The following is a 70,768-nucleotide window of genomic DNA, read 5'->3' as shown; positions in this document are numbered from 1 at the left end:
TCTTAACAAATGAAAATGGCCCAGCTGGCGTGGCCAAGTGGCTGAGCATCGATCCGTGAACCAGGAGGTCATGGTCTGATTCCCGGTTGGGGCACATGCCCGGGTTCCAGGCTCCTTCCCCAGCAGGGGACGTGCAGGAGGCAGCCGATCAGTGACTCTCTCATCATAGATGTTTCTCTCTCTCCCTCTCCTTTCCTCTCTCTGAAATCAATAGACATATTTTAAAAATAAATAAAAGATGAAAATGTAGCTCATGAAAAATGCTTAGGACAGAAAGTACCTACGGGTTCTGGCCAAGAGCTAAGATGAGAAGCGGAAAGATTGCATGAAACTGCTTCAAGCATCATTCTGTGGCCTTGGACCCCACCCTCGAAATGGTGTCCAAATGGCACCAAAGAAAGTGCCATTTATTGACAACTGGCCGTGTGCCAGGCCCTGGCTCATTTGCTCTGCGCAGCCTGGTGAGTAGGTGTTATCCCATTTCGTGGGTGGGGAAAGTCGGGCGTAAAGGGTATAAAGTACTAGGGAATGAAAAGCCTGGAGTTGGAGCTCTCTGCCCTCTGACTCCGACGACCACGCTTTTCCTCCTCAAACAGGTGCTGGGTGCGGAGCACTGCGGTCCTCGCTGGGGTTTCCTTTTGTGCCCGGAGGCGGCCGAGGTGAGCTGACGGGTAGCGACGTGTTGTGTGCAGACGATGAAGCTCCCTCTGAGCTACCTGGACACTGGGAAGCTCCGTGAGCAATTGCTGCATTGTCTCACTTCCATCCTGCCACTGGCCACGGAGACCTGATGTTTGGATGCTGGTAAAACCAGAGTGAATGGGGCAGCTGGTGGGAGGGGGTGCCGCCTGGGCAATCTTCCAAGCCAGAGGAGGCCTCGGAGCCGAGCAATAACGATGGAAATGTGTCCTTCCCTCTCCCCCCCTTTCCTCTTCTTCCACCACCAGCCTCATTCCATGATCTCAGCCACCACCACCATCACCAGTACCACCCTCGTTAGTGTCACCACCATCTCTGCCACCACCACCATCACTTGTTTATTAGAAAAATTTAATATTATGTAGTCAGTGTTCATGAACCCTACTCACCAACACCCCCAAAGAACCCAAAGCCATGTTTCGTGCCAAATGGTTCTCCCTTCCATTCCAGCCACACTTTGGAAGCATGAAGTAGACCAGTGACGCCAACATGGAAACAAAAACAGCCAGAATTCCTCCCTCCGGTCTTTGCAAAAGGACAACCGTGTACTCAACCACCTGCCCAACCGTTAAGACTTCAGAATCCCTTTAAAACGAAACCAGATATAAAACAGATACAAGGGGAGGCCAGCTTTCTTCAGGCATCACTGGGAAAAAGAAAGGAGCATCTCGTAAGCCCCAGACGTCATGTCATGGTCTCTCTTCACATGTGGCCCTGATGGGAACTCGGAGACTGGTCTAAGGGCCTCACACATAAACTCACGATGAATCTGGTTCTGCAGTGAAGGTTTTAGCCCCACTGGGAAATCTCAGACTCGAGAACCTGCTGACGTAAACAAAGGAGCTTGGTGTGGGAGGGCTTGGTGTTGGAAGCTGAAAACTGGCTTGGGCAACAGTGGATCTCCACAGCTCCCTAATTGCGCCCTCACTGGGAGGCCTAGGAAGGCTTCCTGGGGCCCCTGGGGCTTGGAGCCAGCTCTGCTTAGGTAAGAGCTCTGTGCTAACAGGCCCCCTTGGGCCTGCAGACGTGTAAGCAGCTCTCTGCTGACTTCAGACACAAACAGCATTCAGAGGACCGGGTTTCAGGTTCAAGTGCAGAAGAGAGGCTGGGCCTACACTTGTGCCCAAGGAGTGGAGCCCAGAGAAGGGTCCAGGACATTCATTGGCCTCTCAGCGGGCTCACCGACCAGCAGTATGAAGAACCAGCTGTGACAGGACTGGGGCAGGGAGCGTCCAATCAGCGTAAGGCGGGGGCTGCTCCAGTAAAGACAAGCTTTGCTGACAAAGTGAGAGAGCGAAAGGGAAAGAGATGGGAGAGAGAGGAGAAGAGGGAAAGGCTAAGGCTCAGCAAAGAGCCGAGTGAGTCAGTCGAGTAGTTTTCAAGGAACTTATTGTAAGGGGTGGAGGTTCTTCTCGGTCGGCCTGGTCCAGAGCTTCAGCTCACAGTTAAGTGGAATTAGGGAACAAACCCCAAGTCCTGGGGATTGTTCACCCAAAGGACAGGGTGACATGGTGAAAAGAGCGTAGGATTTGGAGTTAAGCCGGTTTGGGCCTGAGCTCTGCCTCTTACAGGTGACGCCACATTAGGGAAACTAGTTTAGTTTTCTGAGCTTCAGTTTCCATACCTATGAAAAGACTATAAAAATATCTATTTTGTAGGGTATTATGAGGTTTAAATGAAATAATACGTGGCGTGTAGCAGGTGCTCATAGATGGTGCTTAGTCCTACCAAACAGCTCTTTCCTTTAGAGATAAGAACTGACTGACACTGAAGGCCTACTGTGTGCTGCTCACAGGCTACAGGCCCGCTACATCAATAACAGCTACCGTTTATAGTCATCTCTTGGTTTTGGTTCCTGGGCCCCCATGGATACAAAATCCGAGGATGCTCAAGTCCATTAGTCGGCCCTTCGTATCCACGTGGAGGGTGGACTGTACTGAGTACATGAAATGTGGCAGGCGGGTGCCTGATGACCTCGCTGACGATCCTGGTAACAGGGGCTCTGCACGGCATCATTAACCCCATTCTACAGACGAAGGGCTGGAGGCCCGGAGTTTCATACCTTCCCAGCACTTAAGCCACCTGGAATTCTCTTCTTCCGGTCCCCCAGGTGCTCTCCCAGGTCATGGGGTCACTTGCATATCTTGGATTTAAGGATGCCGCATATAGCAAATAAAAATACAGGATGCCCAGTTAGATTTGAATTTTAGGTAAACAGCAAATAAAATTTATATAATTATGCCCTAGGAAATATTTGGGACGTGCTTATACTGAAAAGATGATTTGTTCTGCATTTCCCCTGGCAGCCCTACTTGACTTCCACTGATAGCGCTCTCCCTGTTCTAGGAGTGGCCACATCTGGAAGTGCTGGGCGGTGCCCTCTCGCTTCCTGACAAAAGGTAGGACACTGTGCATTTGTTTCTGCTCCAGGATAATGCAAGGACCTGGTGCAGCCAGGGCTGCTGGCCACCTGTGTTCAGGTGGACTGATCAGAGCAAGGGGCTGACTGTTCGTAACAATTTTCTTTTTCTTTCCTCCCTCCTTCCCTCCCTCCTTCCCTCCCTCCCTCCCTCCCTCCCCCTCCCTTCCTCCCCTTTTGTAAAGTGCTTATTACAATGACTGGAATGTAGTAGTCGCTCAGTTAGTTAATATTCTTTCCCTTCTGAAGGACTCACAGTTTGGCTGTAAGACCGTGTGGTGGGGGTGGGGAGGGGAAGCGTCGGTTAATTTTGGCGGCAGTGGGCAGGGGTTTGGAAAATCTGGAGCATGGGGTACTGTGTAGGGTGGAGGCATCTTGGGCAGTCAGAGCAGCCTGTTGGTTTTGGGCACAGGCCAGCATGAAGGTAGAGCCTGAGGGCCACCAAGGGAATGTCTGTGTTGAGACTGGGTGGGAGGGAATGAGGCTGAAGACCTTTGCATTTTGCTCAGGACCAGGCTGTGCTCTGTGAGCAGTAAACAAGGATTGTTTGTTTTGACTAAAATAACCAACCCCTGGTACTCCCGGTCTCTGTTTTTGTTTGTTTTCCCATCACTTCTATTTGATTCGGCATGGGTCTGAGATAAAACACTGAATCTGAAATGCTATGTGGTTATGGCCCAGTGGCCGTGTAGCGTGGCTCTGGAGGCCCCTTTGGGTCAGGCCAACTTCAGGGCAGCCTCACAAACCAGCTCTGGGCATCTGCCAATTTCATTTCTGACCCTACGAGAGACTCACCCCTCTGGGATGGCTTCTGGTTTCCATCCCCAAGCCAGGCCTCTCCATCCCCATGTCCAGCCTGGGCCTCGAAGACACGTGGCAGGGTCCTGGACTCGGGCTCCGTGTGGGCAGGCAGATGAGGCAGCTCCATTTGGCTTCTGTTTGCGCTGCCTGACTGCCCTTCCCTTCCCTTCCCTTCCCTTCCCTTCCCTTCCCTTCCCTTCCCTTCCCTTCCCTTCCCTTCCCTTCCCTTCCCTTCCCTTCCCTTCCCTTCCCTTCCCTTCCCTTCCCTTCCCTTCCCTTCCCTTCCCTTCCCTTCCCTTCCCTTCCCCACCCCTTCTGAAGCCTGGAACACACAGGGCTCCTGCAGCGAGTGGTAAGGATGCCCTTGGGCAGTCTGGCCTCAGAGTCAGAACTGGTGCCTCAGAGCAAAGCCCCGCGTGGAATCCGGAGAATCTGCCGCTGAGTGGGCCTGTGCTGATGGGAAAGATGCTTCTCGGGCCTGAAAGCAGGTGGTGGGGCCTCGCCATCGACGCTGCTGCGGTTCATTCCCCCCCACTCCTGGGTGGGAGACCCACTTGTTCTCCTTCGGTCCCAATCCTCTCCCGCCCACAGGGGCAGGATCTGCATTCAGCTCATCTCAAAGCCATTTGAAAAGACAAGCGCAGGTCCCAAGCCCTCTGCAGGCTGCCCTTGGTGCGTTTCCAGCAATAGCTCCTTCCAAGCTCATTAGCATCGGCGCCGGGTGGGCCGCACAGGCAATGTTTATATAATTCATGGGCTGCAGTCTCGAGCAAGCGCAGCAGATGCCGGGGGGCCGTGGCGCCGCAGGGTAAAGAGTGGCTGTCCATCCCCAGCGGTCCGTTTACCAACTTGTAAAGTTGAGGGGAGTCGTTTTACAGCAGGACAACAGGACACAGGAGATGTCGGCTAGTATTGAGCCTCGGTACTAACTGCTCCATAAACGTGGCCGCGGCTAGAATCCCTCTATTGCCTGCTGCCTGTGTGGCTTGGGCTCTGGCACCAGCGAAGCTTTGATTTTCTCCACTGCCCCCTTGACGAGGGTCCTAGGAAGAGAGGGGGGAAGAGAGAGACGTCAGGGATCCTGTCCTTATGGCCCAGGACAGTCACACGGGTGCAGGATTAGCCGTCCTCCTGCCCCGGTTTGCTGAACCAACACTATCCCCGAGGAAGATTAAGTCCTGGGCCCAGATCCGGCCTCTGCCCCATGTGGCTCTGGGCAATTGCTCTGCCCTTTGCCTCCTTCCTTCTCTGTCTGTAAAACCCCCGCCTGTAGGAATGTGATGGGGACGGCAGGAGATGATCTTACGGAGGCGCGAGCACAGAGCTGGGCTGGCTCAGAGTGGGTGCTCCACAAGGAGTTATGACAATCAGAATTAGTTGTCGGTTTAGGGAGCTAGAAGTCTTTCTTTTTAAACACATCTTTATTGATTTCAGAGAGAGGAAAGGAGGGGGAGAGAGAGAGAGAGAAACATCAGTGATGAGAGAGTCATTGATCCGCTGCCCAGCCTGCAACCCGGGCACGTGCCCTGACCGGAAATCGAACCCCGATCTGGATCCCAGGTCGATGCTCAACCGCTGAGCCACGCCCGGCCGGGCGCTAGAAGTCGTAAGAAATGAGAAATAGTCAACTCTCAAGAGAAGGGTGAGACTAGGAAAGCAGGCCTCTGAATGAGCAGCAGCACCGCCCTCGCTGCGCGGTCTCCTTCTGCAGACTCATTGCGCCGACCTCTGTTTTCTGGGAAGAATTTCACAGATGTTTAAGTCTGGCCATTGGTCAGAGTAGATGCTGGTTCCTCGATATAACCATCTCCCATTTGTAAGATGGGAAAACCGAGACTCACAAGGTGAAGCGATTTATCTAAGGTGATGTAGAGCCAGGACCCCCGGCCAGGGCCTCACTGCAAACCCAGTGCCCCCTCTGTCACTGGCAGTGCCACACGCTGCTCCACTCACTGCCCCCCGGGCCACTCCGGGCTCCCTGACCCAGGGCAGTCCCCAGGCAATGAGACCACCTCTTCTAAAGGCTCCACTTTGCTGTCAGACTAATGCTTTGGGAACCTCAAAAGTGACAAGTCCCAGATGTTCCCTGGGATTTTATTGCATGAAGTCATCAAGCTGTCCCATTTGTCCAACAGGGCAGCTGTCGTCTATGGGCGACTTCTATGTCTCTTACGATATTCCTGATGCCACTGGGTGCCTCACTCCTTCATCTTTTGCCCTCTGGTCTGTCTCTTCTATTTCATAGCCAGAGGGAAAGAAACTCCCAAATGGACAAGATCTCCATCTAACATCTAATAAATGGGAAAGATTCGCGCACAGGGGGAACCAATCTTCTAACAGGCCGAGACTCCTGCCTAAGATGCACTGAGGGTTATTAGCTGAGCTCACAAGACGCTGACGTTGCAGAGTGCAGGGACATGCTGGCAATGCAGGAAAATCAATGCTCGGCCTGAGTTCAGTGGAGAGAGGCGGAGCTGAGGGTGTTGGGAGGGAACTGCCACCCGATTCTTGGGCCCGGCTTGGCCGAGAGCAGAGCCTCAGGTGAGGGTCTGGAGCGGGCCGGGGGGTGCAGGTGTGGAGAGGACGCTGCTTTGCAGAGTGTGTCTGGGACCCAGCATTTCGCCTTTAGTCAGTGTTCACCAGCTCCCTAGGCTCTATGCACCGACATACTACAGAGCGCTTCCTCTGCGCCGGGCAGCCACTCCCCACCTGCGCCCCCAAAGCACCTCCCCTACAAAGCCTGTTTCATGCTTCCTGGTAGGAGAGTCAGCTTTTTTATCATTTTCCACTGGGGTTTCAGTTTCTGGAGATCAGAAACTGTGTCTTAATCATCTCTGGCCTTTGAGCCTTGCAGGAGTAAGTGCCTGGCATGCATTTGATGAATAAATGAATTAATGAATCAGTGTACAAGCCAAGTGCTTGGTAAGTGTTTATGGACTATGTCTTACAATAGGGCTTGGGCAGGATAACCCCTTTTGCGGGCTGGAAGCTCCTTAGCAGAGTCTATCTAATAAAGGGGCTGTCTTTCTTGGTTACCTGAATGTCCCCTAAAGCAGTTGAAACTTGTAAGAATAAAGTGAAACTGAACGACGCAAAGTGACGATAACTTTGAAGGTGGGGCTAGGTTCCTGTGCTGTGCTTAAAAGAGCCTAGTTTTCTTTCAGCAAAGTGTTTTTGAAAGTCTGGGGAGTTGTTTGCACAGCCCCTGAATGACTGGCCATTGTCATTAAGAATCAAGGTGACCCCGGCTGGCCCCGTGAGAGACGGCCGATGGGCCTGTCTGTGGGACCGGCAGAAGCTTTAAGCACCTCTCCACCTGGTCTGGCCGCCTAGGTTGAATTTCTCTTTGGAAGCTCTGATCCTCCCCCACTTGGAAGGGCCCAGTTTTCCTGGAAGAGACTCACAGGCTATCGGAATGAATCTGCCTGCACACTTGTCACCTTCGGCTTGAGCCACGCCTGATGGAGGGATAAGGAACCCTAGCCCTTCATTCACCTTTTACCTGCGTGGCCGCCCTCTCTTTCCTAATGGATCTCGGGAGAATCAAAGTGAACCTTAACCAGGCTTGTGTTTCACCAATGTCTGCGTCTTTATCTAAAGGACCGTTTGCTAGGAGGTTAGCAGCGTTTAAAAATAACTAGCGCTTGTTGCGTGTTTGCCTGCCAGCCACTGGTGAGCACTTCGCGTACACCAGCTCCCTCTAATTCCCAACGCACCACGAGGGCGGCATCTTAGTTCCTGTGCTGCAGAGGACACTGAGTTAGGGGCACCTCACCTGGGGTCACATGGTGAATGAATGGCAGAGCCAGGGCTCCATCCCAAGCCTATCGAACACTGGGCCTCTCACGTAGCCACTCTGCTGCTGGGTTGCGTCCCTGGCTGTGAACACCCGAGGGTGAACATTTTCTGCGTCCCCTAGTACATAAAGGACACACAGGCCAGCTTCACGGGCATGTGTCTCAGTCGTAATTGCCATCAGATATCGTTATTCGATTGCTCTCCAAGTCTACCTGGGATTCCTTGGGTACACCCTATGTGCGTGAGGAAAGCTCAGGGCATCCCGTGCTGGGACTGTTTAAAAGTCAGGCCCTGGCTGGTGTGGCTCAGTTGGTTGAGCATCGCCCAGTGCACCGAGAGGTCGCCGGTTCGATTCCCAGTCAGGGCACATGCCCATGTTGCAGGCTCGATCCCCATTAGAAGACATGCAGGAGGCAGCCAATCCTGTTTCTCTCTCTCTCCATCTCCCTTCCTCTCTTTCTAAAATCAATAAAAACATATTTTTAAAAAAAGATTAAAAAAACACACAGAAAAATCTCAAGTAATTTTAATTAAGTAATTAATTAGTTAATTAATTAAAGGGAGGTGCCAGGGTCTGTTTGTTTTCTCTTTGATGAACTGAAGGTCCTTAGCTATGAATGACTTCTCAAAACCCACTTTTGCCATCAACCCCAATGACAGGATGTGCTGACAGAGGCACGTGTGTTTTCCTGCCCATCCAGCTTTGCCTGGGCACCTAGAGCGTACATGAGTGCAGGGAATTTTACCAGTCTCCCCAGAGGGACAGCACGCAGAGATGGGCCACCAGAGATGTCCACTGATGAGACCGGAACCTCACTTATGCTTTGGGGCATAGCCCTTCCTACATAGGGAAGAGGCCCTGTGACCTCAGAGGTGGGCATTGTGAGGCAGGCTGCCCAAGATGTGGAAATTTAGGCCCCGAAGGAAGCGGGTGACTTTCCATGTCCTACTGTTTCCTTCTGTCCTGGAGCGCTCTTGCCAGAAAGCCACCCGACCCACATCCCACCCCCAGCTTGGTCATCGATATTTAAAATTCCTTAATACATAAGGATTCAAATGCAACTGCTCCTTGAAAAGGTGGCCGACCATTCACACGACTGTGAATACCAATTATATTTGTGCGGAACTTTATACAGTGCATGAGTCATCGGTGCTACATTAGCTCATCGTGACTGCTCACGGCCATCTGTGGGGTGGGCCCTGGCCATGGCTTGGTTTACATCTAAGGAGACTGAGAACAAAAGAGTTAGAGTGACTTGTCCAAGGACAGCAAGTGATAGAAGTAGAACGGAGGCTCAGAGTTTATCGTTGCAAGTGCAGAGCTCCTTTTGCTTTACCCATAACATGCACTGAGCTATAAGTGGCCACTATTCTAAGAACTTGCCTTACTAGTAGAAAGAGAGGGTGACAACCTTAGAAAGTGGGTTTTTATTGATTTTATTGTTTTTATTGATTTTTAGAGAGAGAGGAAGGAAGACCTGCAAGTCTCCTGAGGAAATGCAGAGGGTGGGGTGAAGGCAGAGGGTGCTGGAAGGGTAGGGGGCATCCTAAAAGAAGTCTGCCAGCTTGATACCCCTGCCAAGGGGTGAGTCTGCTTTTTGGCTCATAAGTGGCCATTGGAACCCATCCTAGTCCAAAAAGACTTAAAAAAATTATTGCTGTTGTTTTATGACTTGCCTGGAGCAGCCAAATGTTTTCTCCAGCTAAGGAATAATGGAAGTCAGTGAGCAGGTGCCAACTTGGTGATCCCATGGGAACGCTCTGGGCTGTGGTGTTTACACTGGATGAGACCAGAAGGGTAGCTACAGGATCGGTGGGGACTGGACCCCCCGCGGTGGGGACACAGGCAGTCCTCCGACAGGAGACGCCTGGTAGGAGGCCGGAGAGAGAGAGATCGTTTCCATTTCTTACCCTGGTTGGTAAAAGCAGATTAATAGCAGAGCATTAAGCTATTGTGCATTCTCAGTAGGAAGAAAGGTGAAAGGAGCGCCACTGCACTGACTCTCGTCTCTTCATGTGTCCACTCATTCAGTCCATAGATATCTGTTGAGCCCCAGGTAGGACCACTGGGAAGGAGCTGGGGATTCTTGGATCTTGTCCTCAAGTTGCTCACAGTCTAGGTAGGAGATAGCTATGCTAATAAAAGGATCATAATTCAGAGTGTTAAACAACAAAAGAGCAGGTTGTGGAGGATTAGCTCTGAGGGAAGGTACCCCCCAAAGGCTTCCTGGAGGAAGCATCATGTGAGCTGAGCTGGTGCAACATACAAACAACTGCACAAGTCATTCGCATGCAGTTTGGTAAATTTTCACAAATTGGAATAAATCTGTGTAACCACCACCCAGCTCAAGAAATGACCAGCACCCCAGAAACCCCACTCCTGTCCCCTCCCAGTTGCTAGACACACCCTACCCGGGTCCCCAAGGGATAACCACTCTTCTAGTGCATAGGTTAGCTTTACCTGTTGTGACCTTTTCAAAAATGGAAGCTTTCTACATAAACTCATTAGTGGCTGGGATGACCCTCTCCTGTGTGGTGTTAGACTGGGGCAAATCTACAAATGGAGTTGAAAATCAGTACTGGTTTGTTTTGCTACGTGCAGTCGGCAAAGTCAGGGATATCTGCTTGGAGATGGGAGGAGGGGGGAATCAGAGAAAACCCCAAGACCCACCTTACACTCAGGAGCACCTGGCCTGCCCTTCCTCAGTCCGCCCTTCCACGCAGCCCTCAGAGCCCCTTGCCTCAAAGGCATCCTTGGACATCTAGGACACAAAGTGTCCTGAAGGAGCTCCCTGCAGGGATTGTTGGAACATGTATTAATGAGGAGACGAGTGACTCGATTATCTAAAACTAAGGGGTTGAGGTCAAGCAGGATGGCAGTTTTTCTTTGCCTTTTTTTTTTTTTTTTCTTCAAATAACATCATTGCTGACATCCTGCTTTCAAAAGGGCCAGGACTCTTACAGGCTGGGGCCACCTTGCAGAGGAGCAGAAAGGCGTGATGGCCCCGCATGCCCCCTCCCAGGGTGTCCTTCTTGCCTCTGCCCACTTCCGGTCAAGGTCTCCTGCTGGTCACCGTCACAGCAGGCCACTGAGGACATACTGACCCCCTTCGTGTCCCCACTCGCAACTGGCTCCTGGAAAAATGATTTCTCTCAGTGCACTCTGGACAGTTAGGATGCTTAAAGGGAACTTATCCTAAAGAAAAGCCTAACGAAATGATCGGAAGACACAAGGATGACAGGACAGGGTCTACATCGTCGGAACTGGGCAGATCTGACATGAAGCCAGGGGGTTGGGGCAGCTGTGACTTCCACCTCGAAATGGTTGTTGCTGAGCAGCGACTCAGGAGAGCAATGGAGAGTGAAGGGAGGCCCCAGCTTCACCTTCTCTCCCATCCAGCGCTTCCGTTCTGGGTCCCACGCTGGACGTCAGGAGGCCTGCGCGGGGACCACTGTCAGCAGCCCAGGGGCCGCGCCGGGTCGGCCACCAGCTCTGCGCCGAGAGAACAAAGAGAAGGCACAGCCCGGGCAGGGGGGTAGCCGAGGGAATGCCGTGTCATCTGATCCCTAGCTAATTAATCCTTTGAGAATGCGCTCTGGGGACGCGTCCGTGAAGGACGTCACTGAGGTGGGGGAAGAATGCAGCCTGTTGTCCGGGCCTCGGACACAAAGGCCCGTCTGTGCACACGTGGGCACCCCGATCCAGGCCGGATCAGCTGCTCTTGTTTCCTCCTTTGCCATCACAATACAACTACAGACGGACAGGCTGCCCTCCTACCCCCGCCCCAGGAGAGCTGAGCAATGGGATCTGTGCCCACTGGGTGCCCGCTGAGCACAGCCAGCAATGCCGGCCTCCCGGCCCACTTGGCTTCTGGAAGATCTCGGATTTCAATGGCCTGCTTCTCCCTGCCCTCATTTACTGCCCTCTCTCGTCTCCCCTTTCTCTCACCCGCCCCGGCACGCGTGTGAGTGGCAGATCCAGGGTGATCTGGACCCGGCTGGTCACCGGGGAGCCAAGCCTGGAAGCCTGAGAGATGACCAGCTGGGCGGTGTCCAGCCACGGTCCACGGTCACTCTAGAAACTCTGTCCTCGGGCGGTGGAGCAGCAGCTGCCCTGGCCCACCACCCTGGTCCCCAGGAAACCGGGCAAGGGACGCTGTCTCCCGGATGGAGTCCCTGCCAGTGCCCAGCAAGGAGCCAGCGTGGCATCGGAGCCAGGAAGCCTGGCATGTGAATATGGACCCTGGCGTTCTGGCTCTTAACCTCTGTGTCTTAGTTTTCTCGTTTATGTAAAGTGAGGGTCAGAGATGAGGTTGTCGAGAGCTTTCCATGGGCCCTGGTAGGAGGTACCTTCTAATGGGGGAGACAGACAAGAACCGCTAAAGGGGGTAAACAGGAGGGTCTGCCATGTGTTAGAAGGTGGTAAGGGCTATGGGGAATTTTCTGAGCAGGGTAAGAGGGATCAGAAGGTACAAGTAGGAAGAAGGTTTGAATTTTTAACAAGGTGATGAGGAAAGGCTCCATTGACAAGGTGACATTTAGGCAAAGACTCGAAGGAGGTAAGGAAGGGGCCAGGCCAGCTTTGGGGGGTGAACAGCCCAGGCAGAGGGAACAGACAGGCGAAGTCCAGAGGCGGAGGCTGCCTGGTACCTGCGGGGCAGGTGGTGCTGGGGAGGGATTGGGAGAGGGAGAGTGAAGGGGGCCAGGTCCTCGGGGCCTTTTGTCAGTTTGGTGGGGCTGCTGTGACAAAGGACCAAGCTGAGTGGCTTAAATAGCAGAGATATTTTGAGTTCTGGAGGCTGTGAGTCCGAGATGGGGTTGTCAGCAGGGCCATGCTCCCTCTGAAGGGATCAGGGAAGGATGCTCCAGGCCTATGTCCTGACTTCTGGGACTTGTCCCTGCTCGTGTGTCTGTGTCCATGTTTCCCCTTTTATTAGGGCCCACCATCATGGCCTCATTTTAACCTGATTACTTCTATAAAGATTGTCTCCCAATAAGGCCACATGGTGAAGGATTGGGAGTAGGACTTCAGCATTTCCTTTTTGAGGGTCACAATTTAACCCATAACAGCCTTGCAGGCCACTGTAAAGACCTCAGTTTTACCTGGCTGGTGTTGTTCAGTGGTTGAGCTTTGACCCATGAACCAGGAGGTCAGGGTTCAATTCTTGTGGGTTTCGGGCTAGATCCCCAGTAGGGGGCATGCAGGAGGCAGTCGATCAATGACTCTCTTATTATTGATGTTTCTCTTTCTCTCTCTCTCTCCCTAAAATCAATAAAAACATATTTTAAAAAATTAGAAAAGAGAAAAAGACCTCAACTTCTTCTCTGAGTGACATGGGAGCCATCTGAGGAGCTTTCGCTAAGATGTAGGATGTGCTGTGATTACATTTAAAGGGCTGGCCGGTCTCTTCAGAGGTTATTTTTCTTAGTTTGTGGGGTGGGTGCCTCATGTCCCTCTGGAGATGCTGGGACTCTGAATCTCCCAGGTTTCTCCTCCTGGTTACTCCGTGGGAAGGTGTGCTCAGGGGACCCTTCCACTGATCACTCACACCCGCTGATTGCCAGGCTCCTGGAGCTGGGCGTCCATGCCTCCCCCAACTGTCACTAGCACTAGCTACTCAGGCCTCAGGGATCCCGTCTTATCTGCATCAGTCCCGGAAGGTCAATGTTCCTGGAAGGTCAGTGTGCACCCTGCAGCTCACTCCTTCCAGCCCTGAGCACCTGGGAACATTCATGCTTTGTCGGTGCCCTTATCTCTGCCCTCTTGGACCTTAGAGGCACATTTGCTGCCTTTGGGTTCATTCCAGCTTGGTCCCTACCCTGTCCCCAGCTAAACCCAGCTCATTCATTCTCTGGATGGATATTTGTAGAAGGATCAACTCTAAAAACCAATCTAATTATTCTAAAAACCAGTAATCCCCAGTGCTAGTGATGGTACTGAGAATCTGTCTCCTTGTGTCTGGTCATGATAGGTACTGTTATATTTCTTTAGAAAGAAATATAACACATCTGGCAACATGTGTGAAGTATAAAGAGATCTAAGTGTGTTTATGCCCTTTGATTTGGGAATCTTACTTTTGGGAACATAGCTAAAGAAAATAAGCCTGGATAGGAAAACACTTCATATAAATGAAAATGTACATCACAGAAACTTTTTACATGGAAGAACTGGAGATAACAGCAATGACTAATATTCATTAAGTGCTTATTATATACTAGGCACCATTAGATTCTTTATATTTATTATTTTATCTAATCCTTCCCACATCTCTATAAGATAGAAGCAGCTAATATCTGGTAAGGACTATAATTACCTCCATATAATTTATGTAATTTCCTGCCGGCACCTAGTAAATGGGAGGAGTGCCAAACAGTAGTTTGGACTGGGCACTGCCCTACCGCTGACTGGGTAATCATTCCCTTAACTTTGAATGTGACCATCTCCTGCCCCTCCCCCTCCTCAGTAATCAGAATACAACAGGGGAAGTGCCACAGCCTTGCCACTGAACTACATGAATCACTACCAAGCAAGGTGTCCCCCTCCCACCTTATAAAGTGAGGGTTATGAACCTGACAGGACTTTAAATGAATTGGCTTGATTTTCTAATTGAATAAATTGGGGGAGGGGCACAGCATTTTAGATGGAACTCATTTAAGCCTTCAAGATCTGCATCCTGATGTGTTTCATGTAGTATAGTAATTCTCAAGAGTATTTTTACTACGTATCTCACAACACATGCTCTGTCTCCATTCCAGATGTTGGTTAGCTACGGGCAAGCAGGGCCGTGCCAAGGACTCTCTCCAGGTTAGGATAATCTTGTTAAAACTCATCCACTACAACATTAAAATTTTTAAAAATTACTTCTAAACGTCTCACATATAAGCCATAAATTGAGCTTTTATCAGCTATCTTTTAACTCCAAAGCATGATTTGAATACTGGGGTGGTTCTTCGGCAAACTGCCTCAGTTTCCACCCCTTGAATAAGAGCGATCCTTCCAACTTCACATCGTTGCTGGGAAGCTGATGGAGACGTGGGTGACAGTGCCTCCCAGAGTATTTGGCATGTAGATGGCCCTCCATACTCATTCATTCATTCATTCATTCATTCATTCATTCATTCATGCCAGCTCCATGCCATCACTCCCTCCACATGCCTCGTGAGAAATGCGGCTGCAGCCCCGAGCCCTCCCTGCCCCTGGGGAGCTCCTGGTGACTGTGGGAAACCCAGCAGGGACGCAGAGCCGGGTCGAGTTGAGCTGCGCTGAGCGCTGGCCCCCTCACACCCCACCCTGCCACAGCCGGCTGCCTTCTGCCAGAGGCGCAGGCGAGGGAGGGAGGTACCACGGGCGAGGTGAAGGCAGGTATGAAGAAAGCAGGATTGTCCTGGTGGAAGGAAGACCTTGGCCTGTATGGAGCCACAATGTGAGTTTTGTCTTTGACTTAGTCTTTTATTTTTTATTAAAAATTTTTTCCAATTACAGTTTACATTCAATATTATTTTGTATTAGTTTTAGGTGTACGGCACAGTGGTTAGACAATCATATACTTGACAAAGTGTCCCCCCCCCATTTTTCCAGTGCCCACCTGGCACCCTACATAGTTATTACAATATTATTGACTGTGTTTCCTATGCTGTACTTTACGACCCCGTGACTATTTAGTAACTGCCGATCTGTACTTCTCAATCCCTTCACCCACTGCCCTCACCCCCTCCCTGAGTTAGTCAAGTCTTTTAACCTTTTATTTTGGGGGGCGTTGGGTAGGGGTGGGAAAATGATCTTTACTGAGTACATGTACTTAGAAGGCAAGGAGGGTCTTACAATGCAAGTTACCAGTCCTTTCAGGAGTGATTACTGCCCATAGAGACTCAGAACTTGGTAAAAATCCCAATCTCTTCAGCAGTTACATTTTTTGAAAAAAGGAGTGGGTTGTTCCCTAAAGCAAGGTGCTGATCCCCTCGTGTAGGTAAATTCTTTTTCCAGCGGTGCCCCCTCCTCTCTGGGCCTCATGCCACTGACACCCCAGACTTGACACACCTGTTCCAGGCATCAGGCTGTTCTTGAGGTGCTTGTAGGGACAAAGCAGAATCCTAGGGCTGGTGCCCCCGGGGAGTGCCGGCATCACTCACACATTCAGCATAGACGTTTGGAGGCAGACACCCTTCTTTGCCTTGGGGGACCCATCAGTGAACAAGACTGAATGTATCCTGCATTCAGGGAGCTTACCTTCCAGGGGAGAGAGGCCAACGCCGAGCACATGGTAAAGGGGACAGTGCTGCCCAGCTGGAGTGGCTCAGCTGGCTGAGCAGCTTCCTGCGCACCAAAAGGTTGCCGGTTCAGTTCCCAGTTGGTGTTGTGGGTTTGATCCCATGACAAGTGTAAGGAAGGCAACCAATCAATGTTCCTCTCCCCCCCCCCCCGCCCCAGCATGTCCTAGGGTGAGAATTTAAAAAAAAGACAATGCCAGAGAGTCAGAGGTGTTGTGAAGAGGAGCACAGGAGGCTTTGATGGATTACATGGCATGGCCAAGGTCATGCATTAGGGAACAAGGCCAGGACTCGATGCCACGCTTATCTGGCACCCAAGCCCGCGCCCTTGACTGCTCCACAGACCCCCCTGCATCGCCGCCGAGCGACGCCGAGGCCTCGCCTTTGCACCGCAGTCCATGCTCTTCCCAGCTATTTCCAGCATGTCACCTCGTTTCTCCTTGGGACGTTATTATCTCTAGCTTCTCCTCCGAGGCCTGCCACAAATGCAGAGGAAGGCGGCCGGAGCAGGTCCTCTGGCAGCAGAGCCAATTAAGCTCCTCGCGAATGTAGAGCAGTGAAATCCCGTGACATGAAGGCCCGAGAAAAGCCTTGAGTTGGCCATGTGTGGAGCAAAACCTTGCGGGCTGGAACTGAGACAGGGAAAGACCTCTCCTTTCTCTCTCTGTCACCCACAGAAATTAGTTCTTGGGCAGTGTCCTCAGTGTGGGAAGAGTGTACACCTCCTGCAATGAGTCAGCGGATTGTGGGGCCTCCACTGCCCCCAGCATCGGCTGAGTCAGGACAAGCCTCTGCTTCCTGGTGGACTTGGGGAGGTGCACCCCCACCCCAGCTTCCTCAGCTTCCCAAGAAGGGTGTGGGGGGGCATGGGGGGAAGCTGACATACTCCAGGCTCACCTCAACCTAACCAAGCCAAGAAAGGAACTGTGACAAGGTTTAGCTGCCAGTGACAGTTGATAATGTTGGTGTAGGGTGTGCGTGGTAACCCCCAAAATATCTTCTAAGAAAATGAGATGCTTTTATTCATTCATTTATTCCACAGATATTCGTGGTAGTTGCTAGGAGAAACGGGGTAGAAAAAGACAAGACCCAGCAATTGCACTCCTGGGTATATCCCCAGGGTAATTGAAGACGTGTCCACACAAAAGCTCGTACATGAGTGTCCTTAGCGGCGTTATTCATCGTAGCTCAAAAGTGGTACCGACCCAGATGTTACCAACTGTCGAATGGATAAATAAAATTTGGTATATCCATAATGAAGTGATCTGGCCAGAAACAAAGGAATGAAGTGCTGATAATGCTCCAGTATCGATGAGCCTTGGAATCATGAAGGTCTCATTGCATGATGCCCAGAATAGGTCTCTACGGGTTTCCATCGACGGTAAGTAGATTAGTGGTTGCCTTGGGTTGAGGAGGTGGTAGGAAGCGCTGGAGGTTGGTGGCTAAGCAATCAGGATTTCTCTTAAGGTGATTTTTAAAAGTTCTAAACTTAGTTATAGTGCAGAGGTGAATGGGGTTCTACCTCCGAGACCCCAGCTCCAGGTTGGGAGGGTGGGGACATCACCCAGTTGGCTGGGCTCTGTCTTCACTGTTCTCTTGGTGGCCCAGGGCGTGGCCTGACTTTAAGCTTGTTGCAGTGGCCGCCAGACTACACCGGAGCCTTAGTTCCTGCCTTTGATCCCTAAAGTGCAAGGTCAGACCACGCGCAGGGCAGTGATTCCTCTAATTGCTCGAAAACCAGGCTACAGCAGGCATTGCTCCTCCCTCTGCAGGGCCACTTGGGGCTACATTCAGTGGCCACTTCTGCATCTCTGTACCTCTCTGTACCTTCCCTCAGATCAGCTAGTACGTTGCTGAATGCCAGCAGCTTCCGCAAGGCTCCCTGGGAACAGGGTTTGTGCGCCACCGAGAGCTGCAAGGACTGGAGGGGGTGTTGCTAAAGCTGAGAGATTTTCAGTTCACGATGTTCTGTTCAGTTCAGCCATCGGTGATATTTCTTCTCTAGACCTTTATGCTTTTCTGCCAAACAGAAAAATATTCTAACCATTTGCATTCATATCGGTGAACCGCAGAGAGTAACACGATGAATCTTTTAGCAAAAAAACTGTTGTTTTTCTTCTGGGTGATTTTTAAAGGTCTGTTGTCCTTTTGCACAGAATTTTATTACGTGTCGGTGCCAATTTGTTTTCCAGAGGAGAGCATCTCCAAATTCAAAATGAAAGGCAAGCAAAGGGGGGACTTGGCTGGACACCAAGGGAGAGCGAATTTCTTGCAGCAGGGAAGATGAAATAACAGGTCCCTGAGAAGCAATTTTGGCTGCCCCTTCTGTTCCAAAACAAAACTGTTTAATCATAATTATTAGTTGAGGAAAGTGCATCTGTATTTCAAGATATGAATTTGGGTTTCAACATATGAATCTGGGGAGGGGGAGGACACACAAGCCTTGAGTCTACGACAGGGACCAAGTGTAATCCCTGTGAGAAGTCGCACCAATTGCTTCCTCTTCATTTTTCCTGCTAAGACCTCCCTCCCCTCTAAGCCGCCCCATGGAATCACCAAGGAAGTGGAGCTGCCTATATGCTTCCTATATGCTGAACAAATTACTACAAATGTGATAGCTTAAAACAATGCAAATTTATTATTTTACAGTTGTGTAGGCTAGAAATCCGACAAGGGCGTCACCGGCCTAAAAATCAAGGTGTTGGCAGGGTTGCGTGCCTTTCTGGAGGCTCTAAGGGAGACTCTCCGCCTTTCCTTTTGCAGCTTCTGCAGGCCGCCTGGATTCCTTGGCTTGTGGCCCCTCCCTCCGTCTTCGAAGCCAGCAATGGTGAGCCAAGTACTTTTCCCCATTGCATCTCTCTGGTCCTCTTACACAGTCGGGTCTCGCTCTCACTTTCTTCTGTCTGCCCCCTTCTCCTCTTACTTTTAAGGGTCTTTGTGATTACACTGGGCCCAGTAAGATAATCCAGTATAATCTTCCTATTTTTACATGATCCGATTATCCACCTGAATTCCATCTGCCATCTTAATTCCCCTTTGCCATGTAATTAACATATTCACAGGTTCTGGGTATTAGGACAGGCATCTTTGGGGGACATTATTCTGTCTACCACGCCTAAAAAATAGGTGTCGTAGTGTGACAGGTATTCTGAGGATCAGAAAAGAGACACGAAACCAGAGAGCCATACATTCACCTATTTTGAGTTATGGCTTATCTCCATAGGATTGCTAGGTAATGTTTATTAAACAGGGACCTAGAGAGTATCGAGTGAGTATATCATGTGGGATTGGGGCTCACAGGTTGGATTCCCCCAGATGATGAAGAGTCCCATGCAGGGTGGTTATGAGGGAGTGCTTTTGTGATCAACACATTGGAAGGGAAGGGAAGGAAGGAAGATGGTCCGGGCAGGGAGAGAAATTGGGCTGCAGAGCAGTCTCAACAAAGGCCTCAGCTGATCCCTTAGGGAGCTCTGAAGCTGGGGTGAGGGACCCATACCTTCACACCCATGTTGACCAGTTATTGGATGTGGACTGCCCCAGAAAGGGAGCATGACCTTGAGTGAGGCCTCTTGCTCTGCAGAGGGGCTTCCTGGGAAGGACTGACCGCCGAGGGCTGACCGACAGGCAGCCCCCAGCAGCTGGGAGATAAGCCCATCAGTTCTGGCGGGGAATGTGAGTGGTGCATCACAATGCCCACCACAATTGGACAAAGGGCTCTAGTGTGGGATAGTTGTCTACGAACTGCAGGAAACTCCAAGGTTTGGGTGTAGTAGGTGACAGTCCCAGAGCAGGAAGAATATGTGTAAGAAGAGAGATAGGGATTTGCCCAGCCAGGTAAAGAGTTGATTCAGAAGGGATGTTTCTCATTGCCTCCTGGGACTCCAATCCCTGTAAGACTCTTAGGCTCCCTGCCCATTGGGGGACAGCGTCCCGACTGGTTATCTCCAATTCATCACTGGAAATGACGGATAGAACAAGTGGTGGTGTCATTGGCCTGAAGATTCTGGACAACAAGTAGGTTCACATAGAGTAAGCACAAAGCCAGCCTGGACGTTGGCTTAATCTCTCACCCCAGTAACCCACACAGAGGCGGCAGTTAATTCAGCAATATTTATGTGCCTTGATAGCTGGTGAACATGGTGGGACATTATCCCACGATCACATGTCATTAGTCTTTATTACCTTGTTATCTGTAAGAGGAAGGATGTGATTATTGATTGTATGTGGATTTGTGCATAATTTCATTTCTCCCACCTGCACTGTGACCCTTGGCTTCTCTCAGAACTCTAGGCAGGGGCCGGGAGTCTAGATTTTTCTTCAGCGGGATAGTTGGCAACCTGTTCAGCGTCACCAGAAAGCCCCTCCTAATCCAAAAGAACCTCCCTAATGTTCTTTCTGATGCCCGAAGGCCCACCATCAGGGCACAAATCTTTCCGTTTCAAACTCTGATCCTGATTTAAACGTAGACACTCTCAGAGAGGGTTACTACATCTCAGTGGAAGTACATTTTAGTTGTTTTCCTGAAAGAAAATTCTGGGATCTGAGACGTAATGTTCGGAGTATGAAAACCCTGCCCGAGGCTTCACGGGAAGCCACGCAGCAGTCATCCTGGAGGCCCTGAGAGACGCTCACATCCTTTGACCCGGTAATTCTACTCCTGTGCATGTAACGGGCGAAAATTGGTCTAATCACTGAGAGGACTTTGTACACAAGAACGTTTATCAGGGAATCATCTCTAATGGTGTAACTTTGGAAACCACTTGAATGTGAGGCATTTGGAAAATGCTCCGGTAAATACGAGCTTATCCACCTGATTAAAAAAAAAAAAAAGCCTGTCATTCAAAATTAGTTAGGAAGAGCCTGTAATAAGCTGACAAAAATATCGATGTTATAAAAGAGGGAACAACGCCGCTCCACACTGGCACGCGCCTGCATCACAGCCACGGAGAAGCACTCGCACCCCTGAGACCGCCTTTGCAGAGCCCCCCGATGAGCTCGGTGGGGGAATTAGAACAGCTTCGAAAACCCCTTTACCACCCGGCCGGGCGTGGCTGGGCGGCTGAGCTCTGACCCGCACCCAGGGGGCCGGGGTTCGATCCCGCTCAGGGCACAGGCCCGGGTCGCGGGCTCGATCCCCAGCGGGGGGCGCGCGGGAGCAGCGGATCAATGACTCTCACCATCGAGGTTTCTATCGTTTCCTCTCCCTGAAATCAATAAAGATATGCAGTATTTTTTTAAAAAAATCACTTTCTCGCTCTCACTATTTTATAAAACTGTGCGACGGGCTGCAGCGCGTCTGGAACGCGCCCCGGTGCCAAACGCGGCGCCCGCAGGTGGACAGACGCGCCCCGCCCGGTTCCCAGCGAGACTCCGGGCGCCCGCCCGCGGGAGGTGCTTGAGCAGCGCAGACCACGGTCCAGCGGCAGCTGCGGGCGCAGGCTCGGGGGCCCCCGCGAGGGACCCCAGGGCGCGGGGCGGGACGGCGCTCGCGCGGGGAAGCCCCTCTGCGGGCCCCGCCGGCCCGCGCCCGGACCCACGGCGTAGGTCGGCCACCCCGCCGCGAAGCGCCGGGCTCTGCGGCAGGACCCTCGGCGGCCGCCGTAGCGCGGAGCCGAGCGGGCGCGAGCGGAGCGCCGCGCGCCTGCGCGCCTGCGCCAGCCGAGCCTCCCGGGAGCGCCCTCCGAGCCTGGCGGGGCGCCTCGGCTTCTCACCTGCAAAATGGCCTCCTGCCGCTCGGCCGCGCGAGGACCGGAGCAGCCGTGCACGCGCACTCGTCAAGGTTTATCACGGCGCCCGGTCGCGGCGTGGGCAGCCTGCCAGCCGGAAGAGGCGTTTCCAGACGAGCCGGTTAGGGACCCACGGCCTCGGCGACGCTCCTGGCACCCGGCAGGGGACCTGCTGGGCTCGCCAAAGCCCTTTAATCTAGATTCTAGATGAAGGACGGCGCTTCTGGGTTGTGGAAGGGATTAAGCGGGACTAGATCCCAGTGGCCGAGGCGAAAATAAGTCCGTTTCTCAGCCGCCACCGCCCTCCCTTTGCACTTGGCGGCCTGCAGCGGCCCCCGGGTGGCCGCGTCCCTCTAGCTGGAGTTAGTAGGGGCGCGGTGAGAGGCAAGTGACAAAAGCACAGAGAACACGCATTTCATTGGGACTCGGTTCCTCACCGCGGGGACCTGCGGCGCCCCGCGTGCAGCTGGGCAGGGGAGCAGGTGGGCGGGGGAGCAGGTGGGCGGGGGGAGCAGGTGGGCGGGGGAGCAGGTGGGCGGGGGGAGCAGGTGGGCGGGGGGAGCAGGTGGGCGGGGGGAGCAGGTGGGCGGGGGAGCAGGTGGGCGGGGGAGCAGGTGGGCGGGGGGAGCAGGTGGGCGGGGGAGCAGGTGGGCGGGGGAGCAGGTGGGCGGGGGGAGCAGGTGGGCGGGGGGAGCAGGTGGGCGGGGGGAGCAGGTGGGCGGGGGAGCAGGTGGGCGGGGGAGCAGGTGGGCGGGGGAGCAGGTGGGCGGGGGAGCAGGTGCTGGGGAGTCCCGGGAGCCGGCGGCAGCCTCGGCCCTGCGGGCTGTTGCACGTGCTGCGCTCGTCAGGCCTCACACCTGGGCCCGGAAGCTAGGAGCCCAAGCACAGCGCGTCCCTGCCGAGCAGCCGCGACAACAGCGGTGTCCCCCAAAAGCCAGCGGGCGGAGGCCCTGGGGTCTCTGGAGTGGGGCGCGCCAAGTGAGCTTCTTGGAAATGGCCAACTCCAGGGCTGGCCTAGGTCAGCCCCTCCTCCTCGCTTTAGTCGTTAGACTTGACAGAAGAGCGGAGAAAAGGCAATGGACCTGTCTCTGTCCCATTGTCCAAACGAAAAGTGTTTCGCTCGCCTTTAAAGCGAACTGTAGTACCCGCTGCGTTTACAGAGCACTTTCTGTTTATAGTCATTGTACCAAGTGCTCTCTAATCCCTTTTAATCTTTACAAGCACCCTCACCGTGTTCTGTCCACTGTACATATTGGAAAACTAAGACCCAGAGATTAAGAGACACGCCGAAGCTCGGAGCTAGAAAGCAGCGGAGCGGGAATGTGCCTCTCTGCTGGTCTTGACTCTGCGCAGGGCGCTCTTAACAGCTACACTGCTCTCAGTAGTTACCCTTGTTTTCTGCTTTAAATAAAATGCTTTCTGTCTCTTAATTTTTGGGGCCTCCAACGAAGCATTTTGCAGAACACATTTTCTGGGTTCTCCGCCACCCCCAAAACCAGGCTTCCTTCACTAACCTTTTTACTCATGACAAGTACATAACAAGCCTGCCGAATCTTCGAGCTCAGCACCGCTTAGCAGGCTTTGGTGAGGGACTTCAGCTGCCAACTGCCTGCTGCCCAGCCAGACCCTCAGAGTGAAATTTAGTGCCTGCAGTGACACTATGATTTGGCCTCTTTGGGTCCTGCCTTGGAGTCCGTTCCATCCACCTGTTCTAGTGAATTCACGTCCCCTTACCCACAAGTTATTGGGACAAAATGTCCTGTGCTTTCACCTTCACGTGGCTCTAGATGTTGGATTTAATTTTTTTTTTTTTTCCTGCGGCAGAAATGCGGTTATGAGTCAGGGATGTGTACGCGTGTGCCTTTCTGTGTGTGAAGTCAGTCTCTCAGCACCAGCTAAAAATGTGAAGCAGCCAGTCTGCCAGGAATTGAGGACATCGTATGCTTGCAATTCTAGGTCTTCCTAAGGGTTACATAACCGCCCCCAAAGCCAGGGGGCAGGAGCAGGGCCAGCCGTGGGAGATGTTTCCAAAGAGAAATGCTGAGGAAGGACTGACCTTGAGGAGACAGGGAGTTTGCCCAGCCACGGAATGTTCTCAGCCTCGGGGCTTAAACAAAAACTGTATTCAGAGGGTGAGTACTCCGTGGAGAACAATCCCTGTCTGTCTCCCTGCTTTGTCATGGGGGCTTATCAAGGTGAGCCCTTACCCTGTGGGCCACTGGATATTGAATTTAAAGCTGGGCACAGCTGCCAGACCAGGGCCCGGGTAATCCTCCCAGCCATCTCTAATTAGCATGCTTGAGGGCCCACAGCTGTCTTGAGGGCCAGGCAGAGGTGAGATAAGAGTTCCAGCCTCATCTATTCACAGAACAAGGCTGCAGAAAGGCACTGTTGGGAAGGACAGCTGTGGGTGGGGACACAGCCAATCACCAAGGCTTATCAAGGGCTCACTCTGTGGTCATCCTTGGGGGAGGGAGATATCTGATTGGTCTCTTTCCATTGAGGGCCTGTAGAAAAACCTCTCCCTGCCCCCTATCTTACTTGACTGCAGCTTATTTTTCTTTCAGGCCTCAGTTTAGAGGTCTGAGACCTAGAGCAGCTTATTTTAAATGGTAGGTCATGACCCATTAGTAGCTTGTGTAATCAATTTAGTGGATCACACCCAGCTTTAAAAAAAAAGAAATAGGATAGACCACCCAAGTTCTTAGTGGTGATTGTACTAAAAAAAGGAAGGAAGGGAGGAAGGAAGCAAGCCAGCCTCTGGCTTAGAGGCTCTATCTGTCTCCCCACAAGCAGCAGAAACTCCCCGGCCCAATCTAGTTTAGACAAGGACATTTATTATGTCACTTAAGAGGAAGTCCAGAGGTGGGGCAGGCCCCAGGGTCGTAGAGACAGGCTCCGTCAGGCCACCAAAGATGCTGAGCCTTCAGCTGAGCACCAGTGGACCCTCCCTGACCAAGCGCTGGAGGTGGTGGTGCAGGTACGGCTGAGAAGGAAATGGAGTGACCAGGGAGATGTGAAACAAAGGACAAGCGCTTGCTGGAAAGACCTGAGGGAGGCCAGCACGTGGCTGCGATGGAATCTAAGAACTCTGAATCATAGGGCTGAGCCCCAGCCCTCCCAGGTGGTGTCTCTTCCAGGCAGTTCTTTTTTTTTTTTTAATTGTCACCTGAGGATATTTTTTTCATTGCTTTTCAGAGAGTGTGGAAGAGGGGGGAGAGAGAGAAACATCGATGTGAGAGAGACACATCGATTGGTTGCCCCCTCGCACGCGCCCCAACCAGGGCCAGGGATAAAACCTGTAACCGAGGTAGGTGCCCTTGGTCAGGATCGAACCCGGGACCCTTCAGTCTGCGTGCTGACACTCTAACCACTGAGCCAAACCAGCTAGGGCTCAACCAGTTTTATTTTTATTTATTTTTTTAAAATATATCTTTATTGATTTCAGAGAGAGGAAGGGAGAGGGAGAGAGAGAGATAGAAACATCAATGATGAGAGTCATTAATCGGCTGCAGCCTGCAACCCGGGCATGTGCCCTGGCCGGGAATGGAACCCCGATCGCCTGGATCCTAGGTCGACGCTCAGTCACTGAGCCACACCCAGCTGGGCTCAACCAGTTTTAAATGAAGCAGTTATTTACATTACAAAAAGGTGCATGTTAGTGAACAACCTCTTTAAACAGGTCTGCTTCTCTAGCACAAACCAACTGCACCAAGGCGGTCCTGCGTGCGGGGAGCGACCTGGCCTACAGAGGCAGGCTGGGCAGGACGGCGTTAGGACTCCCGAAGGGCCAGCATCAAGGCAGAGCCTGCAGGAGGCGAGGGACCTGCCACCCTTCCGCTCACAGCCTGGGAAGCGCAGCCGCCAGTAGCCTAACAGGCAGGCGGCGCAGAGCTGGCCCGGGATTAGGGCCACCTGCCGCCTACACGCTTCCCAGTTACGCAGGTTGCAGCTGGGTCACCCAGCAGCTCCTGGGGGCAAATCCATCTGAGTAACTGTTCAACAGCTTGTGCTTAATTTCCAAGAAACTTTCCATGATCTTATGTTTTAACACCAACTCTAACCTTCTGTGGTTTTTGTTTTTTATGAAAACACTGCTCTCCCCCAGTTCTTGGCCTCAGCACGGCTTTCTGCCACCACGCCATTTCCCTAGGGCTTGCTTATACGTGCCAGTGCAGAGTTTTAGGAGCCTGGATTTTGAGCTCAGCTGCCTAGGTTTGAGGCAGACTTGCCTCTTTCTGACTCTTATTGGCTGTGCGACTTCAGGCAAGTTACTCCACGTCTCTGAGCCTCAGTTTTTTCATTGGTAAACTGGTTGTAGTTTAGGACATTGCCTGGCACAAGTAGCTATTGCTGTTATGAGGGAAGGTCAAGTATGCTGTCCTAGGTTTATCTTCGGGGGACACTTGGAGCACAGGATGCTAGAGATACACCTGCGGGCAGGTATAGGAAATAAATCACCCTTTAGTGCCCCTTAGGAAGATCCAGGTGCAGAGCTGAGCCCTGTCCACACTTCATTTCACTTTCGTGCACCATGACATGGTGGATATGGACGTTACCTCCACTTTTCAGGCAGAAAGCGAGGCTTGGAGAAAGTAGGTCCCTTGTCCAAATAACTCACCTAATACGCTGAGGAGGCCGGTTTCCCAAACCACCGCTGAGACCCCTTCTCCCGAGGCACAGAGGGGAGGGGGGATGCGGAGTGAAAAACCCAGCACGTGAAGCTTGGGGCCTGAAGGCCTGTCTACAGCCCTGTTGGTTTTCAAAGCCGGATGTTCTGCGGGTTCATCTCTCAGGAGCAGGTCTTAAAAGTTGGGGTACCAGATGTGGGGTTCAACCCCTTCACTCCTTAGGGAGAAGCTCAGAGATGTGGGGCCCCACCTGACTGCGAGTCGCCACACGGGGTGGAGTCCCAGCTTTTCCTACCTGCTTTGGCGTGGGCATTTTCAGTTGCCCGATGTATAGGAGTTGCTCAGCTAGTTTCTAGGTTTTTTTTCCAGAGGAAATTGTTCCATATGTAGCTGTAGATTTGGTGTCTGTGGGAGGAGGTGAGTTCAGGGTCCTCCTACGTTACCATCTTTAACTGGAAACCACCCTTCTCTCTAAATACAGAGTAGTGGCCACAAGATAAGCTGCCAGCTTCTCTTTTTAAGGTAGTGAGCCGAGCACCAGGGGTAAAACAGAAAGGAACACACAGGCTGCCGGACCTCATGAACTTACAGGTTAGGGGGGAAAACGGGTATGAAATTAATTACATAACTGAGTAATAAATAGTTAGGATTGTGCATTCTATGAAGGTGTACTAATCAACGGTTTAATAGATCCCAAGATAGTGGGGAGGTGGGGAGGGTTTCTTGTGAGGCCATTTGAGGCCCAGCCCAGGGACTCAGAAGCTCTGGAGCCCAGGCAGGTCCAGGACAGGTCCCTCTTGGGCGTCTGTCTCTTTGTAGATCTCATCTTCTTTACAGTCTACCATCACCTGCCATCCTAATTCCATGAATGACCTTAATACACTTGAATTTCCAATTTCCAAGTCTAGGGAGAGAGGGAGAGGCCCTACCTTACAGACCGCTAGCAGCTTGGGCATAGACTTTTCTTGGGTGAAGTGTCAAATATGGCTAAGGCTTGGGCAACAGCAAAACGTCTGGTAATAAATATTTATTTATTCAGACAGCACGGATTGTGCCAGACTCGGGGGAGGGTGTGGCCTGGTCTGTGTGCTCAGGAATTCTAGGGAACACACCGATCAATAGAGGCCTAAGTGCTGCGGTAGGTGTGCAAAAGCAAGGGCCCAGGAGCCTTTCCCCAGGACAGGCCTGGGCGGTACCCAGAAGGGCGCGCCGATCGGCAGGAGAGCGCAGCGGGGGCCAAGTTGGGGGGCTGGTAGGTGATGCCACGGGGCAGCAGTGTATAGCACGTTAGGACTGCCCGGCAGTTTGAATGGCTGAGCAGACGGATTGGGCGTCGGGTGAAGGCACCCCGAGGGTGAGAGGCAGCCAAGCGGAGCTTGGAAGGTGGGGGAGAGCAACGGTGCCCAGATTTTGACACGTGTCAATCACCTGGAAGGCTTACAGAAACAGACTGCTGCGTCCCACCCACTTTCCGATCCACTAGGTCTGCATCAGAATGTGCATCTCCAACAAGTTCCCAGGCGACGCTGGTCTTGAGAAAACGCTCCAAGAGCCACAGGATTAGAGGAGGGCAGGAAGGAAGTCGCCCGGGAGGCTGCTGTCCGGGTCCAGGCGTGAGGGGCAGTGGTGGCAGAGAACAGGGTTACGGAGCACCAGCCAGCCACCTGGCTAGTCCGTTTGCCTGGAACCTCACTTAATCCATCCTGTGCCCACTGTCAGTGGCGGGCCGCTCTGTGTCCAGGCTGCTTGAGACGCAGAGCCAGCGTTCTCAGCTACTGCACGGGAATCAACAGTCGGTGGGAGGGGTGGCAGGGGCCAAAGCAAGGTAGGCCTGAGAGAAGTCTCACATGACCTCAGGCTTCTGACAGGGTGACGGATGTCATTGCCTAGAGCATGTTCCTTCGGAGGGACCTCAAACTCAGGGCTGTCATTGGGGCTAAGACTCGAGCGTGCTGGGCTCTTTCTGTACAAATACAACGTCCAGGAGATGACCAGACTGGCGAGCTGGAAACCCCGGGAAGAACATAGAGCAGGCATAGGGAAGAGGGTGGGATCTCCCTGAGACACTAACAGCTAGGGAGCAGGACAGGAAGTGAAAGCTGAGTGGGAGAGATGGTGACAGAGGAGAGGCGGTGTCTGGCTACAGGAAGCGAACGATGGAGGCCCACAGGCCAAGGAAGGGCTGGGAAGTGCCCACTGGACTTAACCATCAGGTCAGTGGTGACCTCCACCAGGACAATTTCGGTGGACTGGTGTTAATGGGAGGAAGGGGAGGGATCACTGGGAGGTGAGCAAGCAGAGGAAAGAGGTCATGGTGACGCTTCTTAGAAGCTTGTCTGTGAAAAGGAGAGCTAGACCTTGAAAATGACCGAGAGCTCAGCTACGGAGGTGGCCAAAGGGGCATGTGGCCAAGGGTCAGGAGGGCATTACAGTGGGCGGTTGGCGGGTTCAGTAACAGATCCGCAGGGGTTGACAGCAGCTGGGCCATTCTTAGCTGGGCCTGGAATAGTGCTGCAGCGATTTTTAGCTGCTACAGAGAGGGCTGAAGTGAGAGTGTGCGGGAATGTGTAGAAATGCGCGCCCAGGCGCTCCCACTCTTGCTGCTGTTAGGGAGCATGGAAGATGGGCCCATTAGGAGGCCTGGTTTTGGTATCGGCTTTACCCAACGCTTATCTGCTTCCTCTAGATTGAGCATTTGGCTACAGGACTTTTTACTCACAGGACTGTCCAACAGAAAGAGGCAGAAACGTTCTGGTGGGAGGTTCAGAGCCTTGCTCTGCCCTCCCCGTCATGTTCCCGGAAATCTAGGGAAGCCTGGCTGGGAGCTGTCTGGGGTCACCTCCGGAGTCCACGGTCCCAGGCTGCTTCCCACTCAAGTCAGGGAATACCCTTGACCTAAATCACTGGCCAGCTCGTGGGTGGGGGTGGGGGGCATACACAGCAAACCTCTGAGGCTCTGCAGTCTAAGCACATTGGGTGGCCCTATTCCCGTCATCGACTGGGTCAGTGAAGTGCAAGACGTCCTCAGGGAGGACCAATGACACCTCACCTCCTGGTCCTCTGACCCTAAGTCTTGGTTCTTCAGCTGTATCCTAGCTCCTCATGTTGGGCTCAACCAACTGGCTGTTTTTAAAGAGGACTGGCCTGCATGTGTAGAGATCATCCTGGGATCAAGGGCCCAAGAAGAGGAAGTTGTGGGTTAGACTAGGAAGTCATGGACAGGCTGGGGGAACAGAGGCCGGCCAGCATATGGGAGCCACCCATTCCCTTCCCCTCTGTGCAGCCTGGAAGTGACCAGCCCTCAAGATCTGCCAGATGAACACTCAAGGGGCGTGAGCAAGGAATTAAACTTTTCAGAGAAAAAAATACCTGAACCCATCTCAGATCATCTGGCAGAGGTAAGGACGTGTACCTGCTTGAAGAAAGGGCAGCCTGGGGGTGTGGGCGGCGCTCGGGATGGAGTGGCGAGTGGTGAGACAGGGGCCGATCACACTCACTGTTTGAAAGCAGGTGTTCTTGGACTTGACACTTAAGTACAGTGGCACCTCGGTTTTCAAATGTAGTCCGTTCCAGAAGAACGTCCAAGTTCTGAAACGCTCGAAAACCGAAAGATCAACAGCCGACAGCTAGGCCTCAGGACCTTGCCCTCAGTGGAAGCCGCATGGCATGTTCAAAAACCGAAGCGTTTCCTTCTGGGTTTACAGAGTTCCTAAACCAAAATGTTCGCCAAAGGAGACGTTCGAAAACCGAGGTGCCACTGTAAACAGATCTTTCACCTTCTTCTTAAGTGCCTTCTGGCGCACGACCGCTTTCTGGAATGGAGCTGTGTGCCGCTAAGCTAGGAACCAGCTGTGTGCTTTGTGATGTGCAGACAGCCGTGTGGACACTGGTTTCTGCTCCTCAGACTCACTCTGGTCTCAGAGACTCTTGAGGCTGTTGTGGGGGCCTGAGCAGGCAGGGCTGAGGGACTGGGAGAGAAGGGCTCCCCTGCTGCTTATTACACTGATCGCCTGAAGAGTTCCAGCCGTACCACGGAGGCGCCCATAGGAAAGTGGGTCAGGAGAGCATGAGCAGTCTCCTTAGCGACTCAGGTCACCTGGAGAGCTCATTAAAACCGACTGCTGGTCCACGGCTCTGGGTTCGCCGTGCCAACACGCTCCCGGGCGATGCTGATGAGGCTGCTGGCCCAGGGACCCACGTGCTGGGACCACAGCCCAGCCCCATCACACACAGACGCCCGGTCCACAGCAGTGATGAGGGCACAGGACAGATTCCATTATAATAGCCATCTTTATTTGTAAAAATCCAGATATAAAATGTATTCTTTCGGTCTTTCCATGATTTCCTTTTTACAAAAACAAAAAGGCACATAAAAACCTTCCCCGTTGTCATTCCCACAGACAGATGTTTGTCAGGCAGCCCTCCCCCCTCCCCCCATAGAGCTACATGCTTCATTCCGGGACGTCTGGCTTCCCCCACATGCTCCGGTGCTTTCCTACCAGGGTAGAGTTCCGAATTCCAGGACTGAAGTACACAAAGGGGGTGGGTGAGGGGTGCAGAGTGTGTGGTGTGATGCTCCACGGCGTGCAGGACGGGGCTCTAGTAGTAGGTCTCTTTCTCCACCCAGCCTGCGGGCAGCAAAGGGAGACAAGACAGGCCACGGTGAGTCTTCCTCGCTCTAGCACAGAGGGACCAAGTTCTAAGAACCGACCCGAGGGTGACGAAGCCAACAGAGGGGGTGGCGTTAACCCCAGCTCAACGTGGGACCTCAACCATGTTTATATAAACGTTCTTAGGAATATCGTGTTGATTGCAAAGAGGGTTTAGATTTCTGACGACGTTTCCATGGCATCACGTTTGGTTTGTGTTCGATCGGTTTTAAAACCTTGAGATTTTACTCTGGTGGCCAGTTTACAGTTGGTCCAAGGGCCGTAGCCCATCAGGCTGAGCCCAGAGACTTCACAGGAAACATAACAAAAGCCCACAGACCTACAGCCCCCCACCCCCCAAACGAATGATGCCCCTAATTTACCTCCAGGGCTTCTCCTGATGATGAGCTTTCTGACTTCGTCATATACGAAGATGAGGAGGGAGTAGGGGAAGGCACAGAACCACCAGGTAGGTCTGAAAAAGAGTCAGGCACTGATTTTTACAGAACATACACAAATGCCTTGAACACAAGATTGCTGCTCCGTGCCCAGGCCGAGGAAGGCAGGAGAAGCCAGACCGTAGGCTTTATAAAGGAATCCCCTCGCCAGCCTCAGCTTGGTTTTCATGAGAATCGGTTCATAAGGCAAGTCTGGATTTTTTGTTGACTGGACATTTTCTGCCCTTTGAAAAGTGTTTAGAAGCACAAGTCATTTGCGTGATGCCCTTTAAAGATAAAGAACTGCTACTGTGGGTCAAAACCAGCTCACTCACCCCCTAAATTTGGTCTGACAATGAAATCTGGCACATTCAGCTGTGCTCCGAGTGCCAGACCGGGGAATGAACAGGCTGTGCCCCAGCAGCTCAGAGGCCTTCGGGAGCCAAGGGGCCGCGGCCACAGTCCCCAGGCTGGAGACGGGCGCCCTGGAGGCCACGCTTTCTTCCGAACCAGCTTCCCGAAGTAAACATTCGAGGAAGGCTGTGCCCGGGCGGACCCCTGGCAGGCGCCTCCTCCCCGGCAGCTGAAGGTATCCTCACCTGACTCAGGCACTAGAGCAACTAAACCACCTTCCAAACTGGGTGGCGTGTCAAGAACAATTTCTCTAGTTAAAGCAAGATGTCCTGGGGCCCTGCCCTGTTTTAGTGTGATTTCATTTCAGCCTCTTAAAGAGCTCGATTCTCCCAGCTGCCTCTTGATAAACAGTGGCCCTAGAGGCTAGAATTCACTGGGACGTGGCTTGTACCTATCATATGCCACCTCTGTGCAGGGTGCAGGGACACAAAATAAAAAAAAGACAGCGTGGCCCTGGCCTTAAGGAGTATAATCTAGTGGAGAACCGAAATGACGAATAAGCAATGCCACAGACGAGGCGCAACGGCACACTGGGGATGTGCACCCCGGAAACCAGCCCTGAAGGACCATCAGGGGTGACGGGCCGGGGGGGAAGAGCCTTACCACAGGCAGAGGAGGAGTGTGTGCAGACACCACCAAACACGCTGGTGTTCAGCACAAGTGCAGTGTCACTCACTGTGTTGAAGGCTGGTCTGGCTCTGACCAAAGCCCGATGGTTGGCTTCCTTTGATTCCCTATGGTAAAGTCAGAGGACCTCTGCTCTGCTTCTCTAGCCTTTCCCCTGAGAGCAGAGGATTCAGAGGCCCACAAAGGTGGGGGGGCTCGCGGCGGGACACACAGTAACTAGGTAAGCTAATCAGATTGGAATCTGGGTCCCTAAAGTCCAGGACATCCCTAGCTGGCCTCTACCGACAACTGGACTGTGGCTGGGGAGGAGAGGGGCCTGAGTGTTTGATGCAGTCAGCTGGTGAGCAAGCCCCAGGGACCAGAGCCCGTCTCCCTGGCTTAGGTCGAATCCTGGGCACCGGAGCCCGGCCAGCCTCTGGATTTGCTGTCTGATCTACTGATGCATCAGCCTTTCCTAATTTTCCATCCAGAGGGACCCTTGTGCACACCACCCGCAGGTTCTGAGAATGAAGAGCAACTGCTGCCTGTCACGAGAGGAAGCACCACACGTAATGCTCCCCACTTCTTAGAGCTAGAAGAGAGCGACTTACTTGAGGGGATACATCCTCAGGGCGACTCCCATTCCAGGGCAGTAGGAAAGGAAAGCAGCAAGGGCCGTCTCTTCAAAGAGGCCAAATATTAAGATCTTGTTCCTAAAATCAGGAGGGGGGAGGTGTAAATGCTTAAAAATGCAAATAGAAGTTGCATTAAGTGTTAAAAATCACTGTCTTCATGTATTAGTTGTACTCAGGAACTCGAGGTCAATCTAGAAAACCACCTTTTGCGTCCTCAATTTGCTCCCTAAGCTAAGATTCCAGGAACTCTGCCATGTGTTGGGTGCCGGGCTTTTTGCAAAAGGGTGTAGAGATGACCAGGGCCCTGGGCTGCCCTCCACTCACTTCATGCCCTGCTGGAAGACGGAGTTCCTCCTGGTCTTGCAGATGACCAGGTCAGCCCACTGCACCACCACGATGCTCACGAAGAAGGCGGTGTGGCAGGTGAACTCCACGATTTTCCTCTGTTCGTAGGTCTGGAAGGCAGAGGCGGGCAGGCGGCTAAGCACGGCTGGGGGCCGTGTGGCTGCCGTCCTCAGGGACCCCAGGGGCCGGCCGGAACCTCACTCACCCACTGCTGCCCATAGCTGTCCTCCACATCGTTGATCCAGCGGTCGTCCCAGTCCACTCGGATGCCCAGCAGGTTGATTGGAAGGAAGCCATTCTCAGCCAGAATCACAAAGTAGGTGAAAAAGCCCCCCAGGGCCTGGATCATGCCTGAGGGGTTGGAAAGCAACTTTAACGCCAGAGACCGGTGCAAGGGCATCTGTCGCTGGCCGACGAACGCTCAGGGTGTTGTAGCCCACGTGCCGGCTCCAACCAGTGGGACGGAGGACCCAGGGGCGCACTCCTTGCCCCGGGGCCCTCTCGACTTTGAATTGCTCACCACGTTAGAGCTTAAAAGGGTACAAGGGCTGCTCCTCAACCCCCACCTGTTACTCGATCACCTGCTTCATTCAGGGCATGACCCTTGAGGGGAAAATATCGCTTCCCTACTTTGTAATCTCTGAAAAATGGACTTTTTTCAATCTCTCAAAATTTGCACCCTTTGCCTTTTGCCAGCCACTGTGGAAGTAACAAACGTGGCACTTCCTGACCCAACCCTCCTCCCCCACCTTCAGGACCCTTCTCCCCGGCATCCAATCCCACCTCACTCCCCTAAATTCCTCAGTACAAAACTGCACCCTACACTCCGGACCTGGTCTTCCTTCTGCTCAAAATGAGGTTTCCTGGAAGAGCCAGGATGGGCTACCAGCCAATCACTTTATTGTCAGCAACTGTTCAATTAATCTTGGCCGTATTTACATCATGTACTAATCTGTTCCACTTCCCCAAGTGCTCGCAGTGAGGCAACCCATGAACCAGAACAAGTGGCTGCACCAGGTTCTTCTGAGGGAGACGAGGCAGAAGATTTAGATCAAAGGCGACTTCGTTGCCCACCACCTGGGGCACCAGGTAGCTGGCCATGCTCCCAGGTGGAACAGAAACCAAGCACTGGGGGTAGGGGCGCGGGGCCACCATTTGGTCCTGACCTATTAAACAAACCTTTAAACCCATGCAACTTCTTCAAAGTCTCCCTCTCTATCCAAATTCGTGATGGATACTGGGCAACCCCAGGCAAAGCCGCCTCTGAGGTAATACACGCAGTTCCCTAGCACTGGGCCCAGTTCTAAAACCCAAAAGGCTCAGCGGTGCAGGGCAGCCGCAATCTCAGGCAGAGCTGAGCCCAGTCCAGGCTGCTCAGTCTGAAGAACTGGGGAGCCAGTTACGATTCCTTCTCACGTGGAAGAGAACTGTAAACGCCCCCCAGTCTTGCCCTGTGTCATGGCTGACCCTAGGTTTGAAAGCCACCCTGGATTTGAAGTCTCAGAAGTCGGAGGCGGCACCACCACAGACTGTCCCTTCACCAGCTTCCTGCTCAGTGAGACGCTCACCGATCTGCCCGTAGGCCATGCTGATCAGCCGCTCGTTCACGAGCTTGTCCGTTTTGGGGTTTCTGGGCTGTCTCTTCATGATGTCACTCTCAGCCTGCTCATAAGCCAGGGAGATGGCAGGAACCTGGGGAGGAAGGGATTAAAGTTATAAAAATCCGGGAAGCTGGCGTTGTGACCTTTTGTAATAAAATCATTACCCTCCCTTTCAAAAATCTGTTTTTTATACCAAGAGGTATTACAGCTCCTGCCCCCTCCACACACACAAAACACAGAAAAATTATACAAAAGGCAGGATTCCAACCTGATAAACAGGTGTTGACAGCTGCCCTGAAGAGTAACATTGACTTTTTGATGCTGGAAATTGCTACTGAAAATTCCTTTTCCGAACAGCCATGTGGACCTTGGGAGCCCAGTGGTGACGCTGATGTCACATCTAACACTAGGCCATGTGGACACTGTGATGTTCACTTACCATGTCCGTGCCCAAGTCAATGCAGAGGATGGTGACGGTCCCCAGTGGCAGTGGAATGTTTGCAATAATAAATATCAAGAAGGGGGTAATCTCTGGAATGTTACTGGTCAGGGTGTAGGCAATGGATTTCTTCAAGTTATCGAAGATCAGACGACCTAGGTAAGCAAGTTTTTTTTTTAATCATCTAGCTTAAAGAGTAGGCTACACATTGCACATACACCGCCCCCCACCCCCACCCCATACTGCACAGAAACGGATGTGACTGGCGTATCAGGACTCTCACCTTCCTCTACTCCAGTCACAATTGAGGCAAAGTTGTCGTCCAAGAGAATCATGTCAGCAGCTTGCTTAGACACGTCCGAGCCAGCAATCCCCATGGCAACCCCAATATCCGCCTTCTTCAAGGCCGGAGAGTCATTGACACCATCGCCCGTCACAGCTACGATAGCACCCTGCGGGGGAGGGGGGTGTGGGTTAACGATCATGTAGTCAGAGACGGGAATGAGTGAGGCGCCTGCCTCCACCCGCCTTCCCTCATCAGACACGGCACGCAGGCTGAGAGCCCACACGGCTGCTCCCCAGCCACAGAATCGCCGAGCGACAAACACATCACCCTCTTTTAACAAGGGCTACTCAAAGTCCTGACTGGCGAGTGGCACTCTGGAAAACCCCAGTCTTTTACGTATCCCCCCGCCGCCGTCCCCAGGTCCTTTCAAGGTCATTTCTCCTGGCCATTCCATTGCCAGTGTAGACAGGAGCCTGGCTGCTGCTCCAGGCCAGTGCTGAGGCTCAGACTCGGCCACAGTGAAGCGAGTCTCTCCACTAAACCATTCTCAAGTCGCCCTTTGCTCTGTGTCGGGTGCCTCTTACTGGCTCACATCTACTGAGTCTGAGAAAAGTTGGGTCCTGTTTCTACCTCTGTTGCTTTGCTTTTTTGAACTGGAACTGCAGTCACCGAGGCTGGAGCCCTGACAGCAGCCTGGCCTGGCCGCACACTGACCTGTCTCTGGCAGCCTTCTACAATGATAAGCTTCTGCTGGGGAGAGGTCCTGGCAAACACAATCTCCGTGTGGTACTTCAAAATGTCATCCAGCTGCTCCGAGGTCATGTCCTTCAGGTCACTTCCATGGACCACACAGGCCTTGGCGTCTCTGGGATTAGGACCGAAGGAGAAAGGTCACCCATCACCTCACCGGCGCGATGCTCAGCCAGGTGAGGATGTCGTTCTATGCAGCAGAACACGTCATAAACGACGCAAAGCCAGGGGGGATTTTCCCCACCATGTGACAGCTAAAGTCTGTACAGTATTTTGTAGGTTACAAAGCATTTTCATATGTTACTTCACTCAGGACTCTCAACAACCTTTGAGGCAGACCTGTCACCTTCCTTCCCCCGTTTTTATGAAAGACACCCTGAAATAATATGACCAAGTTTTAGACAGGAGCAGAGCCAAGGAAAGACCAAACCCCCAAAGTAGGGTGGAGGGGGTCTAAACCTTAAAACACGAAAAACAAAACAAAGCTTCTCCTTTTCTATTTTCCTTTTTTGCCCTGAATTACCTGGGCAATTGTGTCTTCCCTATTCTATGGTGTTAGTGTGAACCTGGGAATTGTTGAGGTGCTAGGCAGTTAGCAGCGTGAGACTGGAAGTGAGACTGCCGTGTGGATGGCATGACCAAGCCTCGGCTTCCCTGCCCAGCAAAGTGGGACTAATACCCACCTTAACATAATATGTTACAACAGTAAGCACCACCTAAGAGTTGGCTATTGTGAGTTGCTGGGGTTGCTTTCTGGCATTGGAAGGACATTCCCCGCTCAGAGCAAACCCAGAAGAAAACCACTACAGGTCGAGGCGGAGGATTTTCAACGCCCGGCATCTGCACATTCAAGGCTCTGCCTTGAGCTTCCCGTCTCACCTGGGGTTCACCTGGCTCACGGGGATGTTGAGGCGGGCAGCAATGTCTTCCACGGTCTCGTTGCCCTCTGAGATGATGCCCACACCTTTGGCAATGGCTTTGGCTGTGATTGGATGGTCTCCGGTGACCATGATGACCTGCAACAAGGAACAGGCAATTTACTGAATACAGCTGCTAAGCAAACATCTTTAAAAGGCCTTTTATAAGGGAAACGTAACTTTGGGGACGATTTGGCTTGGAAAACGACAAGGAAGAGACTGCTGATATAAACACGTGCTCACAGAAAGAAAATACGAAGCCAATACCCAGATCTTGGTACATGAGCACATAGGATACACAATATCTTTTTCTTTTTTTACAGTCATATAAAAGTACTCAAATTTACCCAAACCAGTGAAAAATGACAAAAATCTGATGTTGGTGGGACTGCAGGGTGAAGGGGCCACTTGAAAGTGGCCCAATTTGGGGGCAGAGCAACATGTAACAAGAATTCAAAGTTGTTACTCCTCCCAATGACTATCTTCAGAACAATACACTCAGGAGAATATAATCAGCAATGTGGGAATAATTTTTAGTTTTTCAGGGCAGTGTTTATAATTCATGAGAATGAAACAGAAACAAACTGAACACCCAGTATTAGGGTGCCCGAACAGTACGCCACAGCTTTAACAAAAAGAGATACAGAATATACCATCATTAAAAAACCACTTCATTAAAAACACAGAAGACATGCCATTTTCTGTATGAAACATGTTGAGAACCAAGTATTTCAAAATCATTTAAAAACCTTACCAAGTCCTCTGCTCTTTTTAATTTGCTTACATCTTTTCCCAAAAAAGATTAAAAATAAAAAATAAAAAATCCCTCATCTGTTTACACCAACACTTCAATACCATTTGGTTTTTTCTGGTGGAAACCAAGGCTTTGGAGGTGGGACAGCCAGGTGCGCAGAGCAGCCGCCACGTGGCTCCTGGGGCGGCGGGCGGGCCTACCTTAATCCCAGCGCTCCGGCACTTGCCCACGGCATCGGGGACGGCAGCCCGTGGAGGGTCGATCATGGAGATGAGCCCGACAAAGCAGAGATTCTCCACAGGGAAATTCACCTCATCGGTGTCAAACTGGAAGCCTTCGGGAAACTGTTCATCGGGCAGCAAAAGGTGGCAGAAACCTGCAAGGAGGGCAGGGGCCCGTGAGGACTCGCGACGGACGCAGCCGTGGGACAGCAACAGCTGCCACTCAAGCCGCCCGTCTACCTCTTGCTCCATGTTTAGTTTGGACTGTTTTTAAAAGCCTCGTTTTATAACAGTATGAAGGTTTCGTTGAACACAGACGAATGACGGGGCCACGGCAAGGACAAGCATGCACAGGAGGGACTGTCTGATGCGGAGGCCACAGCGGCGCCGGTCCTGAGACCAGGATGCTGGGCGTCAGGCCGGCCCGCTCTGTTGCTATGATTTGGCAAATCGCGTCATTATCTGTCTCCGCTTCCCTCTCTGGACAGATCGGGCCGCATCTCTGCTCACTGCTCATTTAAACAAGCCGTATTACTGAGCGCTGAGAATAAACGACCAGACACGCCTTCCCCGGGGGGTCCATCACCCAGCGTCATTTACAACAGCAGCCGTGATATTCAAGACATTCCTTTCCTTCCAATGCTGCCGGAAGGTTACACTGGACTTTAAAGTGTTCTAAGGTGCCGAGCGGGTCCCTAGGAGAGAGACGGCTGCTCCTTCGGGGGCGTGGGGGAAGGGACACAGAAAGCACCTGAGAGTGTAGGGAGACCTGTCAGGTGGGCAGAGGAGAGCAGGCAGAATTACATCAATAACTTCTGCCAGCCTACAAAGCCTCCTAAGTGCCCCTCTCCCAGTTACACGCCACGGTGGCTAAAAGGGCTTTTAATCTGCAGTGGGGGGCAGAGTGGCGAGACCAGGCAGCATGCCCGGCCGACGGTTTACCGGTCGTCTGATCTGAGACGGTGGGGCCCAAGCTCCCATGTAACTCAGCCGTCAGGGCCGTCGGGACGCGGCTCACCGAAATGCCCTAGGAATCAGCTCTGACTTCACTAAGTTTACAGACCGTGGACGTAGCAGCAACAAAGGCCAGGTCGATAAACTTCTCCCCCCGCCCACTTTCATTCCCCAAACAGAGCTGACCAGCACGAGACCCAGGGTCTAAGCAGGAGCCAGAGGCTCACCGGCAGCATCTTGCCGCCCAGGGCCCAGGGCCCCAAACACTTCCCAGGCATTCACTGTTCGCACAACCACCAGGGGCGAGAGAGGCCAACGGGGCGACCGGTTCTGCGGGCGGCGCCCTGCGTACCCAGCACGCGCTCCCCCAGGCCGCCCAGCTCCAGGTAGGCGTTCTGGAAGGCGTCCTTCAGCTCTTCGTCCAGGGGCTGCTCCTTGCCATGCAGCAGGATGGAGCTGCAGCGGTCCAGGATCCGTTCCGGGGCGCCCTTCATCACCAGCAGGTGTCGGGGCTCCGCCGTGTTGGGGTTCTTATGGATGGACAACTAGAAAGGACAGTTCAGAGGTAAGCGGGGCGGCGCCCCACGGAGGAAGACAAGCCTCCCTTACTTGTATTTGTCATGAAAAAAATCAAGACCCCCCCCCATTTCACGCCCCGTCGCACACTTCGGAGTCTGCAGGGAGAACAGACGCGAGGACACGCTCCCCAAGGGAGCCCGGCTCTCCCGCCGGCGCCCCGCGCCCCTCTCTGCCCCCCGCCCCCCGCAGCTTCGGACCTGGTACTTGTTGGTGGAGTTGAAGGGTATCTCCACGATCTTGACGTATCGGTCCCTCATCTCCTTCACGGACCCGCAGCACAGCTCGATGCACTTCAGGAGCGCCGACTCGGAGGCATCGCCCGCCACCGCCCGCTGTGAGCACAGACGACGCCCGTTAGTTTTCCCGAACACGCTGCACCGGGCGCCACCGCAAGTCAGGGGAAATCACCCGGATTGCGCTCCCATCTCAGAAGGGGGGCAGGAGAAGCAGCCTCGCCGGGACTGACAGGAAGCCCCGCAGGCCAGATGCCCAGCCACGGCTGCCCCCCACGCCAACGCCCGTCTCCTCCCCTCCCCAGACTGGCCTCTGAAGGTGCCACCTACCCTTGGGAGAAGCAAAACACACCCTTTCCAAACTAGTTTAGCCTATTTTTTCTCTTGCCCTGTCGAAAAGTCTCAAAGCCAACCCTATTTCCAGACATACTTTTCTGGTCACAAATCTGAAAATACCTGGCGACAAAGCAAACACAGCGCTCGTCACCGCCCCACAGTTTACAAGAAACGCCTTAGGTTCTCAGGATTGGGAACACACAGTCTGTGTCAAGGGTAAAGCAGAGGACTTTATATTCTAAACAGGACTGTGGAAAAAAGACCTGGGCCCAACGGATGAGTAGTGAAAGGTACCACCAGCTCCAACAGTAATACCATCAGCTACCGTTTCAGTTAAAATCCACACATAATACCATTAACATGGCCCCGACTCCTGAAATACTTAGAAATACATCTCGAGCTACCTTTCTGGGGCTTTTAAACCAGCACCGATTTGAGGCTTGTGAGTTCCTGCGCTCAAAGCCTAGACAATTTCTTCTTTGAGGGAGGGAAAAACATGAAGTTTTATTCTAAGATAACAACACCGTCCTCCGATCAGACAAGACAATCTCCTTTAAAGAATAAAAGAGCCTCATCTGCACAACAGAACCCATCTCAGTTCCTTCTCGGCCGCTGTCTCTTTGACAACTGGGTCTCTACCCCGAGCTACCACAGGCAGTGTGGCCGCGACAGGCCAGGGCAGGGCCATCCACGTCCCCAGGGACCTTGTGCAGCTCATGGCCTTTCTGACATTGTGTTCACCAGGCCACACAGTAAAACCTCATGAGGCTGAGCTTATTTTTGCATCATTAGTAAGCAAGCTAAGAACAAATAAGATAAGAGAAAGAGCTGAGCTATTTTAAGAAAATAAATGGCTTAAGGGATTTACTGGAATCTGCCTGTATCCTAACATGCAAATGCAATTACTGAGCGTCAAGCAGACCTCACTGTCCCCCAGGTTAGGTGGACAGAGCAGTAAAACTGGATTTTATTAATTAGGTTTTCACCAAAGGTGGTCTCCCGCTTCCCCCCACCACCCTTCTTTGGTCAGTTTTTACTGTAGATTCACTTTTTCCCCAAACTATATGGATGGACTATGGGTACTGTAAGTACTTCAGGATCTATAGGCCACAAAGGTTACATATAGCAAAGCACCCCACGGACTATCCCCGCGCCCTACAGGGAGCAGGTACTCACAGACCGCAAAGGTCACACGCTACGTAAGAAGAACACTCGCACGGCTGTCCCTGTGTGGTACCCACACCCCTAAGCCTAAGGGCTACGAGGAACTCCAGAGCGTACCTTAAGGATGGGCAGGTTTTCCTGGTTAGCCTGAAACACGGCCCTGTTACAGAGCCCGGCGATTCTGGACAGGGCAAGCCACGTGGCTGAGGTCTTGTCGAACGAGACACCTGATGGAGTCAAGGTGGGGAAAGAATGCATTAACGCTGCATTCAAGTCCCACGAAGACGGAAATGACAGTCACCTCATTTCCCAATTAATGAAACAAATCAGGTTTTAGGAGTTTTTCAACCACATTTGTAGGGCAAATTCAGTTTTTCTTTTGACATGCCAAAAAAAAAAAAAAAAAAAAAAAGGTAAAACCTACACCCTTGACTCCTGACCAATTGACTAAAAAAATAATAATAAATAAAAAGGCAGCATGAACAGCAGTGTGGGGCCCTGGTCTTACCACTCTGGTTCTCAGTCGTGTCAGCCTCATGGATCTGATTGTCAAACCACATGTGAGCCACGGTCATCCGGTTCTGAGTCAGGGTTCCAGTCTTATCAGAGCAGATGGTGGATGTGGACCCCAAGGTCTCCACAGCCTCTAGGTTTTTCACGAGGCAGTTCTTCCTCGCCATGCGTTTGGCAGTGAGGGTCAGACACACCTACAGAGTGTTAGGAACCGGATTACTTCGATCTCAACCAGGCTGGAATCCTAAAACTCTGGCTACACCCTCACATACAAGAAATCTGTCTAAAATCAACTCTCCAACCTTCCTCTGATGTCTAAAAAAATAATTATTACATGCATAGGGGGCTTTCCCTTCCCCCTAAATAAGCACTGTGAAAACAGCCAGGATTGAGCACATTCGGATCCCCCCCAGCCAACCCCAGGTTCCCCTTTCTCCGCTGCGCTCTTCTGGATCATGTGATAATACAAGAGCAAAGTTCACGGGTTTGGGTCACTATCTTCCACATAAAACCACGCCGAGGTCCTCCCACTGTCCCACCTATCACGCGGCCCCGAAGAAAATCTCTACACAGACACGTGCAGTAGAACATAAGTCGGTGACCCCCCAGGAGAGGGGAGCAGATGAGCCTTACACTTGCGCAAGCTGATCCGGGTCAACCCCGAGAACACGGCCCCCCCATCCTCTCACCGTGACAGTGGCCAGCAGACCTTCGGGCACATTGGCTACAATGATTCCGATGAGGAAGATGACAGCCTCCAACCAGGTGTACTCGAGGATCAGTGACAGGATGAAGAAGGACACCCCCAGGAACACCGCCACCCCCGTGATGAGCTGGATGAAATGCTCGATCTCCGCGGCAATGGGGGTCTGGCCGCCTTCCAGCCCCGAAGCCAGCGTGGCGATTCTTCCCATCACGGTGCGATCCCCGGTGTACACGACAATGCCGCGGGCAGTCCCTTGAGAGGGGGAGGGGGTTGCACCAGATGTTATCAAAGGAGCCACAGAATTGGCGGTTTCCAGGCATGGTGCAAGAAGACAGAAACACATTTTGAACAGCCAGCTCCTTCCTGCTATATGCTGTTCTATTTTATTTTTTTGAAAATTTTATTTGTATTTTATTTTTTTAATTTTATTTTTGTTTAAAATATTACAGACGTCTCTATGCTGTTTGTTTTAAACCAGAGACTTTGGCGAAGGGATCTCTGCCCATTGGCAGGAGGCGGCTCCCGACGCCGAGCTGGAGGGGCGCAGCCACAGAAGGGGCTGGAGGGGAGGGGCAGGGAGGCGGCCACGGGGCCCCCGGGGCCCCTGCCAGCAGGGGAGCCGCTGCTGCTGTGCTTGACCCAAGTGGCCAGAGACAGTCAATGAAACGAAAACACAAGTTGTGCCTGTGATTTTTTGGGGGGTTTTGTCGCTAATGACTAAGACGATGCCTTCAAATGGCCTACCTTCAACGCAGTTGGTTGAAAAGAAGGCAATGTTCCTCGTCTCCAGGGGGTTTTCATTCGTGAAATCCGGAGACCTGGTCTGGGGTTCCGATTCCCCGGTGAGTGAGGAGTTATCCACCTGTCGGTGAGAAAAGTGTCGTCGAGTGCACAGGACACATCTCCCGCTGCTGGGCTGCTCGACTCCCGGTGCCCAAACCCCAACCGGTGGAGGTCTGTGCCAACCTACCTTGCAGCCGTTTGCAGATATGATCCTGAGATCGGCAGGGATCCGATCCCCGCCTTTCACTTCCACCAGATCCCCAACAACAACCTCCTCTGCATTTATGCTCATTTTTTCACCATTTCGAATCACCAGGGCTTGCTTTGGAAGGGGAAAATTTACACCATTAAATCAGATGAAAAAAGATAACCGAGAGGGTAGTGTAAAAAAAATAAAAATAAGCCACAAAACGATCTGTAATTCTAATTATCTGAATGCGTAGCAAAGACATATTTGCACTAACAAAAATATTAACCTTCTTATATGTGCAAATTACAAAAGCTTGCTCAACAGCTGTCTACGAGGCCGCCCTCCCATTCCTACGGTACGTGCTCCTTCTGGGACATTCCGAGGGAAGACGGTCGCTTTGAAGGCATCCCTCCCTCTCCCTGCCAGAGTCACCGAGTTCTTGGAAAAACCTGAACTTCACACCAGTTCACATTCTTGGGCTAAGTCACCTGAGGGGACAGGACAAAGCAGGTACCTGCGGAACCATGTTTTTGAAGGATTCCATGATCTTCGAACTTTTAGCTTCTTGGTAGTAGGAGAAACAACCGGTAATGATGACGACCGCAGACAGCACCACGCCGAGGTACAGCTGCGGGGAGAGGCGAGTTAGGACCGCACACGCCGGGTAAAGAGCTGGAACAGTCAGTTAATGCTTGATGGCATAAAGAACAGATTTTTAACAGAGATCAAGGAACTCAAGTCTTCATAGTTATCTTTCCAAAGACCAGGTACGGGAGAGTCCGAAATGGAGTCACACAGACACCTGGTGACTAACTTGATCAACTTTTGGAAATGTTCTAGATACATCCGTTTCTCCTGCTTTATAAAAATGGAGTATTCTTGGAACGTGTGACTTTTGAAAGGCAGCTAGCAAACATTTCTGGACACGTGTCACGTGCCAACATTAAAAGCTGTGGTCTGTCCTCTAACGAGTGGCAGCCAGACCTAGGCCGGGACCTGCGCAGATTCGCCTGCTCAGTGAGCGGCAAGCAGGGCGGACGTCCAGCTAGAAAGAGCAGCCACGGGACCGGAGATGGAAAGGGCAACCTCAGGGGAAGGAAGGCAACCGGCCTTGAAGGTAACAGTCGCCGACGCTACTTTCCCTGGTGTTAAAAACCATCAAGAAACTAGTGGTAGTTGAAAAGAAATGGGCAGTAAAGACCAAGAGGATACTTTATGTGTACCCAATAATCCAAATTAGAAACGCAGAACTCACATTATCATTCTGAGGCTCCTCTTCCGTGGCAGCTTGGATGCCGTAAGCCAGGAAACAGAGAATCGCTCCAATCCACAGTAACATTGAGAACCCCCCAAACAGCTGCCGACAGAATTTGACCCACTCGGGGGTGGTGGGAGGGGGAGTGAGGGCGTTGGGACCGTCGCGGGCCAGGATCTCAGCAGCTCGAGCGCTGGTTAAGCCCTGAGAGGCAGAGGAATGTAAATGAGACGAACTGCTCCAGCGCTTAACAAGGTACGACACCTGCCCGACAGCTGGAAAGCGGCAATAAAGGACTCGGAAAGAAACATTTCCCAAGCCAAAGTAAGCCCTGGCAAACTCCGATGAGGACCCCCAATAATAGCCCAGGTTTCCGGAGGAACCCACAACATCCAGACTGACATTGTTTTTAAAACTGGTCCACGGATAAATTTGAAACCAGTCCGGTCTAAGTTGTAGATAAGGGATTCATGCTACCCTGCATTTTTGCCAAAGAGATATTTATTTTAACGAATTGCTTCAGTTTTGCAAATTAAGAGCTTTGAATTTTCTGTATATTGAATTTGTCAGAGAGGAAAAAAACCTTCTATGCACATTGAAGGAGAAAGAAAAAAATCTCTGCAGGAATCCAACCTATTATTAGGTCAATAGCCCAGTTTTAAGTATAGAACTTCACGCACCTTCTTAGAAGTTCTTGATAATTAGAGACAATGGCTACGTATTACCTGGAACTCAGGTTATTCCCCAGAATTCCTAGTGGCTGTCTAGAAATAACAATCTCCACCCCCCTCCAACTGTTCACCTCTATATTGTTTGTGGCAAACAATAGATAACAAGCAGATACAACACCTACTTTATTGAAGGGTTCCTCTGAATTGTGTTTAAAAGTATATATATGGCTTCAAATAAATGACCCAGGCTCTGACAGCTGGTCAAGTGCAAACGTGAACTGTTGGGAGACTCAACTCAACTCAACAAATGCAGAGGAATAAAGGGAAGATTTGTAGCCAAAAGGCCGGGAATGACCGAGGCACTTTCCAGGTTTCAGGGGAAAGAATGTTTTTTAAAAAGCATATAAAAAAACCAAGCTCTGTGTATGTCACACAGTAGACACTCAGATGGCGGCTGTCATTGTGCTCCCTCCTCAGGTCCCCAAAGTTAGGCCTGTGACACGGGCGGGAAAGTGTGACAGATCAGGATTTTGTACAAGAAGTTTCAAATGAGAACATACTCGGCTCAAGTCTGTTCCGTACTTGCGATGAAGTTCGTCAAGGCTAAGTTTATGGTCATCCTAAGGGAAAGCAGAAACAAACAAACAAAGCCCACAATTAAACACTGTATTAGAAAAAGCTCCGTGCCTGCCACAGGTTCCCAGAGACCCACCCGGCCTGCAGAGCTGGGGGAACCGCCCCTGCCTTGACAGACTGTGTGCAGAGGCCCTGCAGCCTGGAGAGGCTGGAAGTTCCCAACTGTCATCGAAGCGCGGAAAAGCAAAGGCCCGATGACAGCCACACACCATCCTTCTGGCTACGTCAGAGCAGTTGCGTAACTTTTCCAACCCTCTAACAGCTTTGAAAATGAAAGAGTCCCATAGTGACCTCTATAATTCCGTAAAATCTTAACCAGTGCAATGACCATATTACTTTTAAAATAAAGCAAGCCTCTGACGGGGGGGGCCAGCATGTGTGTGTGAGACGCACTCACAAGATTCGATACCATCCATTTTCAGGAGCGGGAGAGCGGTCTCCCCCCGGCACTTACCATAGACACTTCCTTCTTCAGCTCGTCCATATCCCTCTCTTTCTTGGCCTTTTTCTTGTTGCCATGCTCCGAAACAGCCGCAGGCTCATATTTGTCACGTCCAACCTGCAGGGGACCGGTGGAAAGACGTGGTGAGTTATGAACGGTGTCTCGAAACCGAAGATTCAGAGGCCTGGGGCTTCAGCAGTTTTCAGGAGAGCCATCGTTTCGATTAGTCACTGGGCTAATACTCATGGCAATGTATGTGCTTATGCCATACACTGGGCAAAACAATCTATTAACGCTGCCATCAGCTCGAGACGCGCCACCTGCACCCCAGGGCATGAAGGGGGGGCTGGCAGGTCTCACAAGGGCCCTGCAGCCCCTTCCATGCGGGGAGAGAGGGCTGTGCCGTGAAAACCTCTACGCAGAGGCCTTCCTTCCATCGCCCCCGAAGGCCGACAGCCCCTTTATGTCACTAACTCAGAACTATTTCTCTGCACCCCGACCCAGGCAGACCCGACTTCAAAACCTGGGCTCTACCACGTGCCACCTGCGTGTCCTTGGGCCAGGCACTAACTCTTAAGTTTCCTCTTTTTTCTTCTATAGCATGGAGATAATTGATAGTGCTTTACCTCCTCTAGTGTATTGGAGAGAACCAAACGCTACAATACATCTAAATACTAGTTACTTTTAAATTCTTAGCTTTGTAGAGAAGTCATTAAGTATCAAACTTAAGTAATTTTAGGGCTCACAGGAGAATGCTGACAGTCAGCCTAAGAGCTCTTAAAACTCTTTAAATGAAAGAGCAAAAAAAAAGGGTGTCCCCACCCCAACCTGCAGCCTGAAAAGAACCCCCCCCCCCAAGTCAAGTCACTGAAAATGTTTTGACACGCGCAGGATGCAGGAAAAGCACGTGGGTTATGGGAGATATTTCACAGGATCCACCTACGCGTCTTGAAAAGTGAAACAATTTTTAGAGAAGATGTTGATTCCCTAGTTTAAATTTAGCTTGTTCCACTCCCCCCTCCCCCGTTTTAAAGGCTTGAGCTTATCTACACAAAGCCTGGACGAGGTCCTGCAACGCTGTCCTCGGAGAACGGGCCCTGCCTCACTCCAGACCCCCCAACACACTGCCCCCCTCAATAACTGCCACCTACGAAGGACAAAGGAAGGAGGGGTTGGCCATTTTCTCAAAATGGATGATCTCTGATGCTGGTACTATTATTTTGTGAGTCTCCCTTACTCATTCTGAACTTTCAGAAATGCCAACTACTAAGTAGGAAAGTGCATCCAGATTAAGATTTTATTGTGCTGGGGGGGGGGGGCAGAGTACCCTCTTAAGACCCCACAGTGAAACCCCGCCCCAAATGACTTGGCATTGCCCACGCGTAGAAACACGCATAGCATTCACACTGTTCACCCTCCGTGGCCACTTCGGCAGTGTCCCTCCTAACAGCTCCTTCCAGCCGAGTGGAGCTCCTGAGTTCCTGCCTTATCTGCTAAGAACGAAACAGGTCTAGAGACAGCCAACATTCTCGACATTCCCTCCGCTGTGGAGCAACCACATGAGCTAGTCCTCTGTGCACAGAGCCCCTGGTGCCGGTTAAAAGCAAACAGACACACACACACAAAGGACAGGCTACCACCAGAGGAGCCACGGTCTACACTGACATCTCCTTCATGTACTTAATGGCAAATACAGCCCTGAAAAATCATTTTAAAGCCACTGACCAGGGAGCTGTAAGACCCATGTGGCCAGGTCGTATTGCTCTTTAAAATACAGCTCACAAATTCTCTTTAAGCAAGTGGGGTTATCATTAAAATATATTTAATTTAAATGAATGAAAATCTGAGTTAAAAATCCCTCCCCTCACCACCTGTATGTTTCTTTTCCACTCCAAAAGGGGGGAGAGAATGTGGGAGCAGCTAGGCCGTGGACATGGTGAAAAGTTCTACCCCGATTTGCAAAATAAATATCTTGCCTGCAGCCCCACAGTTATCCATGGTTAGGTTAGCTGAGAATTGAGGTTCCCTAAAAGCCCCCCCTCCATCAAGCCGTGCTGTACAGGCGTAGTTTTAAATGAGGACAGTTGTGAAAGAGCTACAGGAAGTATTAACATGCGAGATTTTTTTTTTTTCTTTTAAGATGTTAATTTTTTCACCAGGAAATGTTTGTCCAGAAGACCAGGGCAGCTTATACAATTTATACAATTCAGTTCCTCCCAACAGGTAAAACAATGGTTTAATAATAGCTTATCTTGATAGGAAGCAAATATTACTTAAGTCCCTATCAGTCTCAATCACTAGTTTCAAAGCAGAAAAAATTCTGTGTATGTGTGTTTGGGGGTTGGGACAGGGAAACAGGTCTAAAAAATGGGTAGGATAAAATGGCCTTCCACTCCTCTGGGCACAGAATTGCTACGTTTTCATTTAGAAAATTCAGATCCCCTGTCCCGCTCCATGTGAGGGCACTCCCCGGGGCACCCTCTGAGGTCTCTAAGGAAGGGCACCGTGGAAGCTCGGTGTCACACCCTTCTTAAAAGGGCCACTTGTGAAAATGAAGTAAGTTGGTTCTGGTTTTTTTTTTTTTTTCCACTCTAATTTAGGAAGTGGGAGGTCACAACAAGGGCAGGGGCTTGCCCAGTATGACACAGCTTAACGTGTGTCATTACTTAGTCCTGTGCTTCCCAAGCGTTCCATCCTCTCAAAGATTCGCCATCCTGAGTTTGCTGCCATCTGACCTGGGTAGAGGGAAAGGGTGCCCAAGAGATGGGAAATGAAGATTTTTGACAGGAGGAGCCAAGGTTAAGACATTTAAGAAACCTCACTCATTTAAAAACATAAATGGAACCCTTACAATGAGCGAGGCATCCCTGAGACCTGCTAGAGACGCTCCTTCCTCCTCTTCAGCAATTAACAACTTAAAGGGGGTGGAGTGGGGGCTAGATGACAGGTACAGAAGACTAGCCCAGAATTTTAAAGAGGCACACAAAAAAAATACAGTGAGTGTTAGGAGAGAAGTTTCCATCACAGAGGTAAGTCACGTCTGCATAAGCTGAAGCTGCCACTCCCAAGCTTTCATATCCAGCTCAACTACCAGCCTCCGCCAGGGCAGGCCTCTTAGGCTTTGTCAGCTGCCTGCATTATGGAAGTTCTGGCCACCGTCCCCACCTATCAGCACAATCCCGTGTCAGCAGGGAGCTCAGAGTTCTTCGGACTTCCGAAATGCCAGCAGAGAGAGTCTCAAGGGTTCTTGGAAGCTGAGCTGCCCACGCCCTTTAGACAGGACTTTCGATAGTACTTGTAATTCATCCCCAAGTCATTCTAACCCTGCTTATGCCAGCTACAGGACCTTGAACAGCCAGCCTCACTTTCTTCATCCCTCAAATGGGAGTAACACTTGGTGTATTCTGGTAGTCTGATTAATCAAGGGGCTGCCATCAAATCTGAAACAAAATACCTAGAAACTGCCCTGTTTCCAAAACTCACAAATGAAAATTCTGGATAAGCAAGAGGGGCTGCAAGGCAGGTAAGCATAACTGCCCCTGCAAATGCAGTCCACGTCAAAGCCGAGGGTCATAGAAGTGGTGCCTCTTGAATCCAATTTGGCAAATTCCGCCTTAGCAAGGAAGTTGAGGGGATGGTCTCTGATCCTGCTGGTCACCTAGAGGCAGTGGTCTGGGCTACATTTTTCCTTTATGTATGTACAAGGTGGTGGTGGTGGGTGGGTGGGCTCTGTGTGTATGTGTGTGTCCAATCTTCCTGGGATCATATATTCCAAATAAATTACTGCCATTCCTCAGTTACTATGAAAATTCCTTTTAAACGCTAAAAAAAACCTTCATTGACTATTTTTTATTTCATTTCGTCAATTAAAACTTACAGAAAAAGGGGAATAAATGGTGAAAGAAAGAAACATGACTTAGGGTGATGAACACACAATACAATATACAGATAATTGTACACCTAAAACCGATATAATTTTATTAACCAGTGTAACCCCAGTAAATTAAAAAAACAAAAAAACCCGTACAGAACATATAAGAAATGACCACACCCAGTTCATTAGACCTCCAATTGCTCCTAAATGACATAATACTTAAACATAATGACTTATACATAAGTGTGTAGTTAGTTTACGTATAAAGAATTCTCTAGCCAGGTGTCCGCGGACTACGAGACGCCCAGGTTGGGAGGAGACCCGCACCACCACCTACTGCAGTGAAGGGACAGCTGTTCTCTGCAGAGGCGATCCGCGGGACGACCATGCCCCATAGTCCTTCCCTCACCGCTAGAGCAGGTCACACAGGCCACAGCAGCGGGCCCCTCTGTGAGCTGGCTCAACAGCTCCAAACCTGGGCTGCGGCCCACCGGCCGACAGGGGGCAGAGAAAACAGCTCCAGCGCCAGCCATTGTGTTCCCTCAGCCCCACAGAGAGGCTTGGCCTTCCCCCCATCCTGCCTGCACGTAAACTTTTAACCAGCCTGCCAACTCAGCCTACCTGCAGTAGTCGGTACATATCATTCATCATCAAAAAGAATTCTAAAATTTCTAAGGTATCAATATATTTTAGATTTATTCCCTTTCTGAAAATGTGTTTTGTTCTTCCAATTAAAAAATAAATAAAAAAAGGGGAAGACCCTTTCTTTTCAGTGGGGTACTCCACCTCTACTTCAGGCACCTGGATTATTAGGAGTTAAAACCTTCTGCCTGTTCCCTCCACCTGCTGCTCTCCTCACCCCTTTCACTCTCCAGAACACCCTTTGGCTAGCGCGACTCAAGAGGACTCAAAAGGAGTTGTCGGTTTGGGAGACAACTGGCACAAGTGTTAAAAGTGGCCCAAATCAATTCCCCAAAAGTCCCTGCAGGCAGGGGAGGAAGTCAATCGGCTGCCAGGCTGAAGAGCTAAAAGGCACCAAGGCCCTAGGGAAACGTCATGTGAGTCGGAGCAATAAACCAAATACAGTGCCTGGGACACACATCAAGAGGAAGATAGAAGAAAAACACAAGCTAATCCCCCACCCTCGCCGTGATGACAGACTGGAACTACAGATCAAACACCAAGACGCACAGACCCAAACCTTACACTCTGATTACCCGGACTCCAAATCCAAGTCCCAAAGACAAAGCAGAGCCACCAGGGACCAACTTTTCCGATCACCAACAGAAAATATCCAATAGCTGCTACTAAATGGGGTTTGAATAAAATCAGATATGGAGATAATTAACGTTCAGATACAATTCATTGTCAAGTCACAAAGGAACTAAGGAAAGAGGTCTATCAGCCAAAACTCCCTTGGCTCAGGATCCAAATGAAACCAGAGAAAAGCTGTGGAGGGGTGGGGGTGGGGTGCTGTTCTCAGGGACAGAATTTGCTCTTCCAAACATCAGTCAAATAAATGTGAAGAACTTCTTGTGGATTCCTGACAACAGATTTCAGCACAACTAATGAGGTGAGTCATATGCAAAGAACAGTCTCTCTCAGACTCCAGCCAAAGAACACATTTCCTCTCATACACTCAATTCATGGCAACGTGAGAAAGTTCAAACCTGACTCGGTTACTCTCCGTTTCCAAAAATGCAGAAAGGAAGGAGAGTTAAACACACACACACCAGTTAGTGGATTTTAAAATTCTCTCTGCTTCACGTTATCACTTACTGGACATGCACTTTCAGCGTGATCCAGACCTGGACAGCTCTGGCAGGGACCAGGGCACCGTCTGCCCAGTGTTTTGCTGCTCCGGTGCAGCCACTCTGATTACCGCGAGCCCATCTGATCTGACACTCGTGTTTCTTCTCGGGCCTGCTGGCTGGCTCAGAGCCCTGGGCAGCTAGAAGGCGGCACCACAGCACGGTTCTCTCTCCCTCCCATCATGGGGGGGGGGGGCTGAGAAGGCCATTTTATTTTGCAAGACTTTTATAAAGAATTTAAAAATGTAAAGGCCTTTACCTTAAAGTGAAAGTAGACGAAAACTCTTAAGATGCTATTAAATAGCAAAGCGGTCAGTGATGCCAAATGATACTTCCACTTGGCTTTCCTTTGGAGAGTTAAAGTACTTCCCATTATTTTTAATCCTTACTACGTTTTTCAGGGGATAGAAAAACTACCCTCTAGTTTTGAAAGAGCTTAAGACTAACATGAAAACCCACAGTTTAGAATGATCTGATCTCTCAGTGCCCATTATAAGCCCCAACAACCACAACTCCCACTTGCTCTGCACTCACGCTAAACAGAGATGGCTTCACTCGGTCCTCAAGGTGAGTATTCTACCTAAGGGCTTCTTCTTCTTCTTTTTTTTTTAACTGTTTTGTTTTTAAAGGAATGAAACTAATTTTACGTACTTTTCCATACAAAAACCCTTTTAAAAGGGTTCTGGGAAGGAGCATGGATGGGTGCCAAGTCTACTGAGCTTTACAATGTTGAATTCCCTTTTTATTTATTTATTATTTTTTTAAAATATTATCTTTATTGATTCCAGAGAGAGGAAGGGAGAGAGAGCTGAAACACCAGTGATGAGACAGCCATCACTGATCGGCTGCCTCCTGCATGCCCCTTTTTATTTTTAAATGCAATTTAGGAATAACACTTCCAGAGGTCCATATATTTTAAGCTTTAGCCCTCATCTGGATAAACATTTTACTGGATTTTTTTTTAACACCCCCCCCTTTTGGTTGTCAGGTTTAGCCTACTCTCAATCAGGTGCTCAGATTTATGATGCAGACCTCCCCCTTCCCTACCCTCCCACCCTAAGGTGAGTCACTGGTGTGTTACAAACTTACTGGCAGAGAACACTACAAATTAAACAGTAAGTTACCAAAAGGGGATACACCCTCAGAACAGGGTACAGAGAGCACAGAGCAGAGCTGTCACACTCGGAACACTTCACAGGCAAAGGGTGCGACGCATCCCCCACCCCCTTCTCTGTCCCCGGTGCTAGTCCCCGGGTGCCTCCTGTCCAGCGCTGCCCTCACTGGCGGCCAGGCCTGGGCACCCGTCCACACCGAGGGCTCTGCCTTCACAGTGTTTTCAGTCTAAAGTACTAGATTTATAGCAGCCAGAGAAGATTTAGTCACACTTTCAAGTTTGAGCTCCAAAAGGGCAGCTGATAATGTTACCATACAGCCAGGATTTCTGCTGACATGCGGATCCCCTGTGCAACCTTCACCTGAACCTTTTCCCCTTTAAATCACTACTCACGGGCTAGGATTTCTTTTCTCGGTAACTAAGTTAATATTCAAACAATGGAGAGCTGCAGCGAAGGGCCTGGTGACTCGACCGCCACCCCCCAGCCTTTGTAAACTTGAGAAGAGAGAGTTTCTGTGTACCTTTGGCTACATAGTTGTGGGTGGCAGGCCTCGCTGCACATTTAAGCCAAGTCACTGGCAAAAACGCCCAATACGAAAAAAGAGGCAAAATCCTATTTCACCCAGGAATGATTCAGCTGTTCTTTCGTTTTCTTACCAAAAGCTCAAGAATTTGATTTTTACGGAGAAAATCACCTGAAATACCACCAAAACCTAGGCTCCTGACGACAGTGGGAAGAGAAGGGGGAGAAATTAACAATGACCTTAAAAAATTAGCTGCTGGTACAGGCTTCCTGGTTAACCAATTATCAGCAGGGCTTTAGTCACCACTCCACCCACATTTTAATCCTCATGTGGAAAAATCCCAACATTTCAGCATAAAATACCCTCCTGAACATTTGGACGATCACAGTAAGTCACTGGGGACACAAAGGGTCACTTTAACCAAGGAGAATCATCATCAACACACACCCTTAATGTTCAAATTATCAGAGTACCCAAAATGAGAAAATACAGCCCAGAAAATAAGCAGCACTATCAGCATGTGTTAATTTTTCATTTGCTAGCCACTAGACATTTTATTAGGATCCATAAAGCATCCTGATTAAACCTCTACAACCCAGGCGTATTGCTGTCTTTACCACTACTGTGCGTGTGTGGTTATGAAAGAGACACAGATACATGGACATAAGTTATTCAAACATCTCTCCGGTCCACTCAGTATCACACATACCCCCAGCTTCATTTGAAGAAGGACTTTAGAGTTCTGCATATAAGGCAACGTTAAGAAGTGAGCGTCAGTTCAGGCTGGGGAGGCCGCAGGTTGTTCAGGAATTAGGGACATCTGGTGTGTCACTAATGAACCATTTGACCTTGAGCAAGTCACTTCACCTTCCTAGGCCTCAGGTACATATCTATGATCTCTACACCCTCACAAATCAGCAATACCTGGCCCAGGATATTACTCGGTTTTTATTTGAGGGAGTTAGAGATAGAGGAATGAGCTTTAAAGAGCTTTTTTATAGGAATGACCTAGGGTTTGATGGTGTGGTACAAACACAGGCCACTAACCCAGTTTCCACCATGGGGACTACCAGGCTGGCACTCAGCTCTTGGCCTTCCACTATCTGACCTGGGCCAGCCCTCCACATTTTGTGCTTTTAAAAGATACAAATTGTGCATTCCCACCTCTCCCTACCAGGCCATCCAAGCTGTCCCATTACATCCTTCAAAACCCATTTAGAGTCAGGTTGCACCCTCCCTTGTTCCCCATCACTTACTGCACACAGGAGCCCTAAGAACCTGCAAAGACCTACTAAGTGCAGGTACAGGGCAAGCCCTGGAGGTAAGGGAGCAAATGCTCTCCTACCAGTATTCTCACGGCCTAGTCATTTAATCCCATGAATTGATACTTCGGTGGTTATTTTGTATAAACTTCTCTCAACTCGACTTTGTTCCCGTTGGGGTCGGTCCCTCGTCTTCTGCAGGGGCTAAGAGCACAGCCGGAATTAGAGAAAGGCAGCAAGGAGACGTGCACTCTCCCGCCCCGGAGCCCCCTCCTTCCTCGGGCAACCGCGCTTCCGCGGCGGCTCCGCACCCCTACGAGGCCTGCAGCCCGTCGCCTCCAGGTTTATTGTACCCAGAGGCCCTGTGGGCCAGCCAGTCCTACCGGGTTCAATACAAAGAGAAAAAAAATAATAAAAAAACACCTTCACACCCCTCCCCAGGGTAGTCGCTCCGGGCGCATCCTGTGTTTATGGAAAGTCTCCCAGTCAAGCTCTCAAAAGTGTACCTTAAAGGCCATCTTAGGGCGGTGAAGACACACCCTGGCTGGCACCAGCCCGCACGACCGGCTCCGCAGTAAGGGGGAGCCAGTTTTTCCCTTTGGGGGAGGACGACCGCCTCTGCGGGGAGCTGGCTAAGCCCCAGCGCCACCAGGAGCGGGAGCTCGGACCCCGAGGCCGCCCCCGCGTCGGAAGCCCCCGGCGGCGGGCACGCGGCCAGGGAGGGGCCGGCGGAGCGCCCCGGGGGAAGGGGAGGAGCGCGCCCGGCCTCGGGGCTCGCAGGGCGGGGGAAAGAGGAAGGCGAGAGATGGAGGCGAGGGCGGGCGGGGAGGGAAGCGGGCGCGGGGATGCCGCCGGCGGCCGGCTCCTTCCCGGGCGGCCCGGCGCCCGCGCGCCCTCCGGAGCCCGGGGCGCGGCGCGCTCGGCCTGGGGGGGCCGCAGCCCCTCTCCCGGGCCCGCGCGCCGCCCCCCCGGCGCTCCCCGCCCCGCCCGCCGTCCCCCATCGCCGCGCTCCCTCCATTTCTCAAGTGCGTTGTCTTTTCAGCCCGGCCGCCCGGCCCGCCCGCGCCTCGCCGCGCCCCCCGCCGGCTGCCCGCGGCCGCCCTGCCGACTCCCCCTCCCCGGCCGCCCCGCGCCCCCGGACCGCCCGACACTCACCCCTTTCCCCATGGTGGCGGTGGTCGGTGCCCGGCACCGGGTCCTGCCGCTGCGGAATCAGAGAAAGGAAGAGAGCAGCGCCCGGCCGGGGAAGCGCGCCCCGCGCAGAGGCGAGGAGGGAGCGAGCGCTGCCGCGCGGCGGGAGGGAAGGAGGGCGCGCGGCCGGCGGTCGGGCCGGTGCGGGTGCCGCCGCCGCCGGGGCTGCTGCCGCTGCTGCTGCCACGTGTCGGCCTCCTCCCGCCGCTGCTCTGTGCCCCAGACCCCGCCGCAGCTCCAGCCCGCGCCGCCTCCTCACTTCCTAAAATATGCAACCTGCGTGCTGGCCCCGCCCACGCCGCGACACGTCACCGTTACCGGAGCAACCCGACACCCGCCGCCCGCCGGACCCCGCCCCGCCCAGACCCCTCCCCCCGGCCCGGGCCGCGCTGGCTGCAGCCAGTCTGGGCTCCCGGCAGGAGGGCGCCGGGCCCGGGGCGCGCGTGCCCGCATCCCGGGAGGCCCGGCCCCGCCGCTGCGGGGCGCGCCGACGGGCTGGCCGGCGGGGACTCGGCGGCCAGGGAGCTCCCGCGCCCCTCCTGCCGCCCTGCGTGACGGGCCTGCTTTGTAGGGCACGCAAGGTCCGCAGTGGGTGCGGGTACATTTTCGGAACCGTGCTCCCCGAGTCTCCGGGGACCCGGGACAGAAACCTCGCGCGGAGGGGGTCTTTCCAGTGCATCAGAACACTCCGCTGGAACGAAGGGACCCGCCGAGGTGGGGTCGGGGTCGGGGGTGACTGAGCCAGGGCCCGCCCGATGCACTCCGCCTCCCCGCGGAGTCCCGGCCCCGCGCCCGCCTGCGCGCGGCCCCCCAGCCTCCCCTGGTCTGGGATCTCCGTTACCCGCTCCCCGCTGGGCCCCGGAGGAACGGCCTTGCCAGAGGTCCCAAGCGCCCTCCCCAAATGACAAGCCCAAGGGCATCCAGTGAATTCATTCAGTCCACCGTGTGCATGGAACCTGCTGGTCTTGTTTGGGGGTTCACCTTATAGAGGAGGAACACCCGAAACCTTAAGGAATGCGTATGTATCCTTAGCAGAAGGGGTTGCCTCTAGGTCTGAAGACCAGTCTGGCGCCTCTCCATGCCTCCCGCCTGGCACAGCAGCGCCCCTTCCAGGGCAGCCTTGGGTGCTCTGAGGGGCCCTGGGCCTGGGGTGTGATGTTGAGCCCCAGGACACCGCCCCCAGCCCTCCCGCCCCTTAGAGCCCCCCAGTTCGCCTGCGCGGTGGGACTTTCTCCCATTATAGCTCCTGCTTCTCAGCAGAGGCTGCAGTGGCTGAAGGTCTCCAACATTTAGGAAGCAAAGTATTATGATTATTATGAACAATGCTTTCAGGAAGCCAGCTACACTCTGGGAAAGCACAAGATTCCCAGGAGAAAGTTACTCCACCTACCTCTCTGGGAAATACTACAAGATACAAGGAAAATATTAACTCGTTAAGCAAGTAAAAGCTGGCCTTATCAACTCGGAGTATTCATTTAACATGAACAAATAAAGATGTGAAGCTTGAAAGAAAGGAGGGGGGAGGAAGGAAGGAAAGGGAGAACAAACTAGCAACTGTGTTATCAGTTAGAACATTAGGGTAACCCTTATCCCTTCTTAGAAGAAACTGTTTCTTCCTCTTGCCCAAGAATGCATCTGTTCAGGGCTGGTGCCTCCACCGATCCTCAGACTTGGTTAAGCGAAGAGCAGAGGAATTGTAACCTGAACTCAGATTCATGACAGCTGGGCAAAGGGCCCCCAAACCAGGACAGAGCTCCCCACACTAACTCCACAGAGGGCATTTACAGAGTGTTGACAGGGCTCCGTCTCCAAGGGTCTAGGAAACGCCTTCTTTACCGTTCCTTACAGCCCCCTTGCCCTAACCTATAGGGGGCTTTGCCTGCTAAAGCTCTCTTGGCCTGTGTAAGGTGAATCGTCCCTCCGGCCCTGGTCTGAATGGACAAAGTACAGCAAGAACCACCAGCAGATGTCAAGCAAAACTGAGCAATGCACACATCTCCCGCCAGCTGACCTCTCTGTTTTCTCCATAAGTAAAACGATCATTTTTCACTCAGCAGTACAACCCTGATAGATCAAGGCATTGATTGCCCTCTGTCTCTAGAGCTATCGATTTGGCAGCTGAAGATCGTCGTTGAAGATCCTCCCAGGAGGACCTTAAAGTTCCAGCTGAATTCCAGAGTGGGGAAAAGTGAAGAAATGTTAACTGAAATCTGAATTTTTGCTTTCGCTTCCACGTAGCTCTTTTCCATATAAAAATCCCCTTGGATTCTCGTAAGTCTGGAAGGTAAAGGGCTTTAGGTACGTGTTTCAGATCTGGGCCTTTCTTCTCACAAGACCACTCAGCTTAGTGACTGGGGAAGCCTGGCCTCAAAACTGCAAAATGGAAGTCATCTTCCTACTTCTAAAGTTTGGCCTCTGAGCATAGCACCAAGTCAGCATTTTTCCATAGGAGGCAAAACTTCGGGGGATCAATGAGCTAGGAATCTGGAAGGATGAGGCCTCTTTGGCCCGGACCTGGCATGGAAACAGTCTCAAGCATGCATCTTTACCTTCTACCCCTTCCTAGCTACCCCAGAAAGCCGCTGGCTGCCATGCTCACTGAGTCGAAGCCAGCGCTTCTTCCTCGCCAGTGTGTATCCCGCCGCTGCTGATGTGCGTTTTCCTGTCCAGTGGCAGACAGGTCTAGGCACAGCGCTGACCATCAGAAATCTGTCAGCTGAGTAATTCCAACCCCTGTAACTTCCTCCAGGCTCCATATTCTATTCATCTCTCTCTCTCTCTTTTTTTTTTTTTAATATGTTTTTATTGATTTCAGAGAGAGGAGGGGAGAGGGAGAGAGAGAGAGAGAAACATCAATGATGCGTCATTGCTCGGCTGCCTCCTGCAGGCCCCCGACTGGGGATTGAGTCCGGAACCCGGGCATGTGCCCTGACTGGGAATTGAACCATGACCTCCTGGATCCTGAGTCAAAGCTCAACCACTGAGCTACACTGGCCAGACTCTACTCATCTCTTAATTCCCCTTTAAAGCTCTTTAGTACTCTTCCAAATATACTTTGTCTGTTAAAGACTTGAAGCCCTCAAGTTTTGCCTCCGGGAATTTAGGGAAGTCAGCCTTCAACTAGAGCCTGTCCCGGGGGCCACTGTCCACCACACAGGTCCTCAGCCTTTTCCTCAGCATCCCTTAACCCACCTGCCACCTCCATCATTTGCTTTTACTGATAGCGGCCTTAAGTAAAGAAAACAATTATAAAGGATTCTTCAGCTGTCTCCCATGTGTTTGACATTGGATCCCGAAATTAAGAGCCAGGATTGGGTCTTCTCAAGGTCTCCCCCACACGCTTCTTGTCGTCCCCTCACCCCAACCCTAAACACTATTCAATGTTACAACAGCCTGGCATGTAAAAACTCACCGGCTGCTTCCTCCCAGTCAACCACCACTGGGACATTGCAAACAAAAATCAAATGGCAATGGAGAAGGAATCTAGACTGAAACATACTTTATTACCAGCATCCCATCTGCACCCAGACAGTAGAGACGTGGCTTCAGGTTGCCCGGTGTGGGCAAGCTCAACGCAGAGGAGGTGGCAGGAGACAATCCTTCTTGTTCCCCGGGGATTACAGCCATGAGCACTGAGGAAGTGAGCACTGCCATTGGAGTGGATAGATTTGCTATTCTTGGCTTTTAGGTCTTCCTTGGAAAAACAATCGAGTGACTTCCGTGGAAGCTGGTCCTACTGAGAACAGTTCTCTTCCCTCGATGCCTTCTCAGGGAAGTTGGGTTTCAGGGACTGTGCCAACTGTCCCTTCAGCAGGGTGAAAAGACACCGTAAGAGGAAAGAATACAGCCCGGCCCACCTGGCTCAGTGGCTGAGCATCGACCCATGAACCAGGAGGCCGGGTTCGATTCCTGGTCAGGGCACATGCCCGGGGTTGTGGGCTCGATCCCTGGTAGGGGACGTGCAGTGACTCTCTCTCATCATTGATATTTCTATCTCTCTCTCCTTCTCCCTTCCTCTTTCCGAAATCAATAAAAACATATATATATATATATATATATATATATATATATATATATATATATATTTTTTTTTTTTAAAAAACAACACAAAGTGGTTTGGTTCCTTCACAAAAGTTTGGGAGTTTTTGTAACAGCAGTAGAAAGTAACCAAAAAGTAGGTCAGGCACAGAAATAGTAACCAGCTCAATTCACTTCTCACAGCTTGGGTTTTACTCTGGAGGCTGCCATGACAGATGACTTCCCCATGTGGGCCCTTACAGAAAAATCCCTAAGGAAGGTTTCCGTTCCTTCTTCCCCTCTCAGCAAGAACCCTCCCTCACCCCCACCTCTGGTACTCCCCAATCTGTAACTGAGGTCACAGCTGGTTCATGCAAAAAACCTAGAACAGCCATTACTGGGCATCGGCCCTGAGCCTAGCGCCATGCTCGATGCTGGCTTATAAAGATGACCGGGACACACTCTCTACCCTTAAATAGTTCGGCATCTGGCTTAAAAGACAGACATGAAGGGTAACACAGCAAGAGATGCTGTACCTACGAAGCATATCTTGGGGACATGAAGGAAGATGTGGTCAGCTCTGTCTGCAGACCCAGAAAGGCTTCTCTGGTTGGCTCTTCAAAGACGGATTAGAGTCCATTCAGGGGGGTGGGGCAGGTGGGGGGAGAGAGAGAGAGGGATGTGATTGCAAGCAGTAGTATGGACAAAACCTTCTGGACATAAACAGGCATAGCCTGTTAGAGGACTGGCCAGGAGTTGGAAATGGCTAGACCACAGGTTGTAAGAGAGAGCAGCAGATCAGCCTGGAGAGGTGAGCAGGGTCCAGATCGTGGAGGACTTGGATGCCGTTCCAAGGGCTTGGACTTTATCCTGTAGGCCACAGGGAGACTCGGCAGGGTTTGAAGCAGGGAGGTGGCATGACCAGCTCTGTGCTTTGGAAAGATTTCTCCGGCAGTGCCAGCCCCCTGCGATAAGCCTTCACAGTCACTCATTTATCAAAGCTCTTCTGATCATATTATCGAATTCAGATTCTCAAGACATCCCTATATCTTTGGGGAGATGGCATACTAATTTCATTCCCCTCCCCACTCCCCCCCTTTTTTTGGTGTGCACATAATGCGTGCCCTAATCCCCATTATAATCCCGATTATCCACAACTTCCCCCAAACAGAGGCTTTCAATTTGCTGGATATGATGAAAAACTGGGGTTTGGACAAATTTTATAATCTGTCAGCATAGGACAACCAGACCCTGGAAGAGAGTTCAGTTTGCTGGGAAGGTTCCGGCATTTTCCCTACTTCTCCTAGTATTTTTGACTTAACTGAATTCCAAGGACAGTTGGCTTCCACTTGTCGCAGAGACCGGTTCTTGATACAAGTCCGCTGACCGACGAAAAGTTAAGCCTCCTGGCTCCCAATTCAATGTGCAGAGACTGCAGCTCTGGACAACACAGGAGACAGCGAAAGGCCAAGTTAGTAAGTAATGTGGCTTCAAGTGTCCAGACGAGTAAAAGACGTCCCCGGGTAAACAAAGCTCAGCATTTTTTTTTTTTTTTTTTGACAGTCCCTGTCAATTTGACACTTGGCATCTGGTGGTGGACATGGCTGTAGAGGTGGTGAGGGAGATGGCAGTGGAGATGGTGGGGGGTGGGGGAGGAGGTGGTAGAGGGTGGGGGGTGACGGTGGGGGGGAGGGGGTGGTAGGAGGCGGCAATGAGGGCAGAGGTGTTGGATCCAAAGCAGGTGATCAAATAACAGGACCCCAACCAAACACCTCCTTCAAGCAACAGCGTTTTCCTTGCTCACAGGCAACTTTGGAATCTATTGTATGTGTAACTGTATCCCCGGCTGCTCTGAGGCTCCACTGGCAGGATCCACTGAAGAACTGAAAACATTGCCACAGAGTAGCTGCTCAAATACCTGCTCCGCCTGGAAGAAACAAGGCCCAGGGAAGGCGAAGGCAGACGTGGAAATTTGTCCAGAGAGGAGGGGAACAGAGTCGCTGTGTGCTGGTCCCCCCCCCCACGTCCCCTCCACCCCCTCCTTTACCCATCGGCGGGCCTGTCTCCAGACACACAGCCAGCGTGAGCGTGAGCAGGAGCCAGGGTGCAGGAGAGGGGTGGGTAGAGGTCGGCCTACGCTCCACCTGTCTAAACTGCCCGGTTATCTCCAAACCTCAGCTGAGGACCAGGGAAATAAAGCCGCTTCAACATGGCAGTGCCAGCCCAGCCCAGGGAGTTTCACTTTCCGAATAAGAAGTCTGAGTATCCATGCTTAAAATTAAAAAAAAGAGAGATACCATCTGCTAAAGCAATGGCTAATTAGAGAGGGAGCGTTCTCACGGCTTCCTGAGAACAGACCCAGGAGGAGGCTGGGCTCCAGGACCACACTCGCGCTCCTGGAACGAGCGGCCGAGGCAGCCAGGCCCCGCGGCAGCCAGAGGCCAGGAGCCCGCTTCCCTGGCCTGTCCCTAACCTCACAAACCAGCGGTGCTCAGGCGCAGTGTGTTCGCTTCCCTCTCTCATTTTTCACAACAGCAAGAAAGAAAAAAGGGGGGGGGTGTGTGTTTAAGTTTTGAATTAAGGAGCAGTGGCCATCTGGGTAATTGAATTCTGCTGGAGGTGGCCACCTGGTTCGCGTCGCTGCCTCCCGCGGGCAGAGAAGCGTCAGCGTCGGTCCTGGGTTTGACGCCTAAACACAGGCTCACGGTTCACGCGCGGCGCAGAAACCTTCACTTCTCAATCGCAAAGCCGTTGGGTCCCACGTTAGCTCCGTGCACGGCAGATGTCTTCGGCCACAGGAGGTTTAGAATTGTGGCAGTGATGCTGGTCTCGCTCACCCCTAGCTGCGTGTTACGAAGACAAGAAGTAAGGAGCGATCCGGACCCCTTTGGAGAAGGTGTGGCTGCCACAGAAACACGCAGGCCCACTGGTGACGGAAAAACAGGAGGGGGTGGGTCTCTGCTCACTTACAGAAGTGGCCCGCTGTTGCCGGGGGGGCATGGGCTGACCAGGTGGTCCCAGGACCTCCGTCGTGGTGGATAGAAGTGGTGATAATGGCCATCAGTCACTCATTCCCAGCCTCAGAGAGAAAATTTTCAGTATTTCCCCAGACCTGCTTTCTTGATGTTTTTAGAGGCCGTGGACAACACCCAGGGAGAAATCCCAATATTGCTCTGCAAAACCCAAATTTGATGATCTGGGATACGATCTCTGATACGAAAGGCAGCCTTAAAAAAGTAAAGGAGTTTGCCAAAGAAATAGTGATACCCGGGTGAAAAGAGGGACGGTTTTGCTGCTAGGCCGGCAGTCCTCGCCCTGGGGCCCCGGGGCTCACAGACCCCTCCCGCTCTCCTGCGGCCGGGGCTGGAATCAGTGCCCCCTCCCCCCATTGCTCCTTTCCAAAGCGAGGGGCCTGGCCTCCTGGACGGTCAGCATGGATCCAGATGTTTGTTCTGGTTGCAGTTTTCAGAGGAGCCGGGGGAGCGGTGGTTCCCTGCAGACCCAGCGACGTGGATGTCGTGACAGCAGAGAAACAAGAGTGGGCGAAGGAACAGGGAGACTCGACGCACTGTCCCTTTGGCAAGAAAGCGGAAAGAGACCATAATGCTTCAGAGGCTGGAAGGTATTAGTGATTCCAGATCGATATCAAAAGATGGACAGAAACGAGAGGAAATTGGTGGGTAAATTTAACTGCTTCAGGACAGGATGTTGTATAGTAAATAACCTCGTGGCCCCTTCATTGGTTAAGAAAGATCTAAGTGAGCCTGCTGGGAGCTGGAGCAGGCCACTGAGACATCTTTGGCTACGACCCGGGACTCCCCGCCCCACCTCCAAGATCTGCTCAAGCCTCAGCCCAGCTCCACGCCTGGGCCCCGGCCCCCAAGCTGCTGCCCTATGTATCCTCTTAAGGACGCTCCTCCAGCAGCTGGGGGGGGAGAAATGTCTGAGGACGGTGGAGGCAAAGTGGCCATGGTGTGGAGCTGAGCAACGTCACCCAGGAGTCGGAGCCGATCCCATACACGTGTGATGGGGCCCTGGGGGGGGGGGGTGTCCCTGAAGAACTAAGCAGCTTCCTAGGAAAGAAGTAGGGGGGTGAGGAGCTCTTCCTGAGCCTGCCAGCGATTTTAATTTAATTTTACCTTGACACCATTTTGAAAAAAGTGTCCTTGAATTCTCTCAAATCCAAAAACAGTCGTGTGTGCGTGTGTGTGTGTGTGTGTTCAGATATAGCTCCCTTGAGAAAAGGGTGAAAAAAAGTGCTTTAAAGATGAATCTGTGTGAGTACCCAGGCCATCATGGAAACTTCTATTTTAAAAGCTGGTCCTTCAAATGACGTGTTTTGAATAACCCTCATGTTTTTGTTTGCAAGCAAAACATTTCTGTCCTTAGCTTCGATTCTTTTCTTTACATCCTTAGTGGTAGAACTTCTGTTCAGCTAGATTTTAGGCAGTTCTGAATGACGGTGGTTGTGTAGTTTAGTTGTAATTTTGATGTGGTTGTGGGAGGATGTGATACCGCGTTTACCTAGGCCACCATCTTCACCAGAAGCCTCTGTGACTTACTTTCGGGTGGCTCTTTTAATTTTTAGATGTGTCAAATGACAACTCTTTCTTTCTTTGGTCATGGCTCTTGGTAAACCAAGCAACCAACCAACCAACCAATTATTTCCTGGGCTCACCTATGGAGATTTGGCTTTAACCGGTCCCCAGTGGGGCCTAGGCATTGGAATTTTTTAAAAAAATCTCCTTTGATAACTACTAATTTAAGTTTGAATCTTTGCCCCATGACATATTTAGTATCTGTGATTATTTGATGCCTAGTTTTTTGGTCAAGAATGCGGCATCCAATTATAACACAGATCCCATGGGTAAGATCAGGTTTAGGATTTTCCATGTGAGTTCCAGAAATGTACTGCAGTGACAATCAAGTATTGCTGAACATTTTATATTTGTCCAATGCCCCAGTACCCTCAAAAGAAGCACTAGGAGAGACCTATTTCTTAAATCGATGCCTTAGTTTAGGAAGAATGACTTCTTTGCACTATCAAGTCTTCCAATCCATGACTATTCTTTATTCCTGCATTTATTTAGGTCTTGTATCAGTCAGGGTCCAGTGAAGAGACAGAAACAAGACCCATAATTTCCACAGGGAGAACTTAATATAAAAACTTGTTAACTAACACAACTTAGCGAAAAAGTGGATACCTACTTAAAAGAGTAGATGATTTAAGGGTACAAGAGGGGCAGCTACTGAAAGCAGCTACGCCTCTGGGGCAGAGGGACTGTAAATAAGTAAAGATACTTGTAACTCAGGGGGCGAGTCAGTTAATTTAATGAGAACTTCAACAATGAGGTAGGAAACATAAAAATGGAACTAGAAGCCCTGGCTGGGTAGCTCATAGGGTTAGAGCATCATCCCAACAGGCAAAGTCTGTGGGTTTGATCACCGGTCAGGGCACACACAAGGATCTGAATCAATGCACACATAAATAAGTGGAAAAACAAATCTCTCCTCATGCTTTCCTCTCTCTCTAAAATCAATCAAAACATAACTTCAGGTGAAGATTAAAACAAAGCAAACCAACCAACCAAACAAACAAAGAAACTAGAAAACATAAAAAAAAACAACAAAACCCAGCCAGAAATGAAGGATACATTAACTGAAATGAAAGATACATTAGCTGAAATGAAGGATACATTACAGGGAATCAATAGCAGAATAGATGAAGCTAAAGATCAAATCAGAGATTTGGAAGATAAGGAAGCAGAAACCACCCAATCAGAATAGCAAAAATAAAAAATAATCCAACAAAATGAGGATAGTATAAGGAGCCTATGGGACAACTTCAAGTGTACCGACATTCACATTATGGTAATGCCGGAAGGAGAAGAGAACAAGGAATTAAAAACCTATGTGAAAAAATAACAATGAAAAACTTCCCTAACCTGGTGAAGGAAATAAACATACAAGTCCAGGAAGCACAGAGAGTCCCAAACAAGATAAACCCAAAGAGGCCCACATCAATTCACATCACAATTAAAATGCCAAAGGTTAAAGACAAAGAATCTTAAAAGCAGCAAGAAAAAAGCAGTTATCTACAAAGGAGCTCCCATAAGACTGTCAGCTGATTTTTCAACAAAATCTTTGCAGCCTAGAAGGGATTGGCAAGAAGTATTGAAAATGATGAAAAGTAAGGAACTTACAACCAAGATTACTCTACCCAGCAAAGCTATCATTTAGAATTGAAGGACAGATAAGGGGCTCTCAGGTGACAAAAGGCTAAAGGAGTTCATCATCACCAAACCAGTATTACATGGAATGTTAAAAGGTGTTCTTTAAGAAGAAGAAAAAAGAAGATAAAAATATGAATAATAAAATGACAATAAACACACATCTATCCATAATTGAATCTAAAAAACAAAATAAATGAACAAGCAGAACAAAACCAGACTAATAGATACAAAGAACATTTTCATGTTTGACAGATGGGCAGGGATTGGGGGATAGGTGAAAAAGGTGAAGGGATTAAGAAGTACAAATCGGTAGTTACAGAACAGTCACGGGGATGTAAGGTGCAGCACAGGGAATTGAGTCAATAGTATTGTAATAACTATGTGTGGTGTCAGATGGGTGCTAGATTTATCAGGATAATCATTTAGTAGGTTATATAAATGTCTAATCACTGGGGTGCACACCTGAAACTAATATAATATTGTATGTAAACTGTAATTGAAAAATAAAAAATTATTTAAAGTAAATAAAAAATAAAATAAAAAGGTAAAAAGAAAAAATGAATCAGAAGCTGTGTTGATTTTCCAGATGGAAAGTTAGAGCTCTCACACTGCTGAGTGAATCACCTCCTGTGGCCATAAGATGTTGCCTATTGCATACACCATCCACCAGGTCTGAATCTGAACTCGTGCCCTCCAGGTACAATGTTCTGAGGCTGACGGTCAGTGAGTTAATGAGTATTTAGACAGATTCCATGACAAGTGTCGTAACTCTGTATCGGGAATTTGGCTGAGAGTCTTTGGAAAAGGAGAGACACAGTCTCTGTGCTTAAGAAGCGTTCAAGGGGAGAAGAGCACAAGGGCTCTGAAGTTAGGCTTCCAGTAATTTAGAACCGTGGAATGTTGCCCTTTGCAGACAATTACATTGGTAATCTGAGATAATCTCAACCTGATAGACCGGGTCACTTAGAAATTGTGATAATCCAGAGATACATTTCAGGATTCTTCCATTCTCCTGGCAAAAAGCTGGAGAGAGCCGAGCCAGGGAAGGGACCTACGGCCCACTCTCTGGGGCCCCTTCAGGTGCAGTCAGTGCAGACAGGAAGGCAGGCCTGAGAGCCAGCCACCGAGGGGCTCTGAGAAGAGACCAGTCCTGTGCATTTCTCACTGGGTTTATGTAAGTGAGGCTGGGGACAAATCTAAGAGGTTGGCTTCTCTTTCAGACTCCAATTCTTTGTTATAAATTACGTGATTTGAGGCGGGACATTTTATGATGCCTCAGTATATATACACTTTAAAATGAAAAAATAGTGTCTATTTCCCACCTGCCTCAAAAAATACCTTTAAGACTAATTAAATTCTATTGAAAAGATATCTGAGCATTTTTATAATTTTTTTCTGATTATAAGAGTGACATTCGTTGAAGAGAATTTGGACATTACAGAGAAATAGTTAAATAATATAAGAAAAAATAAAACACACCTGTAATCACACTCACAATCCTACAATCATTGTTTTAAATACCATAGACCACAAACAAAGAATATTCTCTATATGTGGTTTTGTATTCTGGTTTTTTAATACAAGGTTATATAATGAGCGTATCGCTATCTTAAAATATCCTTTAAAATACAATTTAATGGCTACAAAATATTCCATTGTATGGCAATACCATGATTTGTTTATTTATGGTAAGATATACAATATGAATATTTTTAAAACATAAGGGAAAGTTAATAATCCAAGAAGTTTTGGTTACTGTTATTTATAGTGGTACATTTGGAGATTTTTAAAAATATGCGGAACAGTTGCAAACAACCTCAGAAGCACAGAAAATGAGATTTAAAAAACCATCAGGAGCAATTTTATTTTTAAAGGACAATTCGTTTACCAGGGACATAGAGAACATGCCATAATTGCCTATGACTACATTTCCATTGACTCCTGAGTGGTAATTTTATCTTTAACACCCCCTACTGGTTTGCCTCCTAGTTTTAGTGTTATCATTTAAAAAAGGAAGAAGAATTATGATTTCTTCAGAAATCTGCACCTTTCCAGTCCTATCTTCTTCATTTTCTCCCTCAAAAAAATAAAAGGTGAGAGGGGTAGGAGCAAAGAAAAAACAGAACAACTGATTGTTACTTTATATAAATCTCCCCCCCCCCAACCCTACCTACTGGTGAGCAGAGGCCGGAGAAGCCCGGAGAATGAGGGGGAGATAGCCTCCAACTTTCCTTTAAGAGCTTTGCAACTTGCTGCATTAGGCATTCATTTCAAGACCATGACCACAGGCTCTGTATCTCAGATTACCCTTTATCAGAAAGATAAACCCAGGAATGTGTGGATTCACGGGGACCAGGGGTTAAGTCAGGTCAGGAACAATGTGAGCTTATTCTTTTTATTGCTAGAATTCCAGGCAGATCAATTCCAAGTGCTCACTGAGATGCCACTCAACCAAGCAGGGTTTGCACCATCAAAGCATTTTATAGCACCTTCCATCCGGTCCCTCCACATCCTGACTCAAAGGTCAGCTGACGCCCACGGGTGATGTGAGGAAACAAGGAGCTGTTACCCCACCTCGGGTAGGTCTAGGCTCCCTCCGTCTACTCGGAGGGCCCGCACTGAGAGTCCGCTCCGTGCATGGTACCCACCTAGGCACATGGACAAGACAGACCTGGTCCGTGCTCCTATGGATCTTCCGGCTTAGTGGAAAAGATGAACCATAACAAAGCAGAAAAGACTCCAATTTGTTTCAACTACACTTCTAAATATGCGATATTTGCATTTGACCACAGATAGCTCTGGGTACTACTCGGGATTCTTGTCAAATGATCTCTTTGCAGAGGAAGAGTAGCTCACCACCCACAGCAGTTCCCTCCTGTCCCAGAACAGATCAGATTCTCAGAGTAAGTGTTTCATAGGCTCCTTTAGGATGTCCAGGGCCAGTGGTGGTCTTCAGGGGATGGGAGGCTCTCCTCTCACCCACGACTTTAAAAAAAACTCTGATGAACACACTTGGTATCTGGAGACAGGGTTATAAATCATCTTTGATGTCCAGGGCTGGAGTAAGTTTGGTGTTAATTTTTAATCATTGGGAACAGTTTTTGGAGTTCCCTACCATTGCTCTCCTTTTGACTATAGCTGCTTTTGATTTAAGCATTTCTTGGCTTTAGGTTCAAATAGCAGCATTGTTTTTACATGGCAAGATATAGCTATTTCCTCTGAATTTTTGCGACAATTTCGTGAGTCCTGTGTTAGGAATGCGAAAGGTGAGGCTCAGAGGGATTAGGGACTGGTTCGAAGTCAGGGACAGAGGACTGCACTCCAGTCTTCTGATTCCAAGAGTCCCGTGTGCCCCTCAGTGTGTACCCATCTCCTCTGTCCATGTGCATAGAGCCCAGAGCTAGGCCTAGAGGGAAGTCATGTGAATTGTAATGGGCAGGTGACCGTCTCCATGAAGATTACAGGCTCGCTGGGCTCACTATCACCAATGGAACACCAGGTTAAAGACACTGAATGTGCACTTGAATATATAGGTATTAAATATGATTACAGACAAGAGGGGGAACCCCTTAGGTGTTGGCTCCCTCTCTTCAAATACAACCTTGAAGAGGCCACACAAGTACAAATAGAATATACAGAATTAATTTATAAAATTGCATATATAAGATATACATTACTAAAGCAACAAAAGTATCTAGTACTATTCCAGTAGAAATTGCATAGGCTTTATTGCAAACAAAAAAATTAGCTCTATTGCTCTGTTAAAGAAAAAAAAAGACCCAACTGCATGACTGGGGCAACTTCATATTGCTGTGATGTTGGTGGTCCCCAGATTACTTTATACTTCATTATGAGTCCAATAAAGACTACAGCAGAGATTTCTA

The 70,768-nt window shown here is 50.8% G+C and overlaps 1 protein-coding gene across 1 annotated transcript; it reads right to left on the bottom strand.

Moving 5' to 3' along the window:
- Positions 1-30,613: 30,613 nt before the first annotated feature.
- On the bottom strand, positions 30,614-56,766 carry ATP1A1 (ATPase Na+/K+ transporting subunit alpha 1). The gene is made up of 23 exons (XM_087827845.1): positions 56,599-56,766; positions 46,871-46,975; positions 46,341-46,400; positions 45,110-45,313; positions 44,369-44,482; positions 43,852-43,986; positions 43,626-43,743; positions 42,865-43,133; positions 42,171-42,369; positions 41,780-41,889; positions 40,127-40,261; positions 39,703-39,895; positions 38,376-38,551; positions 37,384-37,520; positions 36,469-36,619; positions 35,752-35,920; positions 35,469-35,623; positions 34,997-35,120; positions 33,634-33,779; positions 33,408-33,538; positions 33,060-33,161; positions 31,375-31,466; positions 30,614-30,970 (listed from the first exon to the last, which is right to left on the bottom strand). Exons 1-23 carry the CDS (start codon positions 56,608-56,610, stop codon positions 30,942-30,944), a joined length of 3,066 nt encoding a protein of 1,021 aa, XP_087683971.1. The 5' UTR covers positions 56,611-56,766; the 3' UTR covers positions 30,614-30,941.
- Between the last annotated feature and the right edge of the window lie 14,002 nt (positions 56,767-70,768).

This window comes from Miniopterus natalensis, chromosome 19, assembly GCF_054644295.1.
Source record: "Miniopterus natalensis isolate mMinNat1 chromosome 19, mMinNat1.hap1, whole genome shotgun sequence".
NCBI lineage: Eukaryota > Metazoa > Chordata > Mammalia > Chiroptera > Miniopteridae > Miniopterus > Miniopterus natalensis.
The sequence above is the reverse complement of the archived record's forward strand: the minus strand, read 5'-3'. Positions and strand labels throughout refer to the sequence as shown.

Bases quoted from the DNA above. Each gene is read 5' to 3' on its own strand.
- ATP1A1 (XM_087827845.1), bottom strand. The intron at 39,896-40,126 runs GTCCGAAGCTGC...TGTCCTTTCTAG, and splicing joins ACTCCACCAACAAGTACCAG to TTGTCCATCCATAAGAACCC. The intron at 36,620-37,383 runs GTGAGACGGGAA...TCCTAATCCCAG, and splicing joins GTGAGCCAGGTGAACCCCAG to AGACGCCAAGGCCTGTGTGG.